The sequence below is a fragment of the Henckelia pumila genome, unplaced genomic scaffold (assembly GCF_033568475.1).
Source record: "Henckelia pumila isolate YLH828 unplaced genomic scaffold, ASM3356847v2 CTG_512:::fragment_1, whole genome shotgun sequence".
Lineage (NCBI taxonomy): Eukaryota > Viridiplantae > Streptophyta > Magnoliopsida > Lamiales > Gesneriaceae > Henckelia > Henckelia pumila.
The window spans coordinates 88776-160864 of NW_027331851.1; the positions used below are offsets into that span (position 1 = coordinate 88776).

A 72089-nucleotide genomic window follows, 5' to 3' on the forward strand; every position below is an offset into this window, starting at 1 on the left:
CGAAATCCAAATTCTCAACTAAAATCTGCACAATAATCTTCACAAGAACATCAAATCCTACCGATCTCTTGAAATCCTCCTTCACCTGATCATCTCTCATTTTAATGACAGACCTCAGTTTCCTCAAATAATTCACCTTATTTGAGGAAACCATGGGAGTTGAAAGAACCTCCAAGTGGCTACGGTATTCCACAGGATGATTGGAGTTCCTTTGTAATCACTCGTATGTCCGATGACTTCATGGTAAGATCAATTATTAATTAGTTCTTAAAAAAAGTTGACGACATGTCATTATTATATATACCGATACATTAACACATGTCGAACGTTTAATTAATTAGAAAGTAAGTGATGAGCAAAATAAGAGAAGAAAGCAGAAATATACCCACATCGGCTTTCCCGTAAAGGATATGCACGCTTTGCTGACAAAATAATAAGTATTTTTTTTCATAACCTATATTCTATAACATCGGCACTCATTTGATAATTAGTTTTGATCCTTGAGCACCCTTTGCCATAGTACTGTCGTTACCAACATCAGTATTTTTCTGTCCAGATTTCATTAAATTTTTATTTTATTTTTATACTTACTTTAATTCCTCCCAATTGTTTAAATACAGTAATCATATCTAGGAAATTATTGTTCAGTTTCCGCGTCATCGTATTTCATATAAATAATTTGTTTTCATAATTAACAATCAAATTAGGGGTTCGGTCCTGTTTTTAGAAGTCAGATCGGTAATTAGAAATGATCTAAATGATTTGGTTTAAATAATATAAGTTTTTAGTAACGTGCAAGAAATATGATGTAATTATTATATAACAACAAAATTAATCCATGGTCCAAGGGATGATTAAGACTAAGTTAAATTATGCCTAATTCCCCATATGGTAATTTTGTTGAGGTATAGAATCTATTTGCAGGGTTTAAGGATTTTTTTAAGGCACTTGTTTTACAAAATTCTACTCGCCCCAGGTGTGATTTTTACTCCCCAAAGCACTGGATTTGGTGCTCTCTTCTTCAATGCACTTTAATGCAGTCTTGCTGCAGCATGAAGTTATCTATCTCATTGGCCTTATATCTGTGGCATTCGTGTATTTTTTTTTTAAAATTCAGATAATAACTATTTCTACCATAAATTCCTATTGTATGTTCATTTTTATGTAGTTTTGGTGACTTAGAAATTGAAACAATTGTAGGGGATGATCAATAAATTTTTGAGGTATTATGAAGATTTGAATCACGTCCCATATTTGAAAGTGTTGAGGCAATGCTTAAATGGGCGGGATTATATGATCTCACTACGCAAACTGTTGAAGTATGCTTCTATCAGATTGAATGATAATAGAGAAGAGATCGGATCGAATAGTACAGATCAAATGAGCTCGGTGTTCAGATGAGTACATGGTCCAGATCGAATACTGGGATCAGATCGATGTGATGGTCAGATGAGTCTTCGGATGAGTTCATGCAGATAGATTGCTCGAGTATTGTGACTTGGTTAGAATTCAAATGAAGTTTCCGAAAAGATGGAAGCTTGCAGGCAGATCGATGCAGATCAAAGTACGAGGGCAGATCAGACTGATGAATGAAGGCTTATTGGGTTGGACCATGTTGACTTTATAATTGGGCCGTAAGTTACTGTTGACCTAAAGCCCAAGATGAAAGTCAGTGAAATTATCTATATAAGCAGATGGAAGCTGGCCGCAACAGGAAGAACAGAAAATCAAATTCTTCAGAATATATTGAGAGAGAAGAAGGAGAGATTTCGGAGAGAAAACTTGAGCGGAGATTGTGACGGGGAGATTCAAGTATCAATAGCTTGAATCGTGTCTGTATCTAGCATTAAGAGTTTTCTGGTCTATCTCTGTAATAAGCTATGTTGATTGAGCTTGGTTGTTTCTGTTGGTGATTAATAAAAGTGTGTGTTGCTCTCCCGTGGACGTAGGCAATCTTTGCCGAACCACGTAAATACTTGCGTCGTTTATTTGCTTTCGCGTGAGTATCGAGTTTGATCTGTGTGAGTTGGTTTTATCTGTTCTGGGATTGTGTTGTTGTTCTTGTGTGTTCGTTTGCGTGGTGAATTCTTGAATACCAAATTTTCGGATTGATTCCTAACAAGTGGCGCCGTCTGTGGGAAACCAAGCAAAGATGGTGGGATCAATGAAATTTGATATTGAGAAGTTCACGGGCAAGAACGATTTCTCGCTCTGGAGGATTAAGAAGCGTGCAATCCTGATACAACAAGGATTGGTAGAGGCTCTTAAGAAGGAGGAGATGTTCGATGAGATAAAAAACAAGAATGAATTGCTCGAGAAAGCACACAGTGCAATTATTATCTGTCTTGGAGATAGACCTCTTCGGGAGGTGGCCAGGGAAGAATCTGCAGCGGCAGTGTGGCTTAAACTCGAAAATTTATACATGACGAAATCTCTGGCAAACCGTCTGTACATGAAACAGAGGTTGTATTCCTTTGTTATCAAGGATGAGAAGAACCTGGAAGACCAGATCGAAGAATTCACCAAGATATTGGATGACTTGGAGAATATTGAAGTAAAGCTTGAGGATGAAGATCGGGCTTTGATACTTCTGAATGCTCTTCCAAAAGCATATGAAAATATTAGAGATGCTTTGCTATATGGAAGAGAACAGACAATAACATTGGAAGAAGTTATTTCTGTTATTCAATCCAAGGAACTTCAGAGAAAATTAAATACAAACACTGAATCACATGGAGAAGGTCTTACGGCGAGAGGCAGAAGTGATAAGAGGACATCCAGTGGGAAATACAGGCCAAAATCCAGATCGAAGATTCAAGGAAGATACCAGAACAGAAACTTGGGTAATATGAAGTGCTATGCTTGTCAGAAGGTTGGACATCTGCGAAGAGATTGTCCGAAAAGGAAAGGGAAGCAACAGAAAAAACCCAAGGATGATGGTACTCTGGCCGTAGCTACAGATGGATATGACTCAGCAGAAGTATTGGTGGTTTCTAAAGGTTATCAGAACCACGAATGGATATTGGATTCAGGATGCTCCTTTCACATGTGTCCTATAAGATCTTGGTTTGAAAAGCTGGAAGAAGCTGATCAGAGCATGGTACTGTTGGGGAATAATCAGTCATGCAGAATAAAGGGCTCTGGAAATATCAGAATAAGGATGCATGATGGGATTGACAGAGTACTCACCAAGGTGAGGTATGTGCCTGAGTTGAAGAGAAACTTGATATCATTGGGAACACTTGATGCTCAGGGATATTCATTCAAATCAGGAGCAGGCAGTATCTCAGTGTCTAAAGGATCTCTGGTTGTTATGAAGGCTGTCAAGTGGAACCTCCTGTATGTAATACAAGGTGAAACGATTATTAGAAGTACAACAAGTATTCAGGAACAGCAAGACAAAACCAAGCTATGGCATCTGAGGCTTGGACATGTAAGTGAGAAGGGATTACATGAGCTGTCAAAACAGGGTCTGTTAGGTGGAGATAAGATCGAATCACTGGAATTGTGTGATAGCTATGCTCTTGGGAAATCAAAAAGAGTATCGTTTGGACAAGGAAATCACACAACTGAGTAACCATTGGCCTACATTCATTCAGATCTATGGGGTCCTTCTCGAACAGAAACTCATGGAGGAGGCAGATACTTCATGTCTTTGATAGATGATTACTCAAGGAGAGTATGTATATTCATCTTAAAGGCTAAGGATGAAGCTTATGACAAGTTTAGAGAATGGCTGCTGGCAGTTGAGAACAAGAGTGATCGAAGAGTTAAACACCTAAGAACATATAATGGGCTGGAATACTTATCAGATAAGTTTGTCAAGCTATGTAAGAAGAAAGGAATTACCAGACACAGAACAGTGGCAGGAATGCCACAGCAAAATGGCCTGGCAGAGAGAATGAACAGAACCCTTCTGGAAAGGGTCAGATGTATGTTGATCAATGCTTCTCTACCTAAGTCCTTCTTGGGAGAAGCATTATCTACTGCGTGCTATTTGGTCAATAGGTGTCCATCCAGTGCGATTGGTTTCAAGACACCAATGGATTAGTGGAGTGGAACACCTGCAGACTACTCAAACTTGAGGGTATTCGGATGTCTAGCATATGATCATCTGAAACAAGACAAGTTGGAAGCAAGGTCAGTCAGAAGTATATTCATTGGGTATCCGGATGGTGTGAAGGGTTATAAAGTTTGGAACCTGGAGTCAAGAGGTCCAAAGTGCTTCAACACCAGGGATGTGAAGTTTGATGAATCCAAACTTGGGTATAAAATGAATACAGATGGAAAGGACAATCAGATCAGTGTGAATGATAAACTACCGATTGAGGTGGAGTCTTCTGTTCCAGATGAAGGGTCAGAAGAGATGCAAGATGAGAATGGGACAGCAGTAGATCCAACAGAGGATCTAAGTACTTATAATCTTGCAAGGGACAGAACCAGAAAGGAGATCAGAGCTCCTAATAGGTTTGGTGAAGCTGATCTGGCTTGGTATGCGCTGACAGTAGCTGAGGAGGTGGAGTATTCAGAGCCGAATACATATGATGAAGCTATGGAGAGTAAACAAAAAAACAAGTGGATTGAAGCTATGAATGAAGAGATGAACTCACTTGAGAAGAATCAAACCTGAAAGCTAGTAGACAGACCAAAGCATCAAAAGACATTGGGATGCAAGTGGATCTATAAATAGAAGGAAGGAACTCCTGGTATAGATCAGATCAAGTATAAAGCAAGATTGGTTGCAAAGGGTTTTTGTCAAGTAGAAGGGATAGATTTTAATGAAATCTATTCTCTTGTGGTCAAACATTGTTCCATCCGGATTATGTTAGCACTGGTGAACCAGCTCAACTTGGAGCTTGAGCAGATGGATGTGAAAACTGCGTTTCTACACGGTGACCTAGAAGAAACCATTTATATGGAACAACCAAAAGGCTTCATATATCAGAAAACCCAGAACAAAGTCTGCTTACTGAAAAAATCATTGTATGGGCTAAAGCAGATTCCGAGGCAGTGGAACAAGAGGTTTGATGAGTTCATGATTGATATTGGTTTTGTGAGAAGCTAATATGACAGATGTGTTTATCTGAAGAAGGATGATGGGCAGGTTATCTTGTACCTACTGATTCACGTTGATGATATATTGATTGCAAGTAAAAGTAGGACATAGATATCATCCTTGTCTTGTACCTACTGATTCACTTTGATGATATATTGATTGCAAGTAAAAGTAGGACATAGATATCATCCTTGAAACAACAGCTCAACACAGAGTTTGAGATGAAAGATCTGGGTGAAGCGAAGAGAATTCTGGCCATGGACATAGTGAGAAACAGGAAAAGACAAGAGATTCATCTGAGTCAGAAGAACTATTTGAAGAAGGTTGTTCTGCGGTATAACATGGATCAAGCAAAATCTATCTTGACCCCTCTGGAACAGCATTTGAAGCTATATGCGAGTCAGTCACCTGAAAGTGAGGAAGATAAGAGGAAGATGGCTGGTATTCCATATGCTAGTGGAGTGGGGAGTCTCATATATGGAATGGTGTGTAGTAGGCCTGATCTGGCATACGCAATCAGTATTGTGTCAAGATTTATGGCTAATCCGGGAACATATCATTGGGAAGCTCTTAAGTGGATTCTCCGATATCTCATAAATACAACTGGGTTGTGGTTGAAGTTTGAGAAATAGCAATATGGAATTGATCCGGTAGTTGGATATGTAGACTCAGATTTTGCTGGGAATTTATACACGAGAAAGTCATTGACTGGTTATGTGTTCACCTTTTATGGCACAGCGATGACCTGGAAGTCAAACTTACAGTCAGTGGTTGCCCTTTCTACCACTGAGGCAGAATTCATAGCTTTCACCGATGCCATAAATGAAGGATTGTGGTTAAAAGGAATGATAGCGGAGTTGGGTGTAAAACAAGATCAAGTTGTAGTACACTGTGATAACCAAAGTGCAATACACTTGACGAAACACCAAGTCTATCATAAACGATCGAAACACATAGTTGTGAAGATGCATTTTGTCAGAGATGTAATTGAAAAAGGAGATGTAATCCTTGTGAAGATAGCATCAGAAGAAAACCCTGCAGATGCTATGACGAAGTCACTGCCGTATGCTAAGTTCAAGAAATGTTTGGACTTAGTTAATGCGGTGATTGGAAATTAGCCAAGGAGGCTAGGATGGAGAGCAGCATTCAACCTGGAAGAATCAAGGTGGAGATTGTTGAAGTAGGCTTCTATCAGATTGAATGGGAATAGAGAAGAGATCGGATCTAATAGTACAGATCAGATGAACTCGGTGTTCAGATGAGTTTATGGTCTAGATCGAATACTGGGATCAGATCGATGTGATGGTTAGATGAGTCTTCGGATGAGTTCATGCAGATAGATTGCTCGAGTATTGTGACTTGGTTAGAAGTCAGATGAAGTTTTCGAAAAGCTGGAAGCTTGCAGGCAGATCGATGCAGATCGAAGTACGAGGGCAGATCAGACTGATGAATGAAGGCTTATTGGGTTGGAATATGTTGACTTTATAATTGGGCCGTAAGTTACTGTTGACCTAAAGCCCAAGATGAAAGTCGGTGAAATTCTCTATATAAGCAGATGGAAGCTGGCCGCAACAGAAAGAACAGAAAATCAAATTCTTCAGAATATATTGAGAGAGAAGAAGGAGAGATTTCGGAGAGAAAACTTGAGCGGAGATTGTGACGGGGAGATTCAAGTATCAATAGCTTGAATCATGTCTGTATCTAGCATTAAGAGTTTTCTGGTCTATCTCTGTAATAAGCTTTGTTGATTGAGCTTGGTTATTTCTGTTGGTGATTAATAAAAGTGTGTTGCTCTCCCGTGGACGTAGGCAAATCTTTGCCGAACCACGTAAATACTTGCGTCGTTTATTTGCTTTCGCGTGAGTATCGAGTTTGATCTGTGTGAGTTGGTTTTATCTGTTCTGGGATTGTTTTGTTGTTCTTGTGTGTTCGTTTGCGTGGTGAATTCTTGAATACCAAATTTTCGGATTGATTCCTAACACAAACCTTGTGAAAGGAACTGGTGGAAGTTGGATTGTCTCCTTCACTTGTACGAGAGCTTGTCACTGTGAGCTACTTGTTTCCCTTATTCGATACTCTGCTTCTTACTCTTACACACATCACTTTGCCTTGATGGAGCTGAAAATGCAGCATGTTTAAATTGATTGTCTCTTAAGCATCATCTTGAATGTGCTTGTCATGTTAATGGACCTCTACTAGTCATGGTAGAGCCAGAAGTTTTGCTATCATGGGGAAAAAGAATTAAGAAAAACTCAAAACTTTAATGGGCAAATCCATTATTATCATGTATATATAATTATAATTATATATTAAATGAGCATATGCAAGTGTAAGAGAAATTTAAGAGGAAGAGAAGGAAATCACTCTTACCTGCCTCTAGTTCCGCGACTAATGACCATGAGTTAGCTATCTGTAGAATATAGGTGCATTTAGCTTGAGATGTTTTGAGGTTTTTCTTTTCTTTTACAGCTGAGTATGAGATTTTTCTCACTTTTGTAGGTTATCACAAGAATAAACTACGGGCAAAGTGTGAACATCAGTGAACTCGCTGGCGCAGTTTCCTTGGCTGGATCAGGAGGTGGTTTATGGTCTGTCAAAGGAGGAAGTTGGCAGATGGCTGCTGGATTGATTGAACATTCAGATGTTCAGTTGCTCCTTAATGAAGAAATAAGTCCATTTCTCACCTCGGAGACTTTTATGAGTTCAACTCAACGGCGGGAAAGAGTTACAGCTTTATGAATTTTTTTTATATAAAGAATGATTAAATATATTTAATAATAATAATAATTGTAGTGTTAGATTTTACGAAAACTATTCTTTTGATTTTATTGACTTTAGAGTATTCACTCTATCATAATAAATTTTTTAACGAAAACATCCCTACTCATTCACCAACCTTTTGAAACATATAAAAAACCATAGACAAAATTGATAATTAATCACAATGTAAAACTTTACTCATAGTCCACACTTTTTTAATATGTATAGAATGTATAGATAGATTATGCTTTTTAAAAAAATGCTAAAATTATTTTGTGGATTAATATGGAGTAAGCATGTAACATGTTGTTGCTTCATTTTTTGGGTGTGGTGTGTTAACTCACACTATGTGGCGATCGAACACAATAGGTCATCCAAAAAAACTCCCCAATATTGTGATTTAATGTGTATCTTGTTAATTATTTTCATAATATAGCAGATGGATGAATTAATGCGACGAGGTATAAAAATATATTATTTGTTGTAAAATAAAGGAGAAACTAACCAAATAATATGCAAAAAAAAAAAAAAACAAGTAAATTCAATCTATCAAATGTGTTACATGAGTGACATATTTATAGGTACAAGAAAATGGATATAAGATCAAATAAATTGATTTGATCACGATTTTATATCATAACTTTGAGATTTGAATATAACTCTATGATAACTCAATCTTTGATTATCTTGGCATCCATAATATTATTACACTCCCCCTTGGATGTCAATCGACGGATGTGCCTCGTTAAAACCTTACTAGGAAAAACCCAATGGGATAAAAATCTAGCGAAGGAAAAAGAGTACAACATCCCTCGTTATTGCTAAACTTCCTCGTTAAAAACCTTGTCATGAAAAACCACTTGGGAAAAATCATGGACAAGGGAAAAAGAGTGCATTTTGGATTAAATCCCCCTGTTGCGAACATAACTTGAAATCTCTAAGTCGCCGCATTCCGATCTTGTACACCAATTTCTCAAAAGTTGATGTGAGCAATGATTTCGGTGAAAACTTGGTCAGATTATCACTTGAGAAAATTTGTTGAATTTAGTTGAGAAGTGCATGCCTCATTGCCTTCATAGATCTTCGGGATATAAATGTTCCATCATAAAAACATCTACTCTGTTATCTTCCTTTTGTGCGAAACAGATATATATATGCATAACTAATCAATTGCAAATCACAAACATTAAAATAAAATAAGTCGCTTGTATCATATACCTGTAAGATATCAAAATTAATTGCATGAATTACTCCTTAATGTTTGGACCACAGGTCTTAAAAACTCATGTTTCGTTATTGAGTTTAACTCTTCTTGTATTGTAATATTTTAACTTGGCCAATCATGTCTACAACGACATTCATTAACAGATTTATCATCTAGATCATAACATCAAATGTCACATCATGGGCAAATTTTATTGTCGACAATAATTTTCAATTGATTAAATAATTTTCCCGTTTTAACATAATCTATCGAGATCTCTTTATTTTCAAGTACTTGAACTTCTTCGGAGATTTGATCATCTACATTTCAGACTGATCAATTAATGAATCATATTTTCAACATGGACATCTATATTATTGCTCCTTTTCTTTTCGTGGATTTTTATCTTTGGATCCAATTTTTCTACCATGCTTGATTCGAGCTCGTTGTTGACTGTTCTTTTAGAACATCAATATGTGCTGGAACATTAGCAGCCATTACGTATGACTTAGTTACCATTTTTTCATTAAATGCATCGGGTAATTTATTTGTAATACCTTGCAAATGGACTCTTTTGATCCTCAAGTTCACATTCATTTGTCCGATAATCAAAATGATGTAATGATGCATTCCAAGTTAATTAACTTGGTGATATCATATTTTCTCCCTCTAATCATCGCATATGCAAATTTATTCTTAAACTCTTGGCCAAAAGCTAGTTGTAAAGGGGAGAAATCATGGTAACTAGTCAATTTGATACGTATAAGTGTTGCTATATACAAAATATCATATCCCCATAAATATTTGAGGAGTTTTGTTCTCGTTATCAATGGTTAACTATCAATTGGAGACACTTAATCAAAAATTTCGCTAAACCATTTTGTATATGAACATTTGCAACAAGATGTTCAATAATTATCCCAATTGAAATACTAGTCATTAAAAATTTTGGGATGTAATTTCATCAACATTATCAATAAAATCCTCTTGATAAATTGCAAAAATTAGTTTGCGATATGATAATAAATACACATGCAACCATTTCGTAAATATATAAAATATTTAAATGGTTCACATAATCGAAGAATGTGCCCATAAATATCACCTTGTATCATTTTAAAATGTAGGTGATTCAATATCAATTTTAGATGATGAAGGCTTATAATTTGCCTTGAGAACAAGCAACACATGAGAATTCTTTAACATTAATAATCTCGCTTTCTTTAATTGATGCCCATATGAATTCTCAATATTATTTTCGCATCATTGTCAAATTGGAATTTCCCAATTGATTATGCCAAGTCATAAACATATTCATATCAATGAATTTCTTGGCTAACCATTGTATTCGTCTCCACTACATTTATTTTGTGTAGTATAAGTCATAAGTAAATGTCGACAATTTTTCAACAATTTATTTCTTTCTTGACATTTCTTTCGCAATAAAAGATATCATTTTTCTTTTTGGCTTATAGTCTCAATATGATATTCATTCCGACGGATATCTTGAAAGCTCAATAAATTTCTTTGAGACTTATAAGAGAGTAACACAATTTGTCTCTCTAGAGCTTTCAATAATGCTTGTACTTTCAAAAATTGTGTTGACATAACCTTTTCTCATTTGTAAATATGAGAAATATTTATTTCATTGAATATGGAATGCGTCATTGCGTTGTCAACACGACATAAATCTCTATTGATTTCATGTCCAAAATCCATATTCTATTCACAATAATAAATTTAATAAGAGTAAAAACATTTTATTCATATAGAGACAATTTGAAATAAATAAATTTGACTCATAATAAAACAATCAAACCAATTTAAAATTTAAATTAATTAAACCAATAGTTTTCTCAAATAAACCATATAAATAATCCCTAAACATGACATTTAAATAAATAAAAACCAAAATGATCAAATAAAAGATAATCAATAACTTTAATAATTTTGCACGCTTCCATCTCCAATCAAATGATCAATCTTTTTTTCCGGATCTTCAAAGAAATCAGAAACATCAAAATGTGCCGAAAGAGATGGACCTTGTCTTAAATCTTCACCTTGATGAATAAAATTAGTTTCAACATCTTTTGCATTTTCTTTTGATGCTTGATAAAGATCAACAAGGTGTTTCGGCGTACGACAATTATTATACCAATGCATTTTATCTCCACATCTATAGCACCCATTTTCTAAATTCATTGATTTATCATTTTGACCACTTTCAACATTTTTCTCTTGGTCATTACCACACTTTTTGAAACTTCCATCCCTTTGATCATTATAATCATGGTTAAAGTAACGAGGTTTTTCATGCCCACGGCCATATGGATGAAAGCGTCCTCGACCGCGCCCACGACCACACCCACGCCCACGACCACAACCACGACCACGACCGAATCCGATATTATTTTGTTTCATCTTTTCATCATGAATTTCCGCATTCACTTCAGGGAATGGGTTGGCTCCATTGGGATGAATTTCATGATTTTTCATCAACAACTCATTATTTTGCTCAACCACAAGCAAACATGAAATCAAATCAGAATACCTCTTGAAACCTTTCTCTCTATACTGTTGTTGTAAGAAAACATTAGAGGCATGAAATGTGGAATATGTTTTTTCCAACAAATCATCATCAGTTATTTTTTCTCCACACAATTTCAATTGTGAACTGATGCGAAACAATGCAGAATTATATTCACTTACAGACTTAAAATCTTGTAAGCGCAAGTGCATCCAATCATAACGTGCTTTTGGAAGAATCACGTCTTTTGATGGCTATATCTCTCTTTAAAATTATTCCATAGAACAAGCGGATCTTTTATCATCAAATACTCAATTTTCAAACCATCATGAAGATGGTGACGAAGTAATATCATAGCCTTTGCACGATTTTGCGGTGATTCATTATTTTCATCTTTGATAGTATCTCCAATACCCATAGCATCTAGATGTATTTCAGCATCTAGTATCCAAGAGAGATAATTCTTGCCGGAGATAGCGGCAAATTCAGACTTTGAGATATTCGACATGATGAAATCTATATAAAAGACTAAATTCATAAATATTGATTAATACACAATAACACAAATGTATAAAAAAGTTTAAAATCAGACATGAAAATTTGACAATGAACATAAAAAAATAGTACGTACACACAATCATATATATCATATATGATATAATTCATGTTTAGAAATTTAACAAATTAACAAAAGGACAAGCACTAAAAATAAAAATAATTGAAATTGAAATATTTAATTTCTGAATATCGGATAATGATGTGAATCTATATTTATGCAATTTATAAGTGTATGTGTATCAACCTCCATCAATATTATAATCCAAAAACAAGATCACTCATTATTTCTCAAAATAAAAATCATGTCGCCTCACCGAACAGAAAACAATTGGGTATCGAAAATAAATGAGTTGGTGCATAGAATTTATATACATGTCAAAGTCATCCTTTGAAAGAGAATCATATAAATTTAATTATAAGCATGACGTGTATTGGTGATAGAAAAATGAAAGAAAAAAAAATTACAAATCATGAGCATGCTGTGAAAAGATGAAGAAGAAAAATATGATAAACTCGTGCTGATAACGTGTTGTAAAATAAAGGAGAAACTAACCAAATAATATGCAAAAAAATATGCAAAGAAAACAAGTAAATTCCCAAATAATATGCAAAGAAATATGCAAATAAAACAAGTAAATTCAATCTATCAAATGTGTTACACGAGTGACCTATTTATAGGTACAAGAAAATAGAGATAAGATCAAATAAATTGATTTGATCACGATTTTATATCATCTCTTTGAAATTTGAATATAACTCTATAATAACTAAACTTTTTATTATCTTGACATCCATAATATTATAACATCATTTTCATTTTGTGTTATAAATAAGTGAATGTGAAAAGTTAAAAATGAATTGAAATCAATATTGTCGTGATTATTGTTCGATGTATCAACAACGTTCAATCTTATGAACTCAATTCACAGACTTATCTCTCACTCAATGAACAATCACTCAACTCTCACGGGACAGATCAGAATTAACAGAACAAGAAAGAAAAGTAATCAAGAGCACACAAAAGAATTACGTGGTTCAGTGATAATCACCTACATTCACGCGAGGGCAATCTCTTTTATTGAATCAACCAAAGTTACAATCACCAAAGCTTTACAATAATGGAGTCAAAATAAATCAAGAAACTCTCAACACTCTGATCTCTTCTATTCTCTTTGTAGCTTCTTTTTGCTCTTCTGGTTTGGGTTCTCAATTGTTCTGTGTCTTTCTCAAGAATTTTGGATCATCCTTTTATACATGCATGCAACAGGTTATATCTCTTCTTGAAACCTGATACTCCCGGTTGCCCCCAAATTGCTCTCTAACCACTTGAGGTAGTTAGGCAATCAAGATTACAGCTGTGGTCATCAACTGGTTTTCCAACCACCTAACAACCTTCAAGGGTCAATGAATAAGTCAATATTGAAGACACATTATACCATAATTCTCCACCTTGTCTTAAAGATGACTGCCCTCCAACCCCTCCCTACTCGACTCAGGAGTCTATTTTCCTTTCTTCATCATTTACCAACCTCAAGCAATGAATGTGCTTTCCTTGAGGCAAAGCTTTTGTCAAGACATCTGCTGGATTTTCTTCGGTTGTTATCTTTTCAACTATTATTTCTCCCTCTTCAAATATTTCTCTTAACTTGACATATATACTTAGTTCGTTCAAGGTACACTTGGTTCTTTGATAGGTGTATTGTACTTTGATTGTCACAAAAGATTGTAAAATGATCCTGAGCCACACCTAATTCTATTGTTATCCCTCTTAACAAAATGGCCTCTTTTACAGCCTCGGTGAGTGCAATATAATCGGCCTCTGTTGTAGACAATGCAACCACAGACTAAAGATTTGCCTTCCAACTAATAGCTGTTCCGAACATAGTAATCACATACCCTGTCAATGATTTCCTTGTATCCAAATTTCCTGTAAAATCTGAGTCCACATATCCCACCAAAAATTTGAACTTCTCATCCTATCTTTTGAATAGCAATCCTAAGTTTGTTGTCCCTTTTAAGTATCTAAAAGTTCACTTCAAAGCTTCCCAGTGCTTCATACCTGGATTAGCCATGAATGTGGAAATAACACTTATGGCATACGATAAGTCTGGACGGCTACAAACCATGTCATACATTACACTACCAACCCCACTAGCATAAGGAAGCTTAGCCATCTGTTCTATTTCTGTTTCAGTACTGGGAGATTGCTCATTAGATAGTTTTAAATGTTGGCCCAAAGGTGTTGCTACAGCTTTTGACTCGCTCATATTAAATCTCTGGAGTACTATTTTAATATAAGCACTTTGGCTAAGAAATAAGGTCTTGCTATTTCAGTCCCTATAGATTTTCATTCCAAGTATCTTCTTGGCCTTTCCCAAATCCTTAATCTCAAACTGAGTGTTGAGTTATTTCTTTTAACTTCTCAATATAATTCTTGTTAGCACTTGCAATTAGCATACCATCAACATACAAAAGCAGAAAAATCAGAAATTCTCTTCCAACTCTTTTCCTATAAACACAGCTGTCAAATTCGCTTCTTGTGAATTGAAATTTTATCATGAAGTCATCTAATATCTTATACCACTGTCTAGGACTTTGTTTTAGCCCATAAAGTGATTTTCTCAGCTTACATACCTTGTCTTCACTTCCTGGTGTTATAAAACCTTTAGGTTGCTCCATGAATATTTTTTTCTTCAATTTCACCATGAAGAAAGGCTGTTTTGACATCTAACTGTTCTAGTTCAAAATCTGGTTGGGTCACCAAAGCAAGTAGCATCCTTATAGAGCAGTGTTTAACAATCGAAGAGTAGATCTCATTAAAATCCACTCCTATTTGTGTGTACCCCTTAGCAACTAACATTGATTTGTATTTCATGTCCTTGACCTTAGCATTCTCATGTTTTATCTTGTAAATCCACTTGCACCCCAAGATCCGTTGTACTATAGGTTTCTTCACCATCTCCCATGTATTATTTTTTTATCAAAGAATTCATCTTCTCTTGCATTTCTTCCTGACAATACTTCTTCTGTTTACTAGTCACAACCTCTTTATAGTTTGTTGGTTCAGAAAATTCTATATGCTCAACTGTGAGAAGTGCATATGAGACTAAGTCTGCTTGAGCCAACCATCTTGGAGCTTTTATTTATCTTCTTTGCCTGTCTCTTTCTAACATATATGTGCTAAGATCCTCCTCAATTTGATGTTCACTGGTTTCATCAGTTTATGCAGCAATAGATTCAGGATGGGTTTCCTTTCATTTGATCATATTTTCTTCTTGATACTCCACCTCAATTTGATATTCATCACCGTGCAAACTCTGTCTCATTTGAACTGGTTTTTCTTGATCAAAACCTGTAATGTAATATCTCTTGAGTTAAAACACTTTGGACCAGAGACCTCAAAGTTCCATACCTTGTACCCCTTAACTCCTTCAGGATAGCCTATGAAAACACATCTCAATTCTCTAGCATCTAGCTTATCTTGTTTGAAATGAACATAAGCTAAGCATCCAAACACCCTGAGACTCTTATACTCAGCTGGTTTCTGATGTGATGATATTTTCCTATGTTTGATTGAGTTAATTTGTGATGATTAGGTGTATTTTGAATGGCTAAATTCATGTTTTAGTTCTTAATCATTGTATGTGATTTGATATAGGAAAAGAGAATAAATGGAGCTAAAGATGGAAGGAAAGAGCCGAGATAAGAGAATAATTACAAAGCAGCAATGGTCAGAAAATCATTTTTAATTTTAGAAAAATTCAAATCCGATCTCAACTGTTCAGAATGAATTTCAAGATGTTGTAAATCTTTTGTCTAAATTTCAGATCAATCCGACGGCTAGATCTCTGGATATGAAAATTTCAATCTTGCTGCTCGCTGAAAAACAAAGCTGCGCGCTCGATCCGCAAAGTTTAACCGATCGAGCGGGAGCAGAAAGAAAATCTGGACAAAAAGTTGGCATAATTTGGGCGCTCGATCTGCAAAGTTTAATCGATTGAGCGGTGCCAAGAAATATGAAAATAGTAGGATTGGAAAAAGACTCTCGCTCGATCCGCAGACTTCAACCGATCGAGCGAGACGACCTGTTTGGGAAGAAATCTGTAAATTATAAATTTTTATTTTGTATGACTCTAGCATTAATTAAAATATATATCTCAAATTTTAGAGTCTTGGGAGGATTCGAAAGATCTTTTGGGACGACTAGAAAGCAGGAGAACTCTCTTGGCGGCTAGGTTTCTTCTCACTTTTCTTAGATTTAATTTTTTTTCATGATTTTTTTTGTAAAATTCATGAATATTTTAGGCTAAGTTTTAATACTTGATTGAGAAAGACGAACCCTTGATTTTGTTTATTTATGAGATTCGAATTTTTCATTGTTTAATTCCAAATTGCGTATCAAGAGTTGTTTTGGATTGATTTTCTTGCTTGTATGTGAGATTTTAGGATTGATCACCTTAGGATTTTTCTATACAATCTATTGCTAAATTAGAATTCAAATCCGTAATTGTTTGAATCATCTGATTTTTGAAGCAACTATGCTTAATATTTTCTGCTGTTGGATTTGTTAAATCGTAGGAACAACAATTGACTAGATTAAATACAATCGCTGGTATTTGTGTTGTCTAGATTCATCAGTTTTACTCATTTGAATGCTGTCGTGGATTTAAATCTAATCGCTGGTATTGGGTTAATTTATGGGGTAAGGATTAACTTAGAACGCTGGTGTCTAGTTAACTAAAATTAAGGTGAAACAGGAATTAAATTTCCAATGATGAATATTCAATGTGAATTAATTATTTTTAGGGAATCGATAATCGAATGAATAATTTCAAGGGTGTAGTCGACTGATACCAAGTCTCGTTAGTGTATTGATCTTTCTTATTTTAATTCTTGCATAGTAGTTAGTAAAATCCAAAAAACCCCTTTTATTATTTTCAGTATTTTAAAAACACTATTTAAATTTCACTTTTCTCGTGGGAACGATCCCAACTCACACTACTGCATATTTTGTTATCTGATTTGAGTTGGGTAATTTGGGCGTGATACGACTTAGCGCTATCAAATTTTGGCGATGTTGCCGGGGAACAGTGTTTAATTTATTTGTGTTCTTGTTTTTATTTTTATTTTTTTATTCTTTCCCCAGTGCTTCTCGAGTTCTTTCATGATTTCAGGTGAATCTTCGGAAGAAGAAATTCCATACGACCCGGATATAGAAAGAACTTTGCATAGACGAAGGAGAGAAGCTCGTTGGAGACAAGGAGAGGACGAGCGCGTGGTTGAGGTTCTTAGAGGAGCAATGGCTGACAACGCAAATTTGAGCTTGAGACAACTGGGCACTCCTGACCTGAATCAACAGCCCCTATGCATTACTTTCCCTACCTTAGAAACTAATGTTACCTTTGAATTAAAATCTGGGCTAATACATTTGTTGCCTTCTTTTCATGGTCTTGCAGGTGAAGATCCTCACAAGCACTTAATGGAATTCCATGTGGTGTGCACAAGCATGAAACCTCATGGAGTAATAGAAGAGAAAATCCAGCTGAGATTCTTTCGTCTTTCATTAAAGAATACTGTTAAGGATTGACTATACTACCTACCTCCTAGATCCATTACCACCTGGACAGATATGAAGAGAATCTTCTTAAAGAAGTACTTTCCAGCTTCAAGAGCAGCAAATATCAGAAAAGAGATCTATGACATAAAGCAATTTGCAGGGGAATCACTTCATGAGTATTGGGAGCGGTTCAAGAAGCTTTGTGCTAGCTGTCTGCAGCACCAGATAAGTGAAAATTTATTAATACAATACTGCTATGAAGGTTTATTGTCTCATGACATGAATATGCTAGAAGCGGCCAGTGGAGGAGTTTTTGTGGACAAAACTCCAGTTCAAGCAAGGAATTTAATCGAGAATATGGCTGCCAATTCTCAGCAATTTGGCACCAACAGGAGTGATCCAGTACCCAAACGGGGCAACGAGGTAAATGTTTCTTCCCTTGAACAACAATTGATTGAACTCACGAATTTTGTGCGTCAAATTGCTGTAGGGAGTGGACAAACTGTAAGAGCATGTGGAGTTTGTGCTAAAGTGGGGCATGCAACTGACATGTGTCCCACTCTTCAAGAGGGATCTGCTAAGCAAGTCAATGCAGCAGGAGGATTTCCCGGACCACCACAACATAAGTATGATCCTTATTCCAACACATACAATCCAGGTTGGAAGGATCATCCCAATCTCAGATACGGAAACTCTCCAGTACACCAACTGCATAATCAAGCTTACAGAGCACCGTATCATCCTCCACCACAGCGTCCTCAAATTCCAGAGCCTGGTGAGTCTTTAGAAATTTTTTTTAAGGATCTTGCTACTAATACTTTAAATTTTCAACAGGAGACAAGAGCAAGTATCCAACAGTTGAACACTCAAATGGGGCAGTTGGCAACCGCAGTTAACAGTTGGAGGCACTAAATTCTAGCAGTCTACCATCACAGACAATGGTGAATCCAAACGAAATGTTAGTGCAATCACCTTGAGGAGTGGAAAGGAGTTGAAGGTTCATGAAGAAGTGGTGAAAGAACCAGTACAGAACGAGGATGAAGAGAAATCCAAGGTAGAGGAGGATGAGATAGTTCAAAAAAACGCACCAAGAGGTAAGTTTCCTCCTCTCTCTGAGTCTAAACCCATACCCCTTTTTCCTTAGCATTGAAAGAGTCTAGGAATGATGATGAAATTAAGGGGTTGTATGAAACTTTTTGCAGATGTGAGGTAAATATTTCTCTGTTAGATGCTATTAAACAAGTACCTCTCTATGCTAAATTTTTGAAAGAATTATGTACTGCGAAAAGAAAACAAAATTTAAAGGGGTGTAAAAGAGTTGAACTAGGAGAACAGGTTTCTGCTGTCATTCAGAGAAAGGCACCTGAAATATGCAAGGATCTAGGTATGTTTTCGATTCCTTGTAAAATAGGAGATGTTCATCTTGATACGACCATGTTAGATTTAGGAGCATCGATTAATTTCATGTCATATTCTGTTTATTCTTCATTAAAACTAGGGCCTTTGACTGAAACTGCAATTGTTATCCAGATGGCTGATAGATCTACTATTCATCCTAGGGGTGTGTTAGAGGATGTTTTTGTGCAAGTTGGTAACTTGGTTTTTTCTGCTGATTTCTATGTGCTTGATATGAAAAATAATGATTTTAATAGTCCAGTTTTGCTAGGAAGACCATTTTTGAAAACATCGAAGTCCATTATAGATGTTAACAATGGCACTCTCACTATGGAGTTTGATGGGGAGATTGTTAAGTTTCATATTTTTGATATCCTGAAAATTCCTGGTCGTGAAAGTGTTGTTAATAATATTGATGCTAATGATTACTTGTCACAAGAGCACAAGATAGTTGTGAATGAGGATAATTGAAGGAAGTTATTGAAAAAACTGTAAAAATTTATACAGCTGAAATTTTTCTTTCTGATTTGCAGGTACCTATAACTAAGTCAAAGTTTCCTCCAGATCGAGAAAAAGGAATTCATAAGGGAAAGGAAAAAAGTAGTCCAAACACGGGGATAAGAAAGATATCAAAGCAGAAAAAGAATAGACAGAAAATAACTGCAAAACTGTTCAGATGGGTGAAGGTGGACAAGAGAACTAGATATGAACCACCTTGATGAACTGAAGCATACAGTCGGGCCGACGACTTTAAACAGAGGCGCTGCTTGGGAGGCAACCCAAGGGGAGTTTTTTTCTTTCATTCTTTTTTTTTTTTTTGCATTTTTGCTTACATTGGGGACAATGTAAGATTTTAAGTATGGGTGTGACACGACATAGCGCTGCCAAATTTTGGCACCGTTGCCGGGGACAATGTAAGATTTTAAGTATGGGGGAGAGACTTAGCCAGTCATTGAGAGAATTTAGCCAATTTTTGAAAAAAAAATAAATTTAGAGCTCATAGTTTGTGATGCATTTGACTGTTGAAAATCACTAGCCCATGATGAATTCTAATTGATGACATGCATGATTTTGAAAATAGATGATTTGCTAACCTTGGAACACTTTAATCTCCAATGCAAATTAGACTTTGATATGGTTCTTGAATATTCTTTAGCACGCATGAGTCATGACTTGTGAATTGTATATGACATAGTGAAGGTCGTGTGAGCCTTGTGATAGTCTTAGGAAGTCGCTAACCTATCAACCTTCCTTTCGAGATTAATCGAAAAAAAAATAAAATGAGTAAAGAATGGAGTTAGTAAGGTAAGGAGACGCATTAGAATGAGGATTGAAATTCTAGTCCTATAAATTTCAAGAGCTAAATATGGAGGATAATGTACGGAGTTGAGGATAACCGGGTGAAATTACTCGGACAAGTGAAAAGACCATAAAACTTCTCAATGGTTTAATTTGATGTGTTGGTATGCAACTTGAGCTATTGTGGGTTTTTACATTGAATGGATCTGTGAAGTGTGCATGACACTGGCTAATGACCAAACACACACACACGTTCGGGGCTATATCTCTAGTTGAAATGTCTGGATATTGAACTTGTTCCGTTGTTAGCATTTTAGCGTCTTTTTTGATCATGCATTGAGTTTATTCCTGAGGCACAAATGTGAAAATCATGGTTATTTTTGTTATGTATTATGAGCTCGAGCTTATTTTTAGTTTTGTGTTGCTCGAGGGCGAGCAAGGATTAAGTAGGGGGAGTTTGATGTGATGGTATTTTCCTATGTTTGATTGAGTTAATTTGTGATGATTAGGTGTATTTTTATTGGTTAAATTCATGTTTTAGTTCATAATCATTGTATGTGATTTTATATAGGAAAAGAGAATAAATGGAGTTAAAGATGGAAGTAAAGAGCCGAGATAATAGAAGAATTACGAAGAAGCAATGGTCAGAAAATCATTTTTAATTTTAGAGAAATCCAAATCCAATCTTCACCGTTCAAAATAAATTTCAAGATGTTTTGAATATGTTGTCTAAATTTCAGATCAATCCGACGGCTAGAACTCCGGTTATGAAAATTTCAATCTCGCTGCTCGCTGAAAAACAAAGCTGCGCGCTCGATCCACAAAGTTTAACCGATCGAGCGGGAGCAGAAAGAAAAGCTGGACAGAAAGTTGGCATAATTTGGGAGCTCGATCCGCAAAATTTAACCAATCGAGCGGTGCCAAGAAATATGAAAACAGTAGGATTGGAAAAAGACTCTCGCTTGATCCGCAGACTTCAACTGATCGAGCGAGACTTGCTGTTCGGGAAAAAATATGTAAATTAGGAATTTTTATTTTTTAGGACTCTAGCCTTAATTAAAATATATATCTCGAATTTTAGAGTCTTGGGAGGATTCGGAAGATCTTTTGGGACGGCTAGAAAGCAGGAGAACTCTCTTGACGGCTAGGTTTCTTAGATTTAATTTTTTTTCATGAATTTTTATGTAAAATTCATGAATATTGTAGGCTAAGTTTTAATACTTGATTGAGAAAGACGAACCCTTGATTTTGTTTATTTATGAGATTCGAATTTTTCATTGTTTAATTCCAAATTGTGTATCAAAATTTGTTTTGGATTGATTGTCATGCTTGTATGTGAGATTTTAGGATTGATCACCTTAGGATTTTGCTATACAATATATTGCTAAATTAGAATTCAAATCCGTAATTATTTGAATCATCTGATTTTTGAAGAAACTATGCTTAATATTTTCTACTGTTGAATTTGTTAAATCGTAGGAACAACAATTGACTAGATTAAATACAATCGCTGGTATTTGTGTTGTCTAGATTCATCAGTTTTACTCATTTGAATGCTGCCGTGGATTTAAATCTAATCGCTGGTATTAGGTTAATTTATGGGGTAAGGGTTAACTTAGAACGCTGGTGTCTAGTTAACTAAAATTAAGGTGAAACAGGAATTAAATTTCCAATGATGAATATTCAATGTGAATTAATTATTTTTAGGGAATCGATGATCGAATGAATAATTTTAAGGGTGTAATCGACCGATACCAAGTCTCGTTAGTTTATTGATCTTTCTTATTTTAATTCTTGCATAGTAGTTAGTAAAATCCAAAAAACTCCTTTTATTATTTTCAGTATTTTAAGAACACTATTAAAATTTTACTTTTCTCGTGGGAATGATCCCTACTCACACTACTGCATATTTTGTTATCTTATTTTAGTTGGATAATTTGGGCGTGATACGACTTAGCGCTATCAGTTTCCCACTCTACCTCTCTATTGGTGTCTTGAAATCCATAGCTCTTGAGGGGCATCTATTGATTAATTAGGCTGTTGTAGTTACAGCTTCACCCCAGAGAGACCTAGGCATGTTTGCATTTATAATCATGCATCTTACCCTTTCCAAAAGTGTGCGATTCATCCTCTTAGATATCCCATTTTTTTGAGGGGTTCCAGGTATTGTTTGCGTCTGGAAATTCCATGAGACTTGCAAAGTTGTTGAAACTGCTCTGAAAAATATTCCAGGTCATTATCAGTCCTCAAATGCTTTAGTTTTCTCCCTAGTTTATTTTCTGTTGTGATGAGCCATTCTTTAAACTTATCAAAGGCTTGATATTTTGTTTTAAGTACATAAACCCATACCCTTCTTGAATAATCATCTATGATTGATATAAAATATCTACCCCCTCCATTTGTTACTATTTTTTAGGGTCCCCATAAATGAGAATGTGCATAATCAAAAGGTTCTTTGGTAGTGTGTTTACTATATGTAAAATGTACTTTCTTAGACTTTCCTAGAATACAAGTTTACAAAGATCAATCCCCTGTAATTTATCACCACACAGTAAGCTTTGTTTAGCTATTTCATGTAGCCCTTTTCCACCTACATGACCTAGCCTTAAGTTCCATAACATAGATTTATCAGCTGTGTTTTGTAATAGAGAAGCTCCACCTACAACAGTAGTTCCTAAAAGAACATGCAAAGCATCCTTCCTAATAGCTTTCAAGACAACTAAAGATCCCTTAGACACTTTTATGAATCCATTTTCTGATTTAAAAGCATAACCATTGGATTCTAACAAGCCAAGAGATATTAAATTTCTCTTAAGTTCGGGAATGTACCAAACTTCATGCAGAACACGATCCACTCCATCATGAGTTCTTATTCTGATATATCCGCTCCCTCTTACCCTGCAAGATCTGTTGTTTCCCATAAGAACCAGCTCTCCATCAGATTCCTTTAGCCCTGCAAACTAGGATTTATTTGGGCACATATAAAATGTGCATCCAGTGTCCAATATCCATTCTTGATCAGTTTCTTGATTAGACACCACCAAAGCCTCTGCTGAATCATAGTTTTCTGATGCAACAGCAACCACGTCACTTTTCCTTGGTTTTTCGTTCAAGTTCTTTATTTTTTCAGGGAAAACCCTTTTGAAATGGCCTTCATTGTGGCATTGAAAGCACTTGAACCTTGTACGGCTCTTAGATCTTGATTTATCCCTTCTGAACTTTTGAGTTCTTTTCTCTTGTCTGCCTCTCATGATTAGTATATCACCTTGAGACTAAGTTTGATTTATCCTTTGCAGTTTCTTAGCTTGTATAGCAGATTGCACTTCCTTCAGGGTGATTGACTGTTCTCTACCATATAACATTGCATCCTTGAAGTTTTCATACGAATTTGGAAGCGCATTTAGCAATATTAAAGCCTTGTCCTCCTCTTCCAATTTTATTTCAATATGTTCCAGATCATCTAGGATCTTGATGAACTCGTCAATCTGATCTATCATATTCTTCTCTTCTCGGATTTTGAATGAATATAGTCTATGCTTCATATAGGGACGATTTTCTAATGACTTTTTCATGTACAGGTTCTCGATATTGAACCACATAGCAGCTGTTATTCTTTCTTTTGCCACTTCTCTCAATGGCTTGTCTCCAAGGCATAAATGATTGTACTCGGTGTCTTTTCTTGTATGTCAACCTTTGTCTTTTCTTTTCCCTGATCCTCATCCTTCGTTGAACTAGATGATCCCTCATCTTTCTGCAGCGCATCAATGAGGCCTTGTTGAATCAAGATGACCCTCATCTTGATTCTCCATAATCCGAAATCATTCCACCCATTGAACTTCCCGATATCATACTTCATTGTTCCCATCTCGCAATTCGATCTTCCCACGGACGACGCCACTTGTCGTGATTATTGCTCGATGTATCAACAACGTTCAATCTTAAGAACTCAATTCACAGACTTAATCTCTCACTCAATGAACAATCACTCAACTCTCAGGGGACATATCAGAATTAACAGAACAAAAAAGAAAAGTAATCAAGAGCACACACAAGAATTACGTGGTTCAGTGATAATCACCTACATCCACGGGTGGGAAATCTCTTTTATTGAATCAACCAAAGTTACAATCACCAAAGCTTTACAAGAATGGAGTCAAAATAAATCAGGAAACTCTCAACACTTTGATCTCCTCTATTCTCTCTGTTGCTTCCTTTTGTGATCGCTTTTATGGTTTGGGTTATCAATTGTTCTGTGTCTTTCTCAAGACTTCTAGATCATCCTTTTATACATGTATGTAGCAGGTTATATCTCTTCTTGAAACCTGATGCTCCCGGTTGCCCCCAACTTGCTCTCTAACCACTTGAGGTAGTTAGGAAATCAGGATTACAGCTGTGGCCATCAACTGGTTTTCCAACCACCTAACAACCTTCAAGGGTCAATGAATAAGTCAATCTTGAAGACGCATTATACCAAAAATATAATTTATTGCAATTAGTCATGTGAAATACGGAGATTGCTAAAACAATTCCTAGAAAAAATGATCTATTAGTTCCCTGTGTTTCAAATAAAATATTTAAATCATTTATTCATATTTTGATTACCAAAGGTTGAATATTTATAATATTTAAAGATATTATAAGTGTTGTAAATAGCGGGAGGCGGTGACAGGGTGGTCTGTGACCACCTACCGCCTTGGCTGCCTAGGCGGTTGAATTTTTTTTAAGCATTTTTTTATGGGTAATCATATATAGTCATGCAATATAATAAAAAATAGTCATAATTTTTTATGTAAGATGTGTAATTAAATAATATTTATGCATAAAAAAGTTTCATAAATATAATACCATTTATATAAGGTGAAAAAATGAAAAACAAAAAGAAAGTGGCTAGTGTTTTTGAAATAAGTCAATAACGGATTATTCTATGCTACACCTGGAGTACTTCTCCCCCATGATGTGGTCAAATATCAACCATTGGATCAACACATATGTCAATTTTCATAAAAATATATGGGTCCTACATGATCTAATGATATTAAAATAGGAGGAAAAACACTTCCGATGTAGCATAGACTAACCCGTCAATTACTAGGGTTTTAAAATGGGTAGACTTTGACTAGGTTTTTAAAATTTATTGACTTTTGACTATAATTTTAAAATTAGTTGACTCTTGACCTTTGACTGAATTTAAATATGTATTGACCGCCTTGGCCGCCTCACCCGCCTGAGCGCCCACTACAGCCGCCTCGCCTTCCGCCCCACCCGCCGGACAGCTTGGGCCTCCTGAAAAGGCCGCCTCATTCCAAGGCATGGCAGTCGAGGGCCGCCTACCTCCTAGTGCCTAGAAGGCCGCCTCGATCACCATTTAGAACACTGGATATTATATATCCATCGTATTTTTATACAAAACAAAAAAAAAACCTTAATTTTTTTCACTATCTATAGTCACATACTCTATAATAAAATGAAAAAATGTCTATAATAAAATCAAAAAAATATTTAAGATATAATGTACACTTTTCAAATACCCGGTATTTCTTTAGAATATATTTATTTACTATCTATAATAAAATCGAGAATTACCAATGAAAGATACAAAAAATCCCATAAGTTTGGCATCCAATCCATAATCTTTGCTTTTAAAATATAAAAAAATAAATTATAGATAAAAAAAAAATCAATCAATATAATTCTTTAATTGAATTTAAAATTATATTTTTAAAACTCAAAAAACAAATGTCCACATATATAACCCAAATATCCGATAAATGTTATGTATATTCTACAAAATTTAGCTATTTTGCAATATTTGTATGTATTTATTGTTAAGATCATGGAGAGTGTTTAGAGGGGATAAATGAATACTCTCATATTTTCTTTTGATATTGGCCTGGTACTGGTACTAGCAGCAATGCAGGCTAAACCCGTGCTCAAAGACAAAGTAGTAGTCTACTGAAGTAGTGCAGAAACGTAATACTAGCTAAGTTTTTTGAAGCTAAAAAATAAGTAAAAGATTGGCAACATATTTGTTTCTGAAAGTTCGAAGGATAAAACCTTATATGTCCTCGATCCTTTCTCCTGTTTCCAAAAAGTATCACTAAAAAATTTAATTGCTGGTACACATACTAGTACAAAGTACAAACCAACTTCAGTATGATTTATTTACTGTCTACTGAAACTTCTAGAACTCACACAAAATTTACAACTCCAAACACTCTTTGAAAGAAGACTTTTCTTTCAGATGATTACAATACTTATACTCTGATAAGAATTTTTTCAATGAATCAAAGGGGGACAAATATGATTTGAGGATCTGATATTTCACTTTAGGAGTGCAAAAGTATCTTTCAAGTATGTAGAAGAGAGCTTGTAACTTGATTGGAATTTGATAGCGGGTTCTCTCTCTTTTACTCGAAGGAGGTTCTGAGCCTTTTATAGCTACTAATACAACGTTAATAAATGACTCTATTAAGTATTTCATTTAATGTACCTGTACCAAAAGATTTGTTTTTCTTAGTACGTCATGTACTCCGTATATAAAGAGAGATGTTTTTCGGTTAACAGTTTTTTCTTTTTCTTTTTTTTTTTACAAAAAAAAAACTGTTTTGAGATTTGAGAACCGACAACCGTATTGAGATTTGAGAACTATTAATATATTGAGATTTGAGAACAAAAATTGAACAAATATTCCATACCATTATCTATTAATATATTTCATTCCAGTATCTTTTGCCTTTAGGTGGGTTCAAAAATGGCAAAATTTCTCTTCATTGTGCCAAAGAGGAGGCGTGCAGACAGCAGGAGTGACGGGTTCAAGGGTTGGAGGCTTGGAGCGATTCAGATTTGAGATTTGAGATTCAGATTTTTTGAGATAAGAGAAAAACGTTTCTTCTCACTTTCAAGTTTCAAATATAAATGAAATAATTAAATAAATACTAGTCAATTGAAAAAATAAGGGTCCAGCGGTTTGGTTCGGTTAACCGCAATAAAAAACCGAATCGAATCGAAAACCAAAATTTTAGAAAATCCGAAAACCGAAAACCAAGCCGAATTTTCGGTTCGGTTTTCGGTTCAAACCGAATTTTTGGTTTTGGTTCGGTTCGGGCGGTTAACCAAACCGTGAACACCCCTACTTTTGGATGTGGTTTGATTGCGGGTGAGGATACTGACACTTTTGTATGGTTATTTCATACGTGGCTTGACTGCATGGAGAATCAACCTCCCAAAGGTATTATCATAGATCAGGACAGGGTCATGCAAAATGCTATAGAAACTGTATTTCCTAACACAAGACATAGATGGTGTTTATGGAATATATATACTTAGAAAGTTGCCTGAAAAGTTTGGGTATCACAAAGAAAAAGATTCTATTTTTAAGGATATACACAATTCTGTATACGAATCATTAAATCCTGAGGAATTTGTTCAGTCTTGGTTTGCAATGGTTGACAAGTACAAATTGCACGAAAATGATTGGTTGTCTGGGCTTTTTAAAGAAAGATCACGGTGGATCCCATGCTTTTTAAACACAATTTTTTGGGCTGGAATGCCATCAACGCAGCGTGGTGAGAGCATGAATGCTTTCTTCGATGGGTATGTGCATTCTAAAACCAGCTTGAAACAATTTGTTGAACAATATGAGCGGGCTTTGCGTAGCAAAGTAGAGAAAGAGTTTCAGGCAGATTTACGTTCATATTCCCAGATGATTCCTTGTGTCAGTGCATATGATATAGAGAAGCAATTTCAAGCTTCATATACTATGGACAAATTTGGAGAATTCCAGGAATAGATCACTCGGCTGATGCATTGTAAAGTAATATGTGGCGGGGAATTGCATGAGAGAACAAAATTTAAGGTACGCGAGGATGTCGAGGTCAAAGGAAAAATAATAAAAAAAAAAATTGTGGATGTCTAGTTTGAAATAGAACAATGTCAGATAGTTTGCAATTGCCATTCATTTGAGTTTAGAGGAATACTTTGCAGACATGTTGTGTTGGTTTTGTTATGCAACGATGTGAGATCAGTACCACAAAATTATATCCTTAGGAGATGGAAGCGTGATGCGAATCGCTTGTACACAAGGGTGAAAGTCAATTACGCTGGTTGGATTACTACTCCTGGGCATGAAAAATATGATGTATTGCATCGAGAATTTTCAGAACTAGCTAGTTTGGCTGCGGAGGATGAGGCAAGATTCCAAGAGGTGAAAAGCTGGATTTCTGTCAAGAAAGCTGAGTTCACTTTGAGAACGATATCAGGTCATGAAAGTGAAGGTTTAGTTCAACCACTTAATCCAATGAGATCTGTCAATGTTGGAGAAGTTGGAACCATATTTTCTACTCAAATTCTAGACCCGGAGTGTATGAAGAGAAAAGGAGCCCCTCGCACAGTTCGAAAAAAGGACCATTGGAAACTAGGACAAAGAAAACCAAGGTATTATTTAATAATTTTTTTGCTCGTCATTATTCTCGAAAAATATTTATAGTAACATTCGTTATTTGGCTAGGTACAGAGTAAGTCTAAGAAAGACACGTGTACAAATGTCGGTCGCAAACAAGATATTAATAATTTTACCCCTGTTACGTAAACACTCAATCATGGAGTCGACCTTGGATCAAGTTATAGGTTGGATCATGTAACAACCCCATTACATGCGTATTTTGGCCAACCTGATAATGATGAAACTATTGGTTTGACAAATTGGAGCTGTAATGAGAGCATTGATGCTTTCTTCCATGGAGTTTTGGGACGACTATGAAAAACAAGCTATTGGAACTTTTTTTGGTATGCTTTTGTTTAATTTTTGGGAGGCTGAAAATATGCACTTTTTTTTTTAAATTGAACATGATCCAAAGCTTGTAAATTTAACAGTGCATGTTTTCTTGCAAGTCCTTAAAGCTTGTAAGTGCCCTAGTGTCATGGAACATGTTTTAGATAATTATCACTAACTATTTCAATAACCAATAGCTTACATTTGTTGAAATTGATTTGCTTTCTGAAACTTGACAGACACTCTTGAAGCTTGTGTTCTTGAATAGTTTAAGTTTTTTCATCTTGGTTAGTTTGGTTTTGTTCACCTTGATCACTTTGTTGTGGATAATATAGATTCATCATATGTTATGGTTATTTATGTGGACAAAACTAATATATTGGATGTCATTTTACCTTATGCAATCATTATGAAATCTTCCTTAAGGACTTGAGAGATTTTTTCGCGTATATGATTAAATAATCAAGAGATTGGAATAAAATATATTTATTCAAAGTAAGATATTTATAAACATAGGTAATTCACGCTATACAAAATATAGGATTTTATTGATTAAGATCCAAATATGCCTATAACCAGGTAAATGGATGAGTAATTTGATAATCATCAACATTAAGGTTAACAAGTTTCGTATAATTTCATGATTATTTGCTCAGTAAGATATGGAAGTTGCTGAGATTATTTTCTTTTAAATTTTAAATGTAGTTAGTTTTGGTGGCTAACCACCAGTTTATATTAATTCATGTATTTAGACACATTTTATTTACGTGTTTCTACATCAATTTCAAATTATGGATTATAAATTATGCCAGTAAATTATATAATCATCATTACTGTAGTAGTAACAAACACAAACTTTTTCAAAATTTTGTTCAGTGGCATGTAATAAAGAATTTTAAGGCGTCATTTTAAGAATTTTTTAGGCTTTATTTTAAGAATTTTTGGGTCCTAAATCATTTATTTGAGACATTTTAAGAAGCATCAACTGCTACGTCATTTTGCTTTAAAAGTGCAAAATGATTTCCAAAAAATTGAATTGTAGGGTAATTTGGTCATTTTAGAAGTGGGTGTACAAATTGATGTACAATAATGAATGTACCTCTAGCATTCTTGTAATAGATATACAGGCAGGGAAATCACAATTCTTAATAGATATATCAAGAATTATTTGATTAATCACATTATCCTTTCAAAAAAAAATAAAAATAAATAAAGATATAAGAGTAAAATTATCATTCAACTAATATCTATACTATAGTATGTATAATAGATGTGGGTCTTATAGTAAACTTTTTGTGTGTGTCAAATTACACCAAAATTTTTTTCTCATTTTAACCCCTAAATTTTACTCATATTTTTTTCGATTTATATCTCAAATAACTAGTATATCCTCATTTTATCTAAAATCGTTATCTTATTTTCTTTTTATCTTATTTTTTAAATTTCATTATCCATTTTTATTAAATTATCCAAACATATTTTTACAAATTCTCTTTATTTTTTAAAAAATCACATGTTTTTTACTATATAATTTTTTTATTTTTTTTTAAAATAATTGAATTGTTGAGCACAAAAAATCATCACGTGTCACGGTTGCTAGTATTTATAATAGAGAAGAACGAGAAGAATAAGATGTTACCTTCTAATGATTAGGAAGGCTATTATTCATCCTCATCTTCTATTTTATTCATAATGTAAGGGGAATCCACTCATCCAGTGCCTCATTGCTGCATTTTTCCATCTATGCTAGCATATGGGTAGTGCCTATGTATGAGATCCAATGATTCATATTTTTTTGCAGTTGAGATCATCTCATTTAAGATGATCATATCAAAAGCTAAAAAAATGAACCGTTGGATCCTCATTCGAACACTACCCGAATGAAGTAGCATAGACAAAACCCAACTTAAAATGCAACCAATTAAAAAAATTTAAGTATATGCTACATAGTAAGTTCCTTTTAATTTCATAAGCAAAAATTTAGGTGCGACAAAGACTATCAAACATGAGCAGGCATTCGAATCTTTGTTCAGTTCTTCAATTTTATTATTATTTTGCTTTAAAAAAATTATTTCATTAAATTTTGGTACCACAATTTAGAATATGTCCAAATTATTCTTGATTTGTAGGGTGCAAGCTCTGATAGAGCACAAGAATTTAGAAATTTTTTTTGGAAGCGAATTTAGACATTTTTATATCATTATCGTTTCTCCGGGCTGAGCACGTCCAACCTAATAAAAAAACAATAAACATAAGGGCATCATTGCGACCACAGAACCCCTCGAAGAAAATATTTTCAATTCGATTCTGGGAATTTATGGCTTACTAGAAGACATGATCAGTGGTTTACTTTTGTGCGTTCTTCACTTCCTGCCTAAGCATCAAGCAATCAACTCGATTTGACAAACACTCCCATGAAACGGTCTCACGGATTAATTATGTGAAACGGGTCTCTTATTTGGGTCACCCATTAAAAAGTACTACTTTTTATGCCAAAAGTATTACTTATTATTGTAAATATGGGTAGGATTGACCCGTCTCACGTATGAGATGGTCTCACAGGAGTGTTACTCACTCGATTTTGGATGATATCAGCATGAGGTCACTGTGACGATTACTATTACCAAGCTGACCATAATTATAGTGTTGACTTTTACCACAGCATTCACCAGATCTGATTCAAGTTACATATTAGAACGATTTGGCAACTTTTTGGAACAAGCAACACTGATAGGTATTGTCAAGACAAAATAAACCAAGTCCCTCCTTCAAACCAAAATGCATCCTGAAGTACGTGTACAACAAGAGATGAGTAGGTGCTCTAAGAGAGTATCTAAAGTTGAATAACATGTATCAAAACACGTGAGGTCCATACTTTTTCCAGGGTGACATTCCCCGAAAACATGGAACACCTTCTAGTTTCTTATAACATTAGTGGCATATTATGCATTCAGATATTGTTCAAACACACGGTTTAGGAAGCACTGTGTTGCTTTTATATCGATCATTTAGAAATTCCTTGCGTTCCAACTTTATTCCCAAGTGCTAAGCAAGATAAGTCTAAATGACAATGAACTTACTAATGTATTTCACTAAATTGGCTTGCTAATATTAAGCACCTATAGCTCTTACTTTGGCCGCTATATCCGACCTAGTGTTTGCGCTTCACCACATCAACTGATCTCAGGAAGTTTCTCCTTGATGGTGGAAACAATGGCCTTCATAGTTTCCTGCATTAAAAAAGATAAATGGTAACAACCTCAATTGCCTTAATTCCATACCATGAAAAAAATTTATATGCAATCTACCATTGAGTGGTCTCTGAGCCCAAGAGACAATACTAATGCTTTGGTTGATCCAGTGTCGCTGAGTGAGTGAGAGAAGAGTGAGAAAGCCATCAAACAAAGTTTAAATAACATAGTATTTGAACAAGAATATTACAAAATGATGGAATTTGCTAATTTACCTCATGTATTGTATTATTTGTCGAGCACATGCAACTAGCATTGGCTGCACAATGATCCTTTGGTGATCAGTATCTTTTCTTAATAAATAAACCATGAAAGAATAAGTAAGCAGATAGATACATTAGTCAAGTACTGCTACTGTAATTACCTCGTTTCGTTTCCCAAATACTACAGTAACATTGAAAGTAGGGGCAACAGCTAGGCCTTCCTCTTTCCTGACAATCAATACCACGACCAATTTTTTTTCAATTTTATTGGGCACATCCACACCGATCAACATCAGGATAAACACAACCATGGAAAACAATTCAACACGTGTGTTGACACCAAAAGTAGATCATAATCCCAAGCTTAGATAAATCAAAAATGGCAAACTCTGTGTTCATCAGTAAGATCAAATGAAAATACACTTAGTTCGTTTCCTTGTAACTAGTAATTTCAAATGATGTACATCTTATATTGTGGATTGCTGGCTTAATGAAGAAAACTTGGGGTTCAATGTCTATACGTCAATTCAAAGTTACACGTAGAGCATATGGGAGTGACAGACACACGATGTGAAACGCTCTTCGCCTGTGCACGTGGACCCCAATAAATTTGATTATACCCGTGTCTGATCAGCTATTCACATATGATACTTCTGCTGCTAGGTGATTAAAAGAAATACAAAATAAAACAATGTGTGACACTACTTCTTGATTCAGATCCTCCAATGCCAACCCGGATGCACAGCAGATGGAACCCAGAAAATTTCGAACAACAGTAAGCATTTGTACCGAGGTCACAATGAAACTCATTGCAGCATTTCTATCATCCTTACAAGTTCTGCAAACTCGATGTGCAAGACAGAAAGATATTATGATGATAACTAGGCCAGGGCAGAATCATATCATAACTACTTACGGTCATAATGAGGTTTATAAAATATGAACTGAATCAATTCAACTAGTAGGAAGAAAAATTTCAATCATTAATGCAAGATAAAAGTAATGTAACTAATGAAAAAGCATACCTGGCAAACAATATTGTTCCCATGCTTCCAATCTGCGAAGCCAAAACCTGAAATAGTTTGGAATGATTAAAATGTGAAGCGCGCTCCACGGAAATTAGAAATCCATAGGGTAAAGAGATTGACAAGAATGTGATCTGCGTAGCCGCTGATGATGATTTCCGTCTGGTACCCCTGGAAATCGAAAGAGCAAACTAACAGATTTATTGCTCTCAACTATTTGATATCCATGCAACAACAAACACACAACTACTTGCCTGTACATCCAGAGAGATGGAGTTGTGGCGCACCAGGAAACCGCCGTCCGATACTTCCATTTCTTTCTCCTGAACTAGTAGGGTAGGATACAATATCCTGGACCCATGTACAATATAGCCCAACCTTAAATTTTGATCCAACGTTCTACATTCTCTCTCTCTCTCTTTCTTCTCTTCTTTTTTATTTTTTATTTCATTTGTTACATTGTACAAGGGCAATTGTGAGAGCCCGTCCTACTGATTAACGTTTATTCACCAAACAATCAAGATTAATAAATGTAAACAGCGAAAAACGAGTTAAAATAGAGTCATATCATTACTCGCTGGATTGATGACTCAATAAATCTCAACAGATTGATATCAATATCAATCAAAGGAGTCGAGACTCAAAATGCTATGCAACACAGTTAATGTGCTTATTCGACGAATATCCTTAAAAGTTTTCCAATAAAATTTATTTAAACAAAATAAGAATTTATTTTATTTTTATAAAAGAAAATAAGGACTATTCTCGAATCTGCTCATTAACAATTAACAATAAGCATAAATAAGCATAAATGCGTGAATGCAACACATCATCCACAATAATCACATGAAGCACGTCACGACTCATTATAAAATATTTGGCGTCTTTCCACGTCGTAATAAAAACAGTTCATGCTAACCTCAACCGAATTACTTAAATTACCACAAAACTCTTAAGGACTTCCCGGTGACTCCGAACCTGTTGTAAAATCATTTATTTCACATCAACTCCAATTTAATTGCAAAAAACCAAGAATATAGCCTAAAAGTTCAAAATCCATAATTTAGGCTTTAAGTTTCCTAAAACTTGTGACTCACAAACTAAAGTTCCCAAAATAATTATTTTTTGTTCAAACGTCGCAAAACTAGAATTTAAAAAGTTTAATATATGTGAATTCCTAAAATTCCTCAACTTTGCAAATTGTTTCTAAATTTATAATTTATCTAAACCAGTTCCAAGATGCGTACTAAAGTTTCCAAAATAAAAATATATATTTTGTATCACCATAACTTCGAAATACCCAAATATCGAATACGGCTCTAATAATCGAAATACCCAATTTCATATAAGCTGAAATTTTCCTATAAATGCTACAAATTTCGAAATTATCAGTTAAAATTTATAATATACCTAAACATCCAAACAATGAATAATAACTCTAAATCCAAAAATCCGCAGAATAAAACCTGGAAATTCGAAATAATGCCCAAATAAATCCTGAAAAATTGTCAACACCTTGAATCCTCCAATATAGTACCAACAAACAATAATTTAACACATATCAATTATAGGAATTTGAATGGACCAATATACCCAAATTTTAAAAACCCTAGAAATCGAAATACCTTAAGAAATTCAAAATCTAACTCAGAACTACCAGAAAGAGCTGCAGGCAGCTTGGAACTAAGCTTTACCTCACTAATTCCGGCGAAAACAGCGGCGGATGGGAGACGGCAGTTTCAATACGGCAAAGAAACTTCGAAAAATATATAGCACAAGAAAGCGGGTTTTTTTTAAAAATATTATATAACAAAAAAATATTTATAAAAACATAACAAAATTACAGGGTTTGTAAAAATATAATAATCCGGGACTTAAAGTCTCAGATTTAACAGCTGTAGGTGTTGACCACACATCAAAAATTATGTGGGTTCCACATCAATTATATGAGACCCACATGATTTTGGGTCAATAAATGGCAACTATCTACAGAGGGGGTAATACAACAGGGATGAGTCAGATCTATGCCAAGTCCCAAAAAATGCTTTTTTATATTTAAAAAAATAAGAAAAAAAAAATGAATTCGGAGAAGTCAGCTCCGGATTAATAATGACCTTCCCAATCCCAATAAACGAGAGTACGTTGATCCACTCGTTCCACTATCATTTGTCTCATTCCATTATTATAATGATATTTTATATACAAAACTATGATAAACAAGTTTTTCTTAATACTATCATTTGTCTCATTCCATTATTATAATGATATTTTCTATACGAAACTATGATAAACAAATTTTTCTTAATTAAATAAGAACGGGGTGATATTTATAAAAACAACATAATTATCTAAGTGTTTGATTTTATTTTTTATTAAATTAATTAATACTCAGTTTTTGAAAATAAAATGTTATAATAAAAAAATTCGTAATTTTATTGAGTATTTGTTGTGCTATGACATAAGAAATTAACACTAGTTTATTTAATAGAATTTGTACTATTTATTTTGTGCATTAAGAATTATGATAAAACTGATATAATTATTAGAGAGATTGCTACTATAAAATAATATTAAAAAAATGATATAATTATCCATTGCTACCACCAAAATTAAAAACATGTTATTTAATATATTTTGAAAGGTAAATAATTCTCCTCATATTTATCAAAAATATACTTTTTGCCAAACGTAACAATACACATTATATATTATTAATTAATCACTTTATATTCCAACATACCAATAAATTACATATCTTATATTTCGTTACTCCATTTTAAATTTGAAAACTCATTTTTTCTAAAATGATAATAAATGAATTTATTAATTTTTAATTAGTTAAAATTATAGGTTTTGTTTCTAAAATGTGTCAAATTTTTATTTACTTTTTTTCTCGTTAATCTCTTTTATAAATAAATTATATTATAATTTAAAAATTTGTTATCAATTTGTTAACCTAGTAAAAAATCATTATAAATTGTGAACAACAACATTAATAGGGATCTGAGGTGTCCAGGAGTCGTAGCTAGGCTGTGCTCAAGCTCTGGGATATGCGTCATCAGCGGGCTGACGACGGACAAAGGTATAGCTCTGGCTTTTTATAGAAAATAGGGAGTGTGCTATAGTTTAATTAAGATTTTTAGAGCATGTTAGGTGATGTTTGGCATCCTAGTTAATGCATGGTATTTATGCATTGTAGTGCTGCATGGTAGTCTTGGACCTAGAGGGGAGCTTCTAAGATCTGCCTTAGTAAGATATGGAAGTATTATTCGAGATATCCAGATTGAGTATGCATGTATTATGTGTTTGCATGGATTATGTGATTGCATGTTTTATATGTCTTATGTACAGCATGTCACGACTGTATGTTACATATATGAGAATATTGAGCCTATAACTTAGAGGTATCCTGTAGTAAGGCGCTGACCCTACAAGTTTATTGATGGTTGGATACATAAATCTTGTGTCAGGTCACCGTGATGGTTGGACACTTGTACTAGTATCAGGTCACCATTATCCACTGGGTATATGAGCCATCTCCTGAGGCGACGATGCAGCGTGCTATATACCCTGGGCCTGATCTATGAGCTAGTTTTTTGACCTGAGTGTATTGGTACCCAGTTCATTTGCATTCATGCACATATAATAGTATATATTCATACTCTCGTACTGAGAGTGTTAGACTCACTTTCGGTTGTTTTCTTTATCTGGACACTCATTCAATGGGGCAGATGCAGGTTGTTACTCCTGAGGTCCGGGAGATTAGGTGGTGACCAAGGCTAGATGGCAGGTTGACCACTAGACTTTACTTTCTGGTATTGGTTTATTATAAAGTTTCGCATTCTTAAGTCTCTGATTAGTAAGTGATCATGGTATGGGTCACTACAAATAATCAGTTGTTACCTCTGGAATTTGCGCTCGTCGATGAAGAAACTTACGAGTCTTGGCATTGGTTCCTGAGTAACGTTGCAAAACATGTGACAGGAGGTTGTAGATGAGTGTGTCTTATATCTGATAGGCATGCAGGTTTAACAAGTGCAATACAAGATCTCCCCGACTTTAGACCTCCACGTGGTGTTCATCGTTTTTGTTTGAAACATGTGTGTTCTAATTTTAATAATAGATTTAAAAACATTCATTTGAAGGACTTATGTTGGGAAGCAGAGACACAACATCAAATAGAAAAATTCAATGTCACGATGGAAGCAATCAAGTCAAAAAATGTAGCTGCTTTCAATTATTTGGCTAACATTGGACACTTGCTCATGATGATGGTTGGAGGCGTGGGATAATGAAGACAAATATGTCTGAGTGTATAAATAGTGTATTGAAAGGGGCTCGTCGTCTCCCTATTAATGCAATTGTGGAGTTAACCTTGCAGCGATGCGTGCAATATTTCATACAAAGACGGTGTAACAATTTACATGTCCATCTACCATTCTGTCAATCATATCTCTCATTGTACGAACAGAATGACGCACAATTTGCACCCATGAAAACCCATGACTCCATCTATGATATGAAAAAAAATACAATTTACGACATAAATGAAAGTAATAGAAGCATACAAAATAATATTTTCTTTTCAGAATACTTTGCGCCATAAGGTGGGAACGGTAGACCCTGAAGCACATCTGCAACTTGATCTGATTCTAGCTGATTTTGTTGCACCTTGTCTCGCGTCAGAAGTGTAATCCTTAACCACACACAAATCTGCAACGATATACAATATACACATAGCATACAACATTATAACAAGCACAAATATATTTCTATATTGTTTTAACCGTACCTGAAGTAATTGAAGAGGCCCGCAAATGTCTTTCTTCAACACCAGGAAAGTGTTGCACAACTCTCGATAGAGATATGTCAGTACAGCAGAATCCCAGCTATATGTAATCACTGTATCAATATCCTCAAGAAATGATAAATACATAAACTTCACCGCCGAACTCTCTGAATCTGGAAACATGCATCCACCAATAATCAGTAAGGCCACACAACGAAAATATTTCACAACATCATCTTCTGTACTCTCGTCATGAATCATATGATCCAGACAATGCTTTCGTATAGCGCCGAGGGAAAGGTTACCACCTTTGATTTTATTAGGCTCGAGCATGAAACCCAACCAATATAAACAGCGGCAATTCATTTTTTCTATACTTGGTATCTACACCAGTTATAAGAATGCCATCATATTCAAACCCAAAATTAATGTCACACCCTATAGGGTTATTGTGGTCTCACCGACGAAAAAGTGGAATGTGTGTGTTTTTCGATGTCATCTCTCTATAATGGCTGTAAGCAAATGTTTATCATAATATTTTCTCGGACCACACTGTAAGATAACATAAAAACCCATACACGCCAAACATATACGAACACGCTGGTGAATTCCTTCACTATACAACATCCAAAGAGAATTATCGAAATGACGTGGATGTATAAGTTAATCAATGTTATCGGCATTGATATTGTTCGAAATATGTCTATCTTGTAAATACAAAACATTTTCTGAATTTTCCGTTATCCTGCAATTAATAAAATCTTGATGAAATTTTTATTATTCAAATATACATACAACTAGCTTATGAATTACAAATTTCTTTTAATCGGTAGATTTCTTAATGATATTTTTATTATTAAAAAATGTTATTCATTTATTTGTTTATTATTATTTAAATAATAATATCATAATATATCATCAAATATTTATTTACAAATTAAAAAACCATAATTAGATGTATATTAAGGAAAAAAATATTTTTTTCCAACTATATCATGAAATTTAAAACAATTAAAAATAAAATGAAAAAAAATTAAATGTGATTTATATTACAAATAATTTTATACTCACTTTAATTATTATTCAGAATATATTACTTATTATTAAAAAATATAATATATTATTATCATACTTATTTTATAAATTAATTTTAGAAATATTAACTGTTTTCAATAATATTAAGAATATATTACTATTTAATATACAATGATTCGTATATCCACATATAAAAGAAAGATCCATTAAGCTTTAATTTATTTTTTCATGATTAAGGTAATAAATATATTTTAATTAATTATAATAATGAGGTGATATTTAAAAAAAATTAATTATCTATCTAATTAGATTAAGAATATATTTTTAGTTAACACGGAAGTATTTGGGTCATTGCAATAAAATTTACAAAATTAATCATCATTAACAATAACAATAAAATAAAATTAGTAATAGAATAAAAAAATTAATTAAATTAAATGAAATTTAATTTAATTTAAATGAGTGTTATTATTATTTTTAAACTGTGGCTAAATTAACCAAACCGTGGTTAAATTTAATCACGATTTTTATAAAACTGTGGCTAATTTTTTTGTTGAACGATGATTACCTTTTATAACACAAGAAACATAAGGAGCAAAACTAAATTAAATCATATTGTAACATTTAAACAAAATTCAAACACAACATATATATATTTTTTTTGAAAGGATATACAACATGTAACTAAGTAAACACAACATATAACTAAGTAAAAATTATAACAAACAACATTACTAAATTAAATTTACTTACCTTTAGGCAACCAAGAACTCGGGAAGAAGAGAAATTATAACTGCCTAAAGAAAAAGAACTGAAGAAGTGAGAAGAATGGAGATGAGGAAGTCATAAGGGAAATCTGGGAAATTATGGCGGTGGGGTAGGGTAATATTTAATGAATCCGGGTCCTTTTTATTATTTAATTGAATCCGGAGGATTGTTTTTTTATATTTGAATAGAATCCGGATAGAGATCGGACAAAATCTCTGTAGAATCCGGGACTTAGAGTCCCGGATTATAATATTTTTATAAACTCTATCGTTTTGTTATATTTTTAATAACATTTTTTAATTATATAATATTTTTAAAAAAAGCCCCAAGAAAGCTTACGTCGCGGTAAATTAATATTATAAGTACACAAGTTGTATAAATAAATTATTTCGAATTAATGTATACCTCGTGATTAATTAAATAACTGATAACATTATATACGTGTGAATTATTTAAAAATTAAATTGATTAAACATAGTTAATTGAGTCATATGTAAAAGCAAAATAGATGGATAAAATTATATGTTTTAATAACAACAAATAGTAATAAGAATGCACTTGGTTATTTTTGCTTCAGATAAAAAGATTTTATTGTTTTTTATAGGATCGGTTGAAAGTATAGAGGGGGGTGAATAGACTTTCAAGCAGTTTAGTATAAAAATAGTTGAACTCGATCGGTTTAGGGACTGAGTTCTAGACTTATCTTTTTGTCTAATGTAATTCGACAAACAGAAGTATGTGCGGAAATATGTCAAATTACAGATTTGAACAATAAAAGGTTATCAATTTAGGTTATGAAAAGATATAAGATAAACTGAAAAGACACAAGCAAATGTTTATGGATGTTCGGAGATTTCAAACACTCTTAGGTCACCCCTTCTTCCGCCTCGAAAGGATATTACTATAAGACTTTGAATTTTACAAGTAATTTGCAAAACCCCGATCTAGTTTAGGACTTAACACTGCCTAAACAAGAACTCCTAGTACAACACTTCAGTTTTAGTCCTAGACTGATGATAGAACAAATTGAATACAACTCAAAATCCTTAGCACAAAAAATTGATCCTTCAATGATCAGAATAATACTTCGGCGTTTGTACTTTGAGTTCCTTGATCAAATCTTGAGCGTGAAAAGCTTTGAGTATTCTCGTAAAGTAGGAGAGTTTTCAGAGCGTGAGAGAGTGTCTTTCATCGATCAAGATTCCTATTTATACCATTGGATTGTTAACGGTCATAAATTCAAACTGAATCTTCAGATAGAGTTTTGAATTATTCCCGTTGGATTTTTCACTATCAACAAAAAATTCTGGAGCCGACATAGCCCTTTGAATCGCGGCACTTTCTTCTGCAGAGAATGTCAGAGTACGGAAGAAATTATCCATAAAAGGCATGGTAGTTGACTGGTGAGGGGTAAACTGATGAAGTCGGTTTAGCGAGTGTAAACTGATGAAATCAGTTTAGCGTCTTTGGCCAGTTGAGCGCGGTGATTGAGCGTGAAGTAGTTTAGCTCCATATATTAGTTTAGTGCTTTATAGTTGCTTGATTAGTTTTATCTTCTTTTCGGCTTTGTAATTTTGTAGACACTAAAACTAAATTTCCCAACAATTTCTCCCTTTTTGGTGTTTATCAAAACTTTTGAGATGGCAAGCAATGAACTGATATTTAATATAAACTGATCTTTGTCAAGGATATTCAGTTGCAATTTCTTCTAAATCTTACTCCTTTTTGATAAACTAACAGTAAGGATAACGAGGTGAAGATACAAGTGTAGATAACATAAGAAGATTGAAACAACGCAAAATGAGTCATCTTCGATTGGATGATGATCTGTGCATTGAATAGTGGCGAGATGGCGGATGAGCTGCCGAAGTAGACCGAGCTGATGCTTGAGCTTCAAACTGAGTGCGTAATATATTCTGAGAAAGATTTGTCAAGTTTATCAATTTCTTGGAGATCCCCTGAAGATTTTATTGAACCGAGTTGTGGAAATTTTGAACAAAACAAGTTGTCAACTTTCATTTTCAGAGACTGATGAGACTTTTGCAGTTGACTGGAATCCAATAATACTTTTTCCAATAGTGCAAGTTTTTCTTGAAGTTTGATCAGTTAAGCACTCAGGGACTGTCTTAGAAAAGAAACATTGTTGGTAGTTTCTTGTTGATTTTCTTTGAGAGTAATGACAGTCTTGGACAAGTTATAGACTGAAGTTTCCATTTGAGAGAGAAATTCAAACCAATCATCTTCTTGATCTGATTTTGAGGATGGCATATCTTTTCCACTGGTGGAAATATCAGTGTCCAGAAATTTGGTTTTTTTTTTTCCTTTAGGAGGAGATAAATATGAAGAGGAGGTGATCTCAATTTATCCTTTCCTTTTTCTTGATGTGATGAAGAGCCAGGAATCGAGTGAACAATCATTGCAAGAGTTGGAGAATGAATCTCTGTCTCAATTGTAGTATCATCATGAGTTAGATCGCTGATCTGAGGAAGTTTTTGCGTTTCAGTTGATGGTTTTTGGAGCTGATCATCAATGACAAGAGGAGATATGTTTGACACGACATCATTTGCATTGGACAGTTGAAGTACTTCCTCCTGAGGTTAACTGGATAAAATCGGGATGTCAAGAATGGAAATTGAAGGCTCCATAGATTCTGACTCATTTTTTGAGTCGGCAATTGCTGGTTCAGTAGAGATGGGAGGAGGTAAATCATCCATTAGTGTAATTTCCTGAGCTGCAGAATCCATATGAGACATGGTTAAAGTCTCATCTTCATTTTCATGAGTTGGAGGAGGAAGGATTTCCACATGAAGATTTTGAGGCTCTTCGATTTCTTATGGATGAGTGATTGAAGTATCAATTTCGTCCGTAGATGGTGCTGTCAATATAGGAGTTTGTTGAGCTCCATCTTCAATATGAGAGATGACTTCGTCAACGTTAATGAGTTGAAGTTCGGGTAGAGCAGTTTCAATGCTTGAGGTGTGAATTTGCTGCTCAATGGATGTGTTTGTTGAATTTAGAGCAACTGATGTTTCTTTTTGAACTTCTTCAAACACCTGATCAAGTGAATGATTGGAGGATTCAGTGTAAGTGTGACCTTTCTTGCTTTTCTTGTGTTTGGATCTAGACTTGGAGTGAGATTTGTGTTTCTTCAAAACAAAGGGTTATGGAATTTCCAAAGTGCTAGAAGTTTCCCAAAACTTAACTCCCATTTGAAGATTGATGAGATCAAGTTGAAGTTGAGAAAAAATAGAGTTATCTTCATAAGATATTCTGGCAAAAGGGTCATAATTTTTCCTGAAACTCCGCAATAATTTGACTAAGTTTCTTGATTCTCATAAAATCATAGAAGTACTTTCGTTTGGCTAAGGCTTCTTGAATGTTAACAGTCTTGACGATTCTCAACACAGTTTCTTCTAGTTTGACAAACTTATGCAGGACATTCTTCTTTGTCAGCTGTCTAGCCAGAGTAGAAGTCCTGTATTTATGCCAAGTATCAAATATATCAGCAATATGTTTTTCAGCATATTCAAGAACTTTGTCCATGGTGAGATTAATCTGCAATTGAATTGCATTTGAAGCTCTGTTAGGATCTGAAGAAGAGGCAATTTGAGAGCTTCCTGTTGCCAAATCTAGTCCTGAAAGAGTAAATTCAACAATTTGTTTGGATTAAAGACCGCCTTGAGGTCTAGTAGGAGGCAACTACTAAGGGAGTAATGGATTGAAGAGAAGCTTGGTGAACTTTAACAGTTTCTTCAGAATCTTTGAGTTCAGGGATTTTTTGAGAAGGGTGTAGACTCTGAATGGGTTCAACAACCATTGGTTGTTTGCCTTTGAGATCAGTTTTGATTGGATTAACTGGTTCCTCAACTGATTCATCAAAAGAATGTGTGTTTTCAGTGGAAGCCGCATTAATTGATCTAGGAGGCATAGATATGATCAGCTTAGTTGGAGATTTAACAGCTTTTGTTTCTAAAGTCTGTGTCTGCTTAGTTTGAGCTTTTATAATCTCTTCACTGTCTGTGTCCTCACTGTCATGAATAACAAGATTTCTCTTATTTTTAGCTGGTTTCTTGACTGGTGTTTTAAGCACTTTTGAGATGACTAAATCAGTTGATTCCCTGGAGTGAAAGTTTGTCAAATATTCAATATTTAAGACTCGAAGCTTGTGCAGTTGAGAGGGGGCCTGAAGAGTAACTCCTATATTTTCAAGGAGTCGACTGACTTGCAGTATATATCCGGAGGATTGCTTTGTACGAGTCATCATTTGAACAAAGATATTGAATAGAATAATACTCCAGTTGATCTTTACACCTTTCATGATAGCAGTCATGACTTTGAACTTTCCGACAGTTTACTTGGCGAAAGACTCCTTTTGCAAGGATGCTTTTGGCAACAATATCAGCTAGCATTTGATATTCAAGCTTTAAGTCTCTTTTGAATCCAGACAGAGATATCAGTTGACTTGAGCCAGAAAATGTACTTTGCATTTCAGTGATATCAGCAATTGATATAGCATTGAAGTCAGTAGTACCTGAAGTAGGTAAACTGAAGGTTTTGGCAAAGAATTCCTCACTGATTTGAATATTATGTCCTCCTAGAGAAAGTAGGGACAATTTGAAATATAACCTTCTGTTACTTTTTATTTAGATTTTTGACCTTTTTAATATTTTATTTTGTAAAGTAACCTTCTAAATGAGTTTTAATTTAATATATGTCCAAACTACCCTTTATGTAATTTAATTTCAATTAGATTAATCACAAAAATCCCTAATTTTCCCTCCTCAGATTTTTTTGCCGCCTCACTCCTCAGCGGGAAATTCTTCGTCTTCTTCCTGACCTTCGTTCTTTCTTTTTTATTTTTAATTATTTTTCCACTCTCAAAATTTTGCCCAAGAAAAAAAAAAACCATTCCAAATCATCCACTCGGTGCCACCATTGTACGTATGTTTTTTCTATTTGCGTTCTTTATTCGATTTTTATTCCTTGTTTTTGTTTGTTAATCGTTAATTTTTTGTGGTTATTTTTTTATTTTGTGAAGAACCGACAAATTAATAAAATAAGGAATTAATGATGTAAAGAAATTGTGAAAAAAAGTGAAGTGTTTGCGTCTCATTCATATACCCACAATTCGATTTGCCTCATTGATATATCCACCATTAGTTGTATTAATTTATTTAAAATTCAATAAAATTTAAATGAAAAAATTTTGCTTGTTTTGAGTGAAATAAAAATTCTGCTTGTTAAACGTACATCAAATTATTATTTTTAATTTTATTTAAATTATATTTAATTGAATATATGACATGGAGACAGAACACTCATAACTTTAATATATAATCAAAAACTTCATATTTGCTACTTATTTTTATTGACCTATTTATCTTACTTACAACCATGTATATTTTTTTTGTAACAGAAATATGATGCAAATTGTTATGTTTCGGTATAATGGAGTATGGACAAAAAATCAGCAAGGAGAACCTACATGGAGCTCAGGGTTAAATGGTCGATGTGGAGCCATAAATTTTGGCGATACTAGAGTGACTATATCAAGACTAAAAGATGAGGTATACACGAAGTGTGACTTGAATAAGAGTGAGACTGAAATGAAATTCAGTTACATAACACATATTTGTGATAATGTTTTTGGCCCAATATATTTAACTGATGAAGAATGTCTATCGACATATCTATTACTTGGTGATACACATCATAGGCCTTCGCTTCACGTGGAAATGGAGAAGAAAGTTCGAATTATTTTTGACAGTAATGTTCATGGATTTGGTTCACATGATAGTATTGATTTTGGTGGTCCTACATTTGATTTGCTCTCTGATAATAATTGTTGTGATGATCCTTTTGACTTTGTATTTGGTGATGATTGTGGTGATAATCAATACGATGATCATGATGATCATACTAATGTTAAACTTTATCCAGATGAACATTTTGATGGTGTTTTTGTAGTAAATGATTGTAGATATGGGAAAAAAGAAAAAAAATATTGAAGCAAATGTTAGTGATCAGGATGGAGTAAAACAAAGTACTGGGTCGAAGTTTGGCAATTGTGAAGTAGTCAATGACAAAAAGGATTTTTTGTTGCTTGATTCTTGTAGCGAGCAGGTTTACAATTTTACCGATGAATCTAATTTGTCAGTGGGTAAAGAGTTCGATAGCGAAAAAGACGTTCAAAGATAATTGTATAGTATTGCAATGAAAGCTTCATTTGAGATGCGAGTTTTAAAGTCCACCAAGACTCTTTATTCGGTAAGATGTTTAGATGATACTTGCAGTTGGAAGGTGCGTGTGGCACAAAAACATGATTCATCACGTTTTTCAGTCCGAACTTATTGCAATAAACACACTTGTGATCTAGGTAATAGAAGGAGGAGGAATCGACAAGCAAGTGCGGCAATAGTTGCAGATATGTTGGTAGAAAATTTTAGAGGGCAACAAAAACTTCCTGCCTTGAAGTCAATACAAACAATGATGCAAAATACAGGTGCTGAAATTAGCTATTTCAAAGCTTGGAAAGCGAGGCAACTGGCTATAAACCAACTAAGAGGAGATCCTACTGATAGTTTTAAATTACTTCCGGCATATCTTTACATGCTTGAACAAGTGAATCCAGGGACATCAACACATTTGAATGTCAACCCAGATGGCAGCTTCAAATATATGTTCCTGGCATATAGTGCATGCATTGCAGGATTTACATATATGCAAAAGGTGATATCAGTTGACGGTACCCATTTAACTGGTAAATATAAAGGTGTTTTATTGATAGCCACTGCACAAGATGGAAACCACCACCAATATCCTATTGCTTGGGCAGTTGTTGATTCAGAAAGTGAAGCATCTTGGATGTGGTTCTTTGAAAAGTTGTGTGAGTTGATACCTGATGATGATGAGCTGGTTTTTATTTCTGATAGGCACAAAGGAATCATCAATGGTCTTGCTTCCGTATACAAGCGAGCACAGCATGGACATTGCATATGGCATCTAGGACAAAACATCAAGTCAAGGTTGAAGTCCAAAGTAGGTGGAGTTGCGTTGTTTATGAAAGCTACTAAAGCTTACAGGCATATTGAGTTTGAAGAATTCTATGATGAATTAAAGAAAGGTTATCCAAGTATCACAAATTATCTTGAGGTTAGTGTTGATAAAGAAAAATGGGCTAGAGCATTCTTTCCTAGTTCACGGTATAATATCATGACAACCAATGGATCAGAGTCCATTAATTCAAAGTTGGTGTTGGCACGTGAGCTTCCAATTACTGCTCTGTTAGATTCAATTCAAAATCTTACCTCATCGTGGTTTAATATTCATCGCAAAGCTGCTGTTTCTTCAACTCGACATCTTACTCCATGGGCCGAGACATCCTTACGATCAAGATTTATCGAGTCACAGAAGATGGAAGTCATTCAGATGAATACTTTTGAATATCACGTGGTTGGAGTTGGCCATGATGCAGTTGTGGAGTTAAATAAAAGAACATGTTGTTGTCGAGTTTTTGATGTTGATAGACTTCCGTGTGCGCATGCTATTGCTGCTGCTGGTTACCATGGTATGGACATATATGAATTGTGCTCGCATTATTACACGACAAATGCATGGAGTTTGGCATACACAGAAACAATTTACCCTGTGCCCCCGTCTAATGAATGGAATATACCTACTGACATTGGTTTTTTGATTGTCCTACCTGCTAAACTTAAAGTTCAGAAAGGAAGACCGAAGAAAAAGAGGATTCCATCTGTTGGAGAATTTTCAAGCAAAAAGAAGAAATCAATTGTTTAGGAAAAAATTTAATTTTTATTTCTTGTGAAAATTTTTCAAAGTAAATCATTCTCGTGATTTTTTTTAGATGCTATTGTTTTTCGTTTTGTTATTTTTGTTTAAGTTGAGGATTATTTAGTAATTGAGTGGATTTATTAAAGATTTTTAATTATTCTATTGCATAAATATCAAAGTTTAAATTTTGATGATTTTGTCTTCTTTGATAATATTTGATTCGAGAAGCAAATAATTGGCATCTTTAATTATAGCACAACTATAAAATTTAAGAATTTTTTTGGCAAATCTGCATAAGATATTATGTCATTAAATTAAGAAGTTATTAAAATAAAATATTTTTTAAATTCTACGTAGAATGATTTAAGTAATTAAATTTAATATTTTAAATTTTCATGAGAAGGTCAAAAATCTAATACATAGTATTGACAAATGAGGGTCATGTTTAAAAAGGGCAAAATAGTAAAAATAAGGTAATAAAAAATGGAGGTTATTTTTCTAAGTAACACTCAATTGGAGGTTAATTACTTAAATAAATCCAGAGAAAGTAATAGGATGCCATCATCTTTGATCGTACAATTGCGATATAAAGATACCATATCCATTTGATATATGTCCAGAGTCTTGATATCCAAAAAAGATCGAAGCCCAGATTGTTCAAGAGCTGTGCAAATCTCGGTTATGCCTGGGTTATCCATCCCATGTAGAGATTCAAAATCGACGGCGAGGGCGTTGAGAATGTACACTGTAGATGAATTAACCATTGAGGTAGTTTATGTGAATCAAGAGAAATTTAGATGGAGTTAGTATAGACTAGGGTTCACGATAAACTGAAATGGTATAGAATGTGTGACTTGGTCAATACGACAAGTGAGTGACGTGGCACACATGATATTTCGAAATTCAAAATAAAATTGTACATTAAAGCGGGAGATAGTACACATATTTCCCTCTAAAAATATTACTTATTTCGACTATAAATAATAGGCTAACAATACTTCAAAATTTTATTATTTCAGTTGAATCAAGAAAAGAGAATGAGTGACAACGCTCCTTTGTTCGGTTTTGGTCACAACTCTTATGTGGCATGTGAGGCATGTAAAGAAAGTTACTTTGATGCTGAGAAGAAGAAGATAGAGGATAGGGTGTATGGAAAGGTGATGAAGGTTTGATTGAAGATAGAAGAACTCCACATGTATCATCATGCGCAGTTTCCCCCATGGAAATTTGAAGAGGCGAAGGAGATAGCTCAATGAGAAATGTTCTACATGATAGCACTGGACACATTTTAACCCAGAGACATTTTTAAGGATAAAAATGTTCTCTATATGATGCTCAGTAAAGAGTACATCACATTGTTTTGTCTTGCATCGGATGAGCTTACGGATCCTTCAGTTGCCCCTCTTCGAGCATGGGTGATGAACTGGAGTTTTGAAATCTTTCTTATGATGAGGGAAATTAGGCATGTGTAATCTAAGTACTATAAGTTCCAACTATCAATAAAACAAATTTTACTAAACTGAGTATATTTGTAAATTATGCACCTAAACGGATTCAGTGTAGCTATTTAAATTTATGTCAAAGGTAAACTACAATACGTAAGAATAAACACGAATAATGATGTTATCAGGTAATGAGTACATGAAATCAAGTTCCAGAGATATTTAGTCATACACAACGTCTTATTTGGTGAAAATACACGTAAGAGACTCTTCATATTCCCAAAAAAATGGAATAAAATAAATGAGAGAGACTTCTGTATTTGTAGTCTATAAAAAGAAAAAATAATTAGGGCATTCAAACATCAAGTAGGCAAAAACAAAATAGTATGGACAGTTGGAGAATAGACCATGAGAACTTTGTGGAAGAGAAGATTGCCCGTCTGCAAGCAAAACTCGTTCGCATGCAGTTTTGAGGGTTGGAAGCCCTAGTCCTGTGGAAAGGCGTCGCTTTGAGAAATACAAGCAGGTGCTAGGAATCAACGACCCTGCTTATGTCCTCAGTCGTGAGGGCATTAAGCTTCTGCTCTTGAAAAAGGAGTTGAGGGTGTTGACTCTTCTCCATGGCTTGGAGGAGCTGGAAAATGGCCCGCTGGAGGAGCATCTGTTCTTATGGAAAATGGTTGTAGGAATGAAAGTAGACATTGTACTAGGCCATTATTAAATAAATAAGAGATGTTCCTTTTTCTGTCTTTCATTTTGCGGTTATTTTGGATATTTGTGGAGACGGGATGCTTTTTCTTGATAAACTGCAACAAGAAAAACATATTGAGATAATTATATTCCCCCTAAAAGTATGCCCAAATTTTACTAAGAGAATAGAAATCATTTAAATAAAGGAAATTATATGAAATGAAATATTTTGTATGAATGAATTAACCAAACTCTGATTAAACTGATGAAAGAATGATCAGTTTGGAGGTTTGAAATTGGTTCAGTTTAGGTCAGACTAAACTGTTGGAAATATGCAAGGTATAAACTGAGTTAAAAAATAATTTTAAGTTAATTCAATAAGTCCTAAAATAATTTGAAAGTAGGAAAACTTAGTCTCAGGAAGTGGTTTGGTGAAAATGTCAGCGTTTTATTGCTCCGTTTATATATGCTCCAGTCTAATATCCTTCTTGAGTGCATGATCGCGGATAAAATGTTGTCTAACTTCGATATGCTTTGTTCTTGAATGAAGAATAGGGTTGTAAGTGATTGTAATGGTACTGGTGTTATCACAATATATAGGTGATTCCTGTTCTTCAATTCCACAATCCCTGTTCTTCAATTCCATAATCCCTCAACTATTGTTGAATCCAGAGCAGTTGAGCATAGCAACTGCCTGCAGCTAGGTACTCAGCTTCAGTTGTAGAAGTAGCAATGGATGTTTGTTTCTTGCTAAACCATGAGATCAATCTATCCCCAAGGAACTGACATGATCCACTTGTACTTTTTCTATCCAGTTTACATCCAACATAGTCAGCATCTGAGTATCCAACTAAATTGAAGGAGTTATCTTTAGCATACCACAGACCAACACTCTGAGTTCCTTTAAGATACTTCACTATCCTCTTGGCAGCGATGAAGTGTGACTGCTTTGGATTAGACTGAAATCTAGCTCATAAACAAACTGCAAACACAATGTCAGATCTACTTGCTGTTAAATAAAGCAATGACCCGATTAGGCCTCGATACATTGTTGCATCAACTGGTATTCCCCCTTCGTCTTTGTCAAGCTTAATTGATGCACCCATGGGAGTAGTTGCATTTGTGCAGTTTTCCATACCAAATTTTTTGATTAATTCCTTGGTGTACTTAGTTTGGCTTATGAATATCCCATTTTCCAATTTTCTTTCTTGCAATCCAAGAAAGAAGTTTAATTCACCCATCACGCTCATCTCGAATTTTTCCTACATTAACTTAGAAAATCTTGTGCACAGTTTGGGGTTAGTTGACCCAAAGATAATATCATCAAAATATATTTGAACTAGTAGTGTATGATCAACTTTTGTGAATTTGAATAGAGTTTTATCAACTGTGCCTATTGTAAATTCGTGGTCAAGAAGAAATTTGGTTAATGTGTCATACCAAGCTCTAGGAGTCTGTTTCAGTCCATATAGAGCTTTGTTTAGATGGTAAACATGGTGAAACTGATGGTTTGTGAATCCAGGTGGTTGTTCAACAAATACTTCTGTAAGGCCCCGAAAATATTAAGTTATTAATTACGGAATTAGAGATTTAAATTCCGAATTTTGAAAATGATTAATTTGGAAATTATGAAAATTAGAGATTTAATTTCCGAGCTGAAAATATTTAATTTGAGAATTTACGGATATTGAGATTTAAAGTCCGGGATTATTATATTAAAAGTTAGAAATATTTGAATTAAATATTTATGGGATTAAGATTGAAATTACGAGTTTGAGAATTAAAGAGGATTTAATTTAAAGAAGAAACTCGAGCAGGGACCGAATTGCAAATATTGGACAATTCGGGGGCCAAAGTGCAAATATCAGATTTTGAGTGGGACACTTGTCATTTGGCTGTATATGAACGTGTAAATGCATGTTTTATCATCATATTTCAGATTTTTTTCAGCCAAAACAACCGAGAGCTTCAATTCTTCATTGGATTTTCATCTTCAAAATTCGATTGTTCAAGATCCGGTTGTCCGATTTCAAAACCGAGCATAGTTTTGGAATCCTTGCAAGAAGAGCTATCCATTGATGTAAGTATCTCTAAGATCCAGTAGGTCTCGAAATTATGATGTTATGATGTTGAGAAAAATCAGAATTTGAGTATGTGTTAGTGTTTTTGATGATATAAGCTGTCCGATATCGAAGCCGGAACGAAGAACGGACAACGTATGCAATTGTTATGATTTTCAAAATATGTTTTGAATGCTTGAACATTCTGATATGCTCGTATATGTTGATATATAAGCTGATATAAAGTGGATTTGAGTTGTTAGGATTGATAGTTTTGATAGTTTTAAGTTTCGGTTACCGAATTTGTACCGTTACGCCGTCAGTTTACGTTTGATAAATTCTGGAAATTTATGCTGCTGGATTTCGAAATTAAGTGATGAAATGATATTGATATGAGTTATATATCAATGTTTAGATGATGTTTGAGTTGTTAGAATTATCGGTTTCGAACCGTTTCGTCACCGATTTGAATTCCGATCAAATTAGCAAGCCTTGAGTCGTTGAGCATTGGTGTGAGCTGAATAGTGTTCTTGGTAAGTTAGAATGCTATACTGAATGATTTGATATGTATTTCAGAGTTGAAGCAAAGGATATCGAGTTCGAGTTCGCACCGATTTGAATCAATTGAAGATTGGTCAAGCTTGAGTATTGGAGCTACTTAGCTATCAAGATTGGAAGGTATGATTCAACGATGACCAAAGCAGGGAATGAGCATCGAGATGTGTTTGATCTCTCGATCCCTTAAATCACACAATAGTTTCTATTTTATGTGTTTATGTGCTTTACTATGCTTTATGTGAGTTATGTGCTTTGATTGCCTTACTTGAGTTCTTGAGTGATGACATGTTTTTTGGGCTATGTAGGAGGTGATTGTGTATGGTGTCATCCCGTTGAGCTTAAACGTTCTTCTAGTTTTGCCTTGATATCGTTGATGAGTTTTAAACATCGATATCGTGTATCTGTGATAAGATTCAAGCATTGATACCTAAAGCCGGGTTTATAACATCAATGAGGAGTTCTAGCATTGATGGTGAGTGATGTGTTTTAGCATCTAAACCGGTGTCGCCTTTGAGCCTTATTCTTTCTTAGCCTTTAATTTATTATGCATTTCATAATGTGTTCTTTATGATTGAAATGCATGCTATGACTACTTGTGATTATTTATATGTTCCGTCTTTCATACTAAGTCTTTAGACTTACCGGTTTTCCGGCTGTTGCTTTGTTTTTGTGTGTGCATTGCAACAGGTGTTTCAGGGCCAAGTTATAGGAGGCCATGAGCATTGGGAAGAGTTTAGAAGTGGTGCTCCGGGTTGAGTTTTAGCAATTGATTCAACTTACCATTGAAGTTGTCATAGTTGTATCTTGTATTAACCTAGTGTTGTAAACTTGGGCTAGTTTGAGAACTTGTAGTAACTTGTGTGCTTGGTGATTGAATAGAGTTGTCATTTTTCATGTTCATGTTGTTCTTGTATGTTTGGTCATGTTTACCTTGAAGTCTAGGTTGAAATATAGCAAGAATAGAGCATAAGGACAGCACAAGAAAATCTGCAGAAATTCGAGCAGACTTGGCCGCTCGATCGGTTGAATTGCACCGATCGAGCGAGGCTAGTTTTTCTTCAAACCCGAGAGCTGGAATTTCTTGGCCGCTCGATCGGTCAAGTTTAACCGATCGAGCGAGGCCCTCTTTTAAAAAAAAAAATTTGTTTGGTTCTTGTGCTGCTTCTTTTAAATGCTGTATTTATTTAATTATGATATTTTAATAAACGAGCCCCGGGGTCCCACATTGTTTGGTATCAGAGCTATAAGTTGTCTTGAGTCGACATTAGAAGCTGAGTGGGGTAGATTGAGACGCATGAGTTCATAATGCATGAGTTTAATGCATTGTTTGATTATATGAATTCGATGCGAGCATGTTTCTACCTTTGAGAAATTGTCTGACTATATGCTAGCATGTGGTTATCTTTTTGGTGTTGAATGTGTTGGCATCAAATTACATGCTTATGTGTTGCAAATTATATGCTTATGTGTTTATTGAGCATATTGATATCTGTGCTACACATGTAAATAGAAAAATAATGTGTGAGGAGAAAAAAAAGGGTATGCTCATGCGTTTGATAAGCAGTGAAGCAGGGAAAAAGTAGATGATTCGAACTAAATTCTAAATTGTATACTCACGAGTTTATGAGTAGGGAATCGAACAATACTCAGAAGACTGAAGAGTATGAGGTATGAAGCGCTCATCTCATTACCTTTTTTTGTGCTTGGGGAGATAAGAAATGTTGAATCAAAGACTATGACTCGAATGTAAGGATGATGTTTTTCAGTATCACATGTATGTCTCCTTGTTAAACAAGCAATGGTATGCTCTTGAGCCTAAAGAGTAGCGATAAATTGAAATTATGATTATGTAATAGTTGTTGTATACTGTGATTGCTTCAGATTAATCATGATTCTTTGAGTGGCTGCATGAGATGTTGATGCAGGTGCTGTAGGAGATAGATAAGAAAGAGTTATATCAGAACTGGATGCGTTTGGATAGTGATGATATGAGGTTGAAAGGACAGAGATGAAATCTATTCTCGAGGGGATTAAGTTATCATTACCTAAGACCTGCTGTGGCCGAAAATGAGTGAGGTAAGATCTGATATTGTGATGTCTATCGATGTTTGAATTGATTTTATCAGATAACCTCAAGCAAAACAGAGATAAATCCTCGATATGATAGATTTCAGATTAGTCCAGGAAATTGATCATATTAGATCAGTGAGTGAAATATGGCAATAGAATTCTTGAGATTAGAATTATATGGTTTGAATTCGATTTCAGGAATGGGTTATAAGCTTTGTGCTAGTGTGGTAAACACTTTGAGATCAAAGTTAGAATTGTTTATAACCTTCTAAAGGTAGATGAATCGATATAGCGGTAATGCTAAGTATGATTCCTTGATCAAGTAGAGTTGATTTGGTGATCCACATGTACTAAATGTACCCTATAAGAACATTGAGTTATGATATCTTTTGGGTTGAAGAGTATGCTAATGACATTAGTGTTTTGGGATTCAGAATTCAGTTACAGTTGAGCTTCCTTCGATTATTTTGCTGATATTCGAGTTTTATCGTAGTCATGTATTCTTGATTCACATGACATTGAATTTGAAGATTCTTGCCATTTGATCTCGATTGTTCTTCGAGTAGGAACTTGAGCAGTTATATTCTTGATATTTGAATTTTTAGTTCTGGACCTTGGATTCTATGGTGATCTACTTGTCTCTGTGCAATAATTGAAAATGCTTAGAACTCTGTTCTAATTGATACGCATGTGTAGATATCTCATCATAAAGCCACTCTATCAACCCTGATTTGGGGTATTGTATAATATTGCATTATTGATGAATTGGTCACCAGTTATGTTTATTATTTATTGGTCATATTCCTTAGTTTTCAAGCTTGCATTGAAGCATCCATCCTAGTATTGAAATGCAAGTGAGCTGTGTCCACTTTGCAACGATTAGTGTCCAGAATTTCCTGTATATTGATGATCATGATTTGAGAAATTATCTTCGAGACTATCTGATGTTGAATTAGAGAATCATATATTTGGAAGTGATGGCTCGTAACTGATATAGATTGCTAGTCAAAGAGTACATAGGACCAGATATTCTGCTTTGAAGTCCTTTATTGCCAACGGGAGAAGGAAAATGGGTCGATGAGATTCTATTTCGACTATAGCCTATTGAACAGGACTACAGTAAAGTAGAAGTATCTGTTGCAGTACATAGACGATTTGTTTATCAATGGTATGGTGCTTTTGTCTACTCAAAGATTGTTTGAGTTAGATATCATCAAGTGAAAATCAGTGAGGTAGTTGTGCCTAAGACCTGATTATGCTATTGGTGTGATAAATACTTCAGCGATGTTCATGAGTTTAATGAACAGAATCTGTCGAAGATTTATTGGTGAATTTATTGCGTTATTTAGCGATGATATCTTGAGTTAGTTGATGAATGAGCCGAAGTAAACAGAGCAAGTGTATGAAAAACTGTCCAGGTGTGAATTTTAACTGGATAGAGTTGTAATTCTTGACTTTATTATGTCAAACGACAGGATTGTGATGAATCCTAGCAAGGTTGAGACATTGAATAACTAAGGTCTTAGCAAAGATTGTTAGAGGGTTCTCATGTAGTGCAAGATTATCAACCAATGAACCCTGACAGATGTGAAACTGACGAGTTGAGTAAATTTGCTGGAAGAGTATTATCCAGACAGATGTAATGTAACCACTGAAGCTTAAGTAGAAAAATGTGCGATTTGATCTTATCTGCTATTGATGTGGTTATATTGATCAAGAGTTATAGTGCTTCTAGCATGGGTTTTTGTGTTAGATTTGCAACTGAGTAGAGTATTTGCAATCCAAGCTAAGTCAGTATTGATTGTGAGGGTTACAGAAGCACGAAAATCCACTCAGATTATGTGAAACTCGATAGAGAAAATCATATTTAGACGTGAGTTTGAGTATCAGTTGAGTATGGATGAATTTTGGTGTCTGCAAATACAGGTATTATTGTGCATAGTATTTCAGAAGTGAGATAATAAATTCTGAAAGAGGCACATTACAATAAATTTTGTATCCATCCAGGTCAGAGTATGAAAGCAAATATGATAGAATTTGTGTTCCGATACCTAAACTGTCAGTAATGAAAGCAAAACGAAAGCGACCAAGTGGTCTATTGCACAGTTTAGCATGTTCAGAATAAGAATGGGTTCAAAACACGATGAAATGTGTCACGAAACTACCGAAATCCTAGAGAGGATATGATGCAATAAGGTAGTTTATGACAGATTGAATAAATCTGATAGAGTATTCCTTATAAGATGCTATTTTGACATGACCATCTGATCACTTTGTATGACAGAGCTGTTGTGAAAGGGCATGTTGTGCCGACGTTTGCTATCTCTAAGTGAGATCCTCGATTTATTTCGTATTCTTGGCACAGTCTGAAAGAAGTTTTGGGTACTCGTTTGCTTAAAAGTACAATGTAACATCCTCAGATTGATTGGCAATTAAGATAATTGATCTAGATTCAAGAGGATGTATAGACTGGCTCTATGTATATTCTCGTAGCATTGATGATGAGTTATAGCATCGATGATGAGTATCGATGATGAGTTATAGCATTGATACCGTGATTCCGAGATATGACATTCATGATAAGTTATAGCATTGATGTCAGGATGCCGAGTGTTAGCATCTACATGAGCTCAGCGGGAGAATTTGAGGTTCAAGATTACTCTTGTTTGGTAAGCTTATTTACCATTTATAGATTCCTACAAGAATGCTCATAAGCAATCATGATAGTGATTTTGTTGCAGCGTTCTGAGGTAGAAAGTAAAGGTCTTTCCGGTGGTGGAATGATTTGTTCTGTTGCTTCAGCAGTAGGAGATGCATAGTTTCCTTATCTGAGATGAGATTTAAGCAGCATGAATGATTGAACCAGAATGATCATGAGAAATGTCGGATACGATTCGATTAATTCAGTCTATAATGAAGCGGAGCAAGACAGAGTATAATTATGAGTCTTCGGATGAGAGAAAGTTACGGAATGCACCTAGTTGAGGGATTAAATTTCTCTTTCGCTTTATCTGTTATACACGAAGTGTTATACGTGTTGCTGTAGGGAAGTATGAGTTAAATACTTTCTATGTATTTTATCCAAGTGAGATATAACTGGATGATATTTTAAGCTAGGTGATGTGCAGCAGTATATATACAGTGTTGAGAAAGCTACCTGAGAATAAGAGCCGGATATGAGATAGATGTATCCGGAACTCGTCTTAAAAGGTGAAACTATTTCAGTATTTATTCAACCCATGATATTGAGATTGATATGCGATATCCTGAGCTAGGTCACTGAAGAGAGGTTGTTACTTCAGTCATTTATTCAGCATATATCTGTTACAGGATGATTGCAAGCGATTTCGAGGACGAAATCATGTCTTAGAGGGGGAGAATTGTAAGGCCCCGAAAATATTAAGTTATTAATTACGGAATTAGAGATTTAAATTCCGAATTTTGGAAATGATTAATTTGGAAATTATGAAAATTAGAGATTTAATTTTCGAGCTAAAAATATTTAATTTGAGAATTTACGGATATTGAGATTTAAAGTCCGGGATTCTTAAATTAAAAGTTAGAAATATTTGAATTAAATATTTATGGGATTAATATATAATTACGAGTTTGAGAATTAAAGAGGATTTAATTTAAAGAAGAAACTCGAGCAGGGACCGAATTGCAAATATTGGACAATTCGGGGGCCAAAGTGCAAATATCATATTTTGAGTGGGACACTTGTCATTTGGCTGTATATGAACGTGTAAATGCATGTTTTATCATCAGATTTCATATTTGTTCAGCCAAAACAACCGAGAGCTTCAATTCTTCATTGGATTTTCATCTTCAAAATTCGATTGTTCAAGATCTGTTTGTCCGATTTCAAAACCGAGCATAGTTTTGGAATCCTTGCAAGAAGAGCTATCCATTGATGTAAGTATCTCTAAGATTCAGTAGGTCTCGAAATTATGATGTTATGATGTTGGGAAAAATCAGAATTTGAGTATGTGTTAGTGTTCTTGATGATATAAGCTGTCCGATATCGAAGCTGGAACGAAGAACGAACAACGTATGCAATTGTTATGATTTTCAAAATATGTTTTGAATGCTTGAACATTCTGATATGCTGGTATATGTTGATATATAAGCTGATATGAAGTGGATTTGAGTTGTTAGGATTGATAGTTTTGATAGTTTTAAGTTTCGGTTACCGAATTTGTACCGTTACGCCGTCAGTTTACGTTTGATAAATTCTGGAAATTTATGCTGCTGGATTTCGAAATTAAGTGATGAAATGATATTTATATGAGTTATATATCAATGTTTAGATGATGTTTGAGTTGTTAGAATTATCGGTTTCAAACCGTTTCATCGCCGGTTTGAATTCCGATCAAATTAGCAAGCCTTGAGTCGTTGAGCATTGGTGTGAGATGAATAGTGTTCTTGGTAACTTAGAATGCTATACTGAATGATTTGATATGTATTTCAGAGTTGAAGCAAAGGATATCGAGTTCGAGTTCGCACCGATTTGAATCAATTGAAGATTGGTCAAGCTTGAGTATTGGAGCTACTTAGCTATCAAGATTGGAAGATATGATTCGACGATGACCAAAGCAGGGAATGAGCATCGAGATGTGTTTGATCTCTCGATCCCTTAAATCACAAAATAGTTTCTATTTTATATGTTTATGTGCTTTACTATGCTTTATGTGAGTTATGTGCTTTGATTGCCTTACTTGAGTTCTTGGGTGATGGCATGTTTGTTAGGCTATGTAGGAGGTGATTGTGTATGGTGTCATCCCGTTGAGCCTAAACGTTCTTCTAGTTTTTCCTTGATATCGTTGATGAGTTTTAAACATCGATATCGTGTATCTGTGATGAGATTCAAGCATTGATACCTAAATCCGGGTTTATAACATCAATGAGGAGTTCTAGCATTGATGGTGAGTGATGTGTTTTAGCATTTAAACCGGTGTCGCCTTTGAGCCTTATTCCTTCTTAGCCTTTAATTTATTATGCATTTCATAATGTGTTCTTTATGATTGAAATGCATGCTATGGCTACTTGTGATTATTTATATGTTCCATCTTTCATACTAAGTCTTTAGACTTATCGGTTTTTCGGCTGTTTCTTTGTTTTTGTGTGTGCATTGCAACAGGTGTTTCAGGGCCAAGTTATAGGAGGCCATGAGCATTGGGAAGAGTTTAGAAGTGGTGCTCCGGGTTGAGTTTTAGCAATTGATTCAACTTACCTTTGAAGTTGTCATAGTTGTATCTTGTATTAACCTAGTGTTGTAAACTTAGGCTAGTTTGAGAACTTGTAGTAACTTGTGTGCTTGAATAGAGTTGTCATTTTTCATGTTCATGTTGTTCTTGTATGTTTGGTCATGTTTACCTTGAAGTCTAGGTTGAAAGATAGCAAGAATAGAGCATAAGGACAGCACAAGAAAATCTGCAGAAATTCGAGCAGACTTGGTCGCTCGATCGGTTGAATTGCACCGATCGAGCGAGGCTAGTTTTGCTTCAAACCCGAGAGCTGGAATTTTTTGGCCGCTCGATCGGTCAAGTTTAACCGATCGAGCGAGGCCCTCTTTTAAAAAAATTTTTTTGTTTGGTTCTTGTGCTGCTTCTTTTAAATGATGTATTTATTTAATTATGGTATTTTAGTAGACGAGCCCCGGGGTCCCACAACTTCTTCTTGAAGTTTGCCATTTAAGAAAGCACTTTTGACATCCATTTGATAAACTTTGAAGTCTTTGAAGGATACATACGCAAGGAATATTCTTATGGCTTTCAGTCTAGCTACTGGTGCATAAGTCTCATCATAGTCAATTCCTTCCTCTTGTCTATATCCTTGAGCTACTAGTCTTGCTTTATTTCTGACTATAGTTCCTTCTTCATTGAGTTTGTTTCTGAAGACCCATCGAGTGCCAATGACTGACTGGTGTAATGGTCATGGAACAAGATCCCAGAATGAGTTTCTAGTAAACTGATTTAACTCTTCTTGCATAGCTTCTATCCAACAGCTGTCTGCCAAAGCATCTTCAATTTTCTTTGGCTCTTCTTGAGATAGAAAGGCTGCATAAAGAAGTTCTTTAATCATTTGTCCTCGAGTCCTTAGTGGTGCTATAGGATTACCTATCACCGAACTGATTGGATGTTTTTTGGACCATTTCAGTCTATGTTCAGGATTAGTCTCAGTGTGCACATATTTTTCTTGGCTGATTAGACATATTGTCCTGGCCAAATTCTGTGCCTTCTGTGTGTAAATGACATTCTTGAGTCTAAAGTTGCTGTGCTTCAACTTCTTCAACTTGATGAGTTTGGTGAGTGTCAACTGATTGATAAAAATCATGACTCTTAACTGCTTGTTCTACTAGTTCAGGTTCAGGAGTTTGAAGAGTCCGGATGAGTGGTGAAGAGTCATCCTCACTGTCATCCTCACTGTCATCCTCACTATTATTTTCAAGTTGAATTTCCTGAAACAAATCTGACATTTGATGAGCATTGGTTGAGTTTTCAGTAGATGGATCTGTAAGAGTGGGTGCCCAGTGAGCCAACTGTGTGGCTATGGGCTTTGATGACTCTTTGTATAAACAATCTTTTGTTTAATATTATTTACACTTTTATGGCAATGACTTTATATTACTTCATATTGTTATATTGTGATATACTATTGTTGTTTTGATAAAGACCTTGAATATACTATAGTGTATGTAAGATGTGGTAGAACATGGAGATGTCTATCATGAAATACATCTTATAGTCACTGTATATTCTAAAAACCGTTCCTAGTCGATTGAGCCGTCCGATAATAAGGATAAGGATCGCTCGAGTTTGAGACTAGCATTTGCGATGCGGAGTACCACGTTTCATTGGTAGGGAACATGGAGATGTTCGAAGCATGCAAATGGATATTCATAGGATGAATAATCGAACTACCCTATCCGGACTTTCCAAGTGGTTATCACTTATCGAGTGGATAAAGTCCGCGGTTTTGGTTGTACACCATTAGTCCTTACGACTTGAAACATCATGGAGACTCTATATGCTAGTGCTGTGCTTTTTGACTTGTTTACCGACTCTATGGGGGTCATCAGGTGTCGAGATTGGGTACAGTTACGACACATATAGGAGTCAATGCATTGTTGTCAAGGATTCATCACATACTTGCGAGTGTGGATATCCTATGCGATCTGAGGAGATATTAGTGTGACAAATCTCTGGCCAGAGTACTTGATGTGATTTAAGAAATGGTTTTTTAGTAGCACATGCGATGTCACTAATTTGATCTTCAAGATGCATTGCATAGTTATCGAATCTTGAGCGACTCTCGATATACCAATGGTTGTTGATTCGATCGGGATATATGGATGAAGGGACCGTACTGTACGCTAACCAAAATCTACTGGTTCTTGTAGGCACTATCAGTGATACCTAGGGAATCATGGGGCGATGTTGCTAGGCGCTTTACCATGATTCGTTGGGCAAGTCGGAAAGTGTTGTTCCGAGTCACAAGGAGTTGTGAGCCCACGGCTAGCTGTATCCCTGAACCATTGAGGGTCACACAGTGTAATGGAGTTTTAATCCCCGTTGAGATAGTTAAATTTAAAGAGTTAAATTTAATGAACTAAGGAGTTGGACTTCTTAATTAAGAGTAAGGGAGTAGGGTTTCCTAAAATGACATAGGGATGGACATTTTTGGAAACCACTGAATTCGGATTCAGAAAAATTTATTTTGACTTTAAAACGTGCAGAAATGGTTTCTGTGCACATTAGTGAAATCGTTTCATCAATCGGAGTCACAATGAATTTTATATTAATTTCTGAACGAGCGGGCTTTGCTTGTCAGGCCCCAGCTTATGATTAATGGGCCCTAAGGTGTTAGTGGCCTGCATTATAAATAAGTTATTTCAGTACAGAAATTACACACAACAGGTCATAATTTTTGAGAAAAAAAATCGAAAACCCTAGTTCCTCTCAAAGATTGTTTCGGCCAAACCCTCCCCATACTCTGCCCGAGATTTTCCGGTCTGTGATTTTGAATCGCAGTAAGGAATAACGAATCAGATTCGTTTATTCTCTTCGCAGAAAAACTTCTGATAGATTTTCTAGTGCAATCTATCAGAGGGATTAAACCTCTGTTCGTGGACCTGATTGAAGGAGTTCATCGGTTCCAGGGAGAGACAACAAGAGCAGATAAAATCTGTTGGTGTCCAGTAATCTCGTTGCGAGATTGAAGGTAAAATTTAATTAATTGTTATTTGAATTTTACACACACAATAATTTAATCGTTGAATGGTTGATACCCACACCATGGAATTGTTCCATGATAAAAATTTTTAACTTCCGCTGCACCGGGTATCAATCGTGATTGATCTGACCGCCAGTTATCCTACAGTGGTATCAAAGCCAGGTTTATCAGATCAAACGATTAAATTAATCGATTGTACAAAATTTTTGAATCTCGGTTTTTGGAAAACAAAATAAATATTTTTAAATAAAAAATTTTTTTTTCCGGGGCAAAACCCGGGCAGCGATCCAATCGCTGCCCGGTGGGGCAGCAATTGTTGCTGCCCCGTGCGCCGCCCAAAAGGGGGCGCACGGCGCCGCCCAGGACGGCGACCGTCGCCGCCCAGGGCGGCGCACGGCGCCGCCCAGGGCAGCGCTGTGCGCTGCCCAGGGCAGCGCTGTGCGCTGCCCAGCGCAGCGCTGTGCGCTGCCCAGCGCAGCGCTGTGCGCTGCCCAGCGCAGCGCTGGGCGCTGCGCAGGGCAGCGCTCGGCGCTGCCCAGGGCGGCGCACAGCGCCGCCCAGGGGCGGCGTTCGGCGCCGCCCAGGACGGCGCACGGCGCCGCCCAGGGGCGGCGCTAGGCGCCGCCAGGGCAGCAATTGTTGCTGCCCTAAGGGGGCAGCCGGGCTGCCCCCGGCCCGCGCCCCGGGTGCGGGCCGGCCCGGGAGTGTCCCGGGCGGCCCGCGGGAAAAATTATATTTTTATTAAAAATTAATTTTAATATGTTAAAATTTTATTTTTGGTCCGGTCAAAAATTGTTTTTGATTGGTTCACGAGATTTCGGATCGAATTTTTCGAGTCCGTAAATTTTAAAATTGATTTTGGATAAATTTGAATTTTTGGAAAATTTTAATGTTTTATCCGTAAATTGAATTTTGAAATCAATTATTTTGGTACAATTGATGATAAGATATGATCTTATGATATATTGAGTAAAATATGATTTTATTTGTAAAATTTGATTTTATAGATAAAATATGATTTTATTTGATATAGAGATAAAATATGATTTTATATGTGAAATGAGATTTTATATATAAAATATGATTTTATCTTGTTTAAATTTGAATTGCCACTGCATGTTATCCAATAAATTAATTTTGAATTAAATGTTATTGGATAAGGATGATCGATTGCCATGACCAATTTTGTAGGTGTATGTTAGGAATTTACATTTTGTTTTTATTGTTGTTGATTTTATTAATGGGCCTGGTTTATGGCCCGATATGAATGTCATATGTAATAAAAGTGGGCTTGGTTTATAGCCCGTTCCCACCCCTAAAAATGTATCCCTACTTGTCATTGTTATTTATTGTAAATACATTAGATTTAGTGGGAGATCAAGATTTGAAGACGGTGGGCCCAGCAGACAATAAAGACTGAAGAAATGTAAATTGGAAGCACATGTAATAGGATTGCATTGCATACTGCATATTACCTAGGATTGGACTAAGACCCGTGATTGGCAACCACGGGTCAATTAGAAATGGAATCGATCATCCTATATAATATTTGATATTATGATTGTATGCATGTTTAGACATAAATTGCGTGAATCCGGCAAGCATGCAATAAAATGAATATGATGAGACAAATATTTTTATAATTAAAAATCCCTCATTTTAAATATGATTTAAAATTTATATCAAGATAAATAAAGGAAATTTAAATTTGTTTAAATGTTCCCACCTTCCATCAACGGTCAATGTATGTGACGCTACCCGCAGATACGGTCCGGCTCATATTATTGGGGGGGCCCGTCCGTCGGAAAGCTGTACATTGGATCGAAAAATGTTGTAAGTTGGGTGGAACTCCCATGGGATCGGCTCATATTATTGGGGGATCCACATGGCGACCGTCCATCACAACTTAATATTGATGGGTCATCTTGACATGTCACTTTAAACGGCGTCATATTATTGGGCCCTTATTGGACATGAGGTAAACACATGGGGGTTGCTTTGGAAGCAATTGAGCTCTACCTTTTGAGAATTATGGTTGGCTGATATTATTCGGGACCATAAGTTTGTCAATTGGATTCCATGTTCTCACTAAGGAAAAAGTTTCCCGTTTTCACTAGAGGGTGGTGAAATCGTTAAAATAGTGGGAGTGAGATTCATAAAATTAAATTCGCCTATTTTATGTCTTAGTAAATTGTTAAACAATCATTGATATATGTCTGTTTTTCTTTTCAGTATTTCATACAATGAATTCGCGAAATCCATTATTCTCGATCCTCGAACAAAACAAGTTGACTGGCGCCAACTATACGGAATGGTTCCGGAAGTTGAAGATTGTCTTAACTTCGGAGAAAATGCTCTACGTGTTAGAGAAAGCACCTCCGAAGGAAGCACCAGCTGACATAAGTCCGGAGGAATTGGCCAAACTTGATGCATGGTGTGACCATGACATCAAGACCAAATGCTATATGCAAGCCTCGATGTCTGATGAACTCCAGAGGCGATTTGAGGACACGGTGAATGCTGCTGACATTCACACGCAACTCAAGGAACTTTTTGGGGCTCAGTCGAGGGCTGAAAGGTTCGCTACTGTTAAGGAGTTGATGACGTGCCGCATGCGTGAAGGGACTTCGGTCCGTGATCATGGGGTACGAGTGATTTGGCTCATACAGAAGTTGGCGACCCTAGATTTGGTGTTGGAGCATGAACTCAATGTGGATTTATTGCTTCTGTCTCTTCCCTCTTCATTTGATGGATTTGTGATAAATTTTAATATGAACAAGATAGAGGCCACCCTTGAAGAGATGGTCAATATGCTCGTTACATATGAATCCACACTTAAGAAGGATAAGCCAGCTTTCTTGGTGGGCTCTTCATCTTCTGCGAAGAAGGGGCCAAGTATGAAGGGCAAGAAACGTTCTACCCCACCCAAGAAAGTTGAGCCCGAGAAGAAGCAAAAGACAAAGGCTTCAAACAATGGAAAATCCAAGGATGTTTGCCATTACTGCAAGAAGCCGGGTCATTGGAAGCGCAACTGCAAGGAATATCTTGAGCAGTTGGGAACTGCAAAGGGTATGTTCTATATTGAAATAAACATGTCACTTAATACAACTTCTTGGGTATTGGATACCGGATGTGGATCTCACATTTGCAATGATTTGCAGGTGATGACAAGAAGTCGCAGGCTTAGAATGGGTGAGACCCAGCTGAGGCTCGGGAATGGTTCCAGAGTTGAAGCTACGGCCATTGGAGATGTTTGTTTGACTTTGCAGAACGGTTTTAAATTATTGTTAAGAGATGTTTTATTTGTGCCAGATTTAATTAAAAACATTATTTCTATTTCTATGCTTGATAGAGATGGTTATTCTTGCAATTTTGTGAATGGGATTTGCAATATTTACAAGAATGAATGTTTAATTGGAAATGGACAACTTGAAAACGATCTATACAACTTAAAACTAAAAGACGTTCCAGTGAATTATGTTGATAAACCGGCGACAACAAACAAAAGGAAAATCGATAGTCAAAACCCGGCAAACCTTTGGCATGCTAGGCTAGGTCATATTTCCTCAAGAAGGATGAACAAGCTAGTGGGAGAGGGCATGTTTGATATGTCTGATATTAATTCTCTACCTACTTGTGAATCCTGCCTAAAAGGAAAAATGACTAAATCTCCTTTTAAGGGGAAACCTGAGCGTAGTCAGAATCTATTGGATTTGATCCATACAGATGTTTGTGGTCCATTTAGAGTAGGGACTCAACATGGCCACACCTACTTCATTACCTTTACTGATGATTATTCAAGGTATGGGTATTTATATTTAATGAAATATAAGTCTGAAGCATTTGAAAAGTTCAAAGAATTCAAGGCTGAAGTAGAAAACAAGCTAGGTAAAAGTATTAAAGCACTTCGATCGGATCGAGGTGGAGAATACTTGAGTACCGATTTTTTGGACTATCTGAAAGAGAATGGGATTCTCTCTCAGTGGACTCCTCCTATGACACCACAGCTTAATGGTGTATCGGAGCGTCGTAATCGAACTTTGTTGGACATGGTTCGATCTATGATGAGCTTCACTGAGCTTCCACCTTCGTTTTGGGGCTATGCGCTTGAAACGGCGGTATTGTTGTTGAACAACGTCCACACTAAAGCAGTGGACAAAACACCATACGAGTTATGGAATGACAAAGCTCCTAAGTATTCGTACTTGAGGATTTGGGGATGTCCTGCTTACGTGAAGCGGACAGTGGGAGATAAGTTGGATAGTCGATCCAGCTTATGTTATTTTGTAGGGTATCCGAAGAATTCAATCGGATATTATTTCTATTATCCTGCTGAAACAAAGGTGTTTGTTTCTAGGAATGCCACCTTCTTGGAGAAGGAATTCTTATTGGATAAGAAAGGCGAGATGATGGAACTCGAAGAAGTTCGAGAAGAACCCGAAATACAAAATAACGATCCTACACCTCAGGAACCATTGCTGGACACGCCTGCACCTAGAAGATCCGAAAGGACTTCTAGACCTCCAGTTCGATATGGTCTTCTTCTTGAAGGGGATCAAGATGAACCCGACATTGGATGTGATCCAAGAAACTTCAAGGAAGCAATTTCTGATGCGGATTCGAATTTATGGCTTGAAGCTATGCAGTCAGAATTGGATTCGATGCATACAAACCAAGTTTGGTCTTTAGTAGATCCTCCCGATGGAATTGTTCCGATAGGGTGTAAATGGATCTACAAAAGAAAGCTTGGGCCTGATGGTAAGGTATTGACCTACAAGGCGCGATTGGTGGCTAAAGGTTATATTCAAAGGCAAGGAGTTGACTATGACGAAACCTTTTCACCAGTTGCAATGTTCAAGTCCATAAGAATCCTAATTGCCATAGCTGCATGGTATGACTATGAGATATGGCAAATGGATGTGAAGACTGCTTTTCTTAATGGAGACATTAAGGAGGAAATCTATATGAAGCAGCCTGAGGGGTACACATCCATGGGAAGCGAGCATAAGGTATGCAAGCTTCAGAGATCAATTTATGGTCTAAAACAAGCATCAAAAAGTTGGAACCAGAAATTTGATGAAACAATAAAAGATTTTGGTTTCATCAAGAACCCGGAGGAACCTTGCGTGTACAAGAAAGTAGTTAAGGATGCGGTGACATTCTTAGTACTTTATGTTGATGACATCCTACTCATTGGGAATGATGTAGGGATGTTGCAGTCAACAAAGATATGGTTATCAGGTAGATTTTCGATGAAGGATTTGGGAGAGGCATCCTACATTCTTGGAATACAGATCTATAGAGATAGGTCTAAGAGAATGATAGGACTCACTCAATCAACCTACATCGATACCATATTGAAACGGTTTTCAATGGATGGGTCCAAAAGAGGACATCTACCCATGTGTCATGGAGTTTCTCTATCCAAGTCTATGTGTCCCAAGACTGATGAAGAGATAGAGAATATGACACATGTACCATATGCGTCAGCTATAGGTAGTATCATGTATGGGATGATATCTACCAGACCGGATGTAGCATTTGCTCTGAGTGTCACGAGCAGATATCAGTCTAATCCTGGTCAAATGCATTGGAAAGCCGTGAAGGACATTCTTAAGTACTTGCGAAGGACTAAGAATATGTTCATGGTTTATGGAGGACGAGAACTCAAATTGGAAGGCTATACCGACTCTAGCTTCCAAAGTGATGTGGATGACTCGAAGTCAACCTCTGGATTTGTGTTCATGCTCAATGGCGGTGCTGTCTCTTGAAAGAGTTCCAAGCAGGACACCACAGCGGATTCCACCACTGAGGCTGAATACATTGCAGCATCAGCTGCTGCTAAAGAGGCGGTTTGGATGAGGAAGTTCGTCCAAGAGTTGGGCGTTATTCCTGAATTTGTTGGTCCAGTCCCGGTGTACTGTGACAACACGGGTGCCGTTGCTCAAGCAAAGGAACCAAGGTCTCATCAAAGATCCAAACACGTACTGAGGAAATACCACATAATCCGGGAGATGGTGGAAAGAGGAGACATCATTGTCGAACGAGTGGCCTCTGCAGACAATATCGCTGATCCGCTTACTAAGCCCTTGCCAGGACCATTGTTTGACAAACATCGCGAAGCAATGGGTCTACGTAGTATGACTAGTTGGCTATAGGGCAAGTGGGAGATTGTAAGAGTGGGTGCCCAGTGAGCCAACTGTGTGGCTATGGGCTTTGATGACTCTTTGTATAAACAATCTTTTGTTTAATATTATTTACACTTTTATGGCAATGACTTTATATTACTTCATATTGTTATATTGTGATATACTATTGTTGTTTTGATAAAGACCTTGAATATACTATAGTGTATGTAAGATGTGGTAGAACATGGAGATGTCTATCATGAAATACATCTTATAGTCACTGTATATTCTAAAAACCGTTCCTAGTCGATTGAGCCGTCCGATAATAAGGATAAGGATCGCTCGAGTTTGAGACTAGCATTTGCGATGCGGAGTACCACGTTTCATTGGTAGGGAACATGGAGATGTTCGAAGCATGCAAATGGATATTCATAGGATGAATAATCGAACTACCCTATCCGGACTTTCCAAGTGGTTATCACTTATCGAGTGGATAAAGTCCGCGGTTTTGGTTGTACACCATTAGTCCTTACGACTTGAAACATCATGGAGACTCTATATGCTAGTGCTGTGCTTTGACTCGTTTACCGACTCTATGGGGGTCATCAGGTGTCGAGATTGGGTACAGTTACGACACATATAGGAGTCAATGCATTGTTGTCAAGGATTCATCACATACTTGCGAGTGTGGATATCCTATGCGATCTGAGGAGATATTAGTGTGACAAATCTCTGGCCAGAGTACTTGATGTGATTTAAGAAATGGTTTCTTAGTAGCACATGCGATGTCACTAATTTGATCTTCAAGATGCATTGCATAGTTATCGAATCTTGAGCGACTCTCGATATACCAATGGTTGTTGATTCGATCGGGATATATGGATGAAGGGACCGTACTGTACGCTAACCAAAATCTACTGGTTCTTGTAGGCACTATCAGTGATACCTAGGGAATCATGGGGCGATGTTGCTAGGCGCTTTACCATGATTCGTTGGGCAAGTCGAAAAGTGTTGTTCCGAGTCACAAGGAGTTGTGAGCCCACGGCTAGCTGTATCCCTGAACCATTGAGGGTCACACAGTGTAATGGAGTTTTAATCCCCGTTGAGATAGTTAAATTTAAAGAGTTAAATTTAATGAACTAAGGAGTTGGACTTCTTAATTAAGAGTAAGGGAGTAGGGTTTCCTAAAATGACATAGGGATGGACATTTTTGGAAACCACTGAATTCGGATTCAGGAAAATTTATTTTGACTTTAAAACGTGCAGAAATGGTTTCTGTGCACATTGGTGAAATCGTTTCATCAATCGGAGTCACAATGAATTTTATATTAATTTCTGAACGAGCGGGCTTTGCTTGTCAGGCCCCAGCTTATGATTAATGGGCCCTAAGGTGTTAGTGGCCTGCATTATAAATAAGTTATTTCAGTACAGAAATTACACACAACAGGTCATAATTTTTGAGAAAAAAAATCGAAAACCCTAGTTCCTCTCAAAGATTGTTTCGGCCGAACCCTCCCCATACTCTGCCCGAGATTTTCCGGTCTGTGATTTTGAATCGCAGTAAGGAATAACGAATCAGATTCGTTTATTCTCTTCGCAGAAAAACTTCTGATAGATTTTCTAGTGCAATCTATCAGAGGGATTAAACCTCTGTTCGTGGACCTGATTGAAGGAGTTCATCGGTTCCAGGGAGAGACAACAAGAGCAGATAAAATCTGTTGGTGTCCAGTAATCTCGTTGCGAGATTGAAGGTAAAATTTAATTAATTGTTATTTGAATTTTACACACACAATAATTTAATCGTTGAATGGTTGATACCCACACCATGGAATTGTTCCATGATAAAAATTTTTAACTTCCGCTGCACCGGGTATCAATCGTGATTGATCTGACCGCCAGTTATCCTACAGGATCCTCATCAAACATGTAGTGACCCTTACCCGGATCACCTACTAAACAGAACTTAGGCATGCAATTAACTTAATTAAACAGATATCAGAATAAACTGCGGAAACATTACAAATACTACAATCCCAAGGCAAGGAATCTGTGAAAATTCAATTAGATTATACAACCACATCGAAAAGTTGTATCAATCCGATAAAAACAGAAATAAAAACCTAAGCGAAGCTCCAGCTGACCAACCGCTGCCTAGCCCCTCCTGGAACCACCCGCCTCATCCAATCGCAAACCTGCCCCATAGAATAGGGTATCCAGAAACACAAAGTATGAGACGTGAGCATAAAACGCTCAGTACGAGAGTATGAGTATACATGCATGCAAAGTGAACTCCCTATAACTCGAGGTCAAAGATCAGATAACAGAGACAGACCGGGCCCTGGTATGTAGCACGCTGTGCCGTCGCTGCAGGAGGTGGCTCCCATACCAATATACCAGTGGATATGCCGGACCCAAATCGATGGAAGTCCATCCACTAACAGGATAGGATACAACCCTACTAATATACATCTCGAAGGAGATAGCTCAATATGCAGATGAATGCAGCATAAATCAATGACATATAAATCATGCAGTCACCTAATACATGCATACTCAGTCAGGATATATCGAACAGTACTATCGTACCTAACACCGAAGTCTGAACTAAGCTGGAAGAAGACAACCCCTAGCTGCCTTAGGTCCAAGTCCCGACCCGACCTGGTCTCAAGACTGACCCGACCTGACCTCTCCGTTCAAGCCCGACCTGAACTGCTCCTGGTCAAGCCCGACCTGATCTGCTCCTGGTCAAGCCCCAAGCTACTCCTTCCCGAGCTCCCGAGCTACTCTTTCCCGAACTCTCGAGCTACTCTTTCCCAAGCTCCCGAGCTACTCTTTGATCCGAGTAGAACTAAGAAGTGAGATGAAATGGTGTACAAATGACCGAACTCTCAACTCCTATTTATAGAGGATGAGCT

General features: G+C 35.7%; 2 protein-coding genes and 1 pseudogene across 7 annotated transcripts; 1 reads left to right on the forward strand and 2 right to left on the reverse strand.

The window, feature by feature from the left end:
- Positions 1 to 154, reverse strand: part of LOC140872935 (uncharacterized) — a 2527-nt pseudogene extending 2373 nt beyond the window's left edge.
- A 17115-nt stretch (positions 155 to 17269) lies between these two features.
- On the forward strand, positions 17270 to 19528 carry LOC140872936 (uncharacterized). The gene is made up of 7 exons (XM_073275859.1): positions 17270 to 17561; positions 17925 to 18247; positions 18321 to 18437; positions 18582 to 18756; positions 18807 to 18871; positions 18968 to 19046; positions 19161 to 19528. Exons 1-7 carry the CDS (start codon positions 17270 to 17272, stop codon positions 19526 to 19528), a joined length of 1419 nt encoding a protein of 472 aa, XP_073131960.1.
- Positions 19529 to 32099: 12571 nt separating this feature from the next.
- On the reverse strand, positions 32100 to 35625 carry LOC140872937 (uncharacterized). 6 transcript variants are annotated; one of them, XM_073275865.1, is made up of 9 exons: positions 35300 to 35625; positions 34548 to 34583; positions 33860 to 33956; positions 33729 to 33776; positions 33606 to 33652; positions 32742 to 32808; positions 32593 to 32636; positions 32435 to 32492; positions 32100 to 32356 (listed from the first exon to the last, which is right to left on the reverse strand). In XM_073275865.1, the coding sequence occupies exons 3-9, from the start codon at positions 33917 to 33919 to the stop codon at positions 32300 to 32302; spliced, it is 381 nt and encodes a 126-aa protein (XP_073131966.1). In that variant the 5' UTR covers positions 33920 to 33956; positions 34548 to 34583; positions 35300 to 35625; the 3' UTR covers positions 32100 to 32299. The 6 variants fall into 6 exon arrangements, with proteins under 6 accessions (XP_073131966.1, XP_073131965.1, XP_073131963.1 ...); XM_073275864.1 differs by lacking the exon at positions 34548 to 34583 and adding an exon at positions 35072 to 35120; XM_073275862.1 differs by having other exon boundaries at positions 34525 to 34583; positions 35300 to 35624.
- Between the last annotated feature and the right edge of the window lie 36464 nt (positions 35626 to 72089).

Bases quoted from the DNA above. Each gene is read 5' to 3' on its own strand.
- LOC140872937 (XM_073275860.1), bottom strand. From the start codon at position 34,598: ATGATTTTACAACAGGTTCGGAGTCACCGGGAAGTCCTTAAGAGTTTT. The intron at 33,957-34,547 runs GTAATTTAAGTA...ACATGGGTCCAG, and splicing joins AAGTCCTTAAGAGTTTTGTG to GATATTGTATCCTACCCTAC. The intron at 32,637-32,741 runs GTAATTACAGTA...ATCATTGTGCAG, and splicing joins TATTTGGGAAACGAAACGAG to CCAATGCTAGTTGCATGTGC.
- LOC140872936 (XM_073275859.1), top strand. From the start codon at position 17,270: ATGATTTCAGGTGAATCTTCGGAAGAAGAAATTCCATACGACCCGGAT. The intron at 18,248-18,320 runs GTCAATGCAGCA...CATACAATCCAG, and splicing joins AAGAGGGATCTGCTAAGCAA to GTTGGAAGGATCATCCCAAT. The intron at 19,047-19,160 runs GTATGTTTTCGA...CATTAAAACTAG, and splicing joins TGAAATATGCAAGGATCTAG to GGCCTTTGACTGAAACTGCA.